Source organism: Emys orbicularis, chromosome 1 (assembly GCF_028017835.1).
Source record: "Emys orbicularis isolate rEmyOrb1 chromosome 1, rEmyOrb1.hap1, whole genome shotgun sequence".
Lineage (NCBI taxonomy): Eukaryota > Metazoa > Chordata > Testudines > Emydidae > Emys > Emys orbicularis.
The window spans coordinates 134,140,127-134,212,215 of NC_088683.1; positions in this window are offsets into that span (position 1 = coordinate 134,140,127).

Below are 72,089 nucleotides of genomic sequence, written 5' to 3' on the forward strand. Positions count from 1 at the left end.
AACTGACTGTGAACAATCAATTGAGATAACCCACTACCTTCGGACCAGCCATCCGAAGAAGTGGGTTGTAGCCCACGAAAGCTTATGCTCTAATAAATTTGTTAGTCTCTAAGGTGCCACAAGTACTCCTGTTATTTTTGAGGATACAGACTAACACGGCTGCTACTCTGAAACCAGAACTTCTTAAGTTTTTTTTTTTTTTTTTAATGAAGATTTTAATTGAAATTGTAAATCCTGTCAAAGAAATGCACACAAATTCAACAAGATTTTCGTGATTTTTCTAATGCATTTTTTTTACTAGTTTTAATAGTTTCCTGCTTTAACTATAATATATATCTATATCCCACTTCTCCTTTCCCCTCATTACACACATACCCCATTAAATAAACAAAGACCAATGGTTGTGAATTGTAAAAGTTTATATCTTAAATCTAGAGATGAGTTAAAAGTGGCAATGATAGGGGTTCCAGATTTGGATAACACCAAAGGTAGCATTGGATAATTCAGATTTTCATCCAGTCCCTTATAAAAGTTTGGATCCAAATCTGCATACAACTGCTGAACTTAAATGGTACATATTTAGTGAGAACTGTTCCTCACAGACACTTGTATATTTCCTTGCTCTCCGATTTCTTCCTGCTGCCATCTCCACTGCCATTTCTTACTCAGTGAATGCCATAATTCATTTTATTGTTCCTTTGCAACCATGCAAAGGATTCTGGGATTGGTGGTACAGGAAGACAGCAATGCTGCTCATTGGTGCTGCTCTGTGTGTAGTTTTATATCTGCAACAACCCTCCCACTGAACATCCCAGGCATGGTGGTGGCTTTCCTTGGCCCCCAACATGGAGGAGTGGCCAGCTTACATCCAAAAAGACCCCCTCATGAAGAGGGAGAAATAGTAGTGGCATCAAGGTGCCTCTATCTTGGGCCTGTGGAAGAATATTTAGAGACAGGACGTGACTGTGGCGACTATTGAATCTGGAAGCTTGAACCAGTTCCTGTGGATTTTGGAAGCTGGATCTTGATCTGGGCATCCAAGTAGCAGGGTATTTGAATGTGGAATTGGGATTCAGGTCCATCTCTTTTTAAATTACAATTAACCAATTTCAATCACAAATTGTGTCTGCCCATTCACTTTACAAAAGGGTGGAGACAGATGGCAAAATTTGGCCAGCTTGTTTTTCTGTCTGCTGTCTAGACAGTTGGCCTGATTCCAATTGATCTGGCCCTAGATTTCTTTCTTGGGCATAGGCCCACTAGGCCAGTTACCATTTTACTGTTTCTTTGGCAGTGTGCTCATGTGGTTGATAGATAAATAAGGGATGGGAATGGGCTTTTTCTTTTTCAGTCCTTGATGTAGGATTGAAGAATGTGACTCACAAAGAATCAGTTTCTTCTAACACTGAACTAAGACACTTTATTGAAGTGAGGACAAACATTATCTCTAAAAATACACACTCTCTCTCTCTCTCTACTTCATTGCTCCTAGAACTTTCCTCAGACCTTCCTGCTTGGATTCCTGCTAAAGATTTGAAGAAACAATACATAAATAACTCCTCCTCCTTTATTTTCTTGTATAAATTTTCATTATCATGAATTAATATTTACCAAAAAAAATTAGACTCCAGGTGAGTCAATGGCCAGATCTGGTTAGCTTCTGACTCTGTGGATGATTTTGTTCAGTCTGATTCATTTGAAATATCATATTCCAAAAGTGTAGACTCCTGTTAGGACTCTTCTCAGCAGGATTATCTCTTCAGTTAGGCTATGGTGTGAGTGCCATTGCTACTTGGATCATACAGCTATTCAACTGGATTTGTAACCAGTTGAGGATTCTGCCTCTTATGTACCGAGTACCTTTATTACTTTCTTCCATGTAGGATTTCAGAGTGCAGCTATGTCCAGTGATAACTGATGATGTGTGGTATCTTTTTCCATTCAGTGATGAATTTACCATGATTGGGTCTCTTGGTTTAGGCTTGGGTGAGCTTTGGGATCCATTCTGACAGTTAAAAAGGAAAGCTTGAGACTTCTTAGGTTTAGTGTGTCTCAGTCTTCACATTGTACTTAAGGAAAAGATTTACCTCTATGGTTGGTGACATTCTGGTCTATCAGTCCATAAACGGATGACCTGGTGAGCCATACTGCCCTCTGCGCCAGGGAGTAGTGGGGGCTGGAAGCAATATGCTTTATCCTCAGCACTTAGAATTTAGAGTTGGAAAGCTGAGGCCTGTCATCAATGACTTTTTTCTTTTGGAATGCCAAAAAGACACAGATGCCCTTTTAACTCTTCCAAGACCTATCAGATAATGCTGGAGTATGAGAGGCTTTTTAACTCATTGTCTTTTTGGTCATTCTGCAAGACTTCCAGACTCCACCTTATGTTTTAGATTTTGACCTATATTAGATCACCATTCCAATGTACAAGCTTGCTCCTAGCATTTTGTAAAGTCCTAGTGTATCCTATCAAAACTGTTGTTCTGCAAGGACAGTTGGACTACAATACAAATGCCATGCATTAGTTGTTACATCTTGTTACATAGAAATCACAGGCTAGATGAGGGCCCCTATGAAGTAACTGGTGCAATCGTGGCTTACAAACTTCTGTATGGTTTTCAAATGTGTTAATGAGTTGTAATTTCTATAGTGAAGATAGCCGGTCACTCCAAATGACAACCACCTGTGTGTCTTCATCCACCAAAGCCTGAGGAGAATCTTGGTGATCAATGGGATTCCTTGATGAGATGTCAGCTGCCACTGGGACTTCCCTGGTGTATATAAGTAGAACCACCTTTTCTCGGTCTCTGCTGTTAACAGCACAAATGCCTTGAAGTTTGTCACAAGCTTGAACTGATGAAAATCCTGTACTATCTTGGGAACGTTATGCTTTCCAAGCATCCTTTTTTCTCTGGAACAAAACACTACAGACTTCCAATCATCATTTCCATACAGCTGGAGTAGCACTCCACTGAGACCATAGCTGGATGGCATCCTCTGAGAAGTCTGTAAAATTGGAAAAGTCATAAAATTACTGGATTGCTGCCAATAGATTATTTAGAAGATCATCAAAAGTGTTCTCCTGAGCTTAATCCCAGGTCTACTTTTTCTGTTTTAATCGGTTTGTAAAAAGTTTGGACTTTACAGGGCAAGTAAGGTATGAATTTGCTCCAAGATTTTATTACACTGAGACAGTGCGTCAGTCTCAGTACATTTTTATGTAATGGCATTTCAACTGTACCTTTGGCTCTTCTGAATCCACCCTCCTCCCTCTTCATTGGTCATATGCCCTGTGTTGTCACCAATCACATGCTCAACAATAGTTGTCATAGCATTTGTTTCTCTATTTAATTTTAGTCCAGCAGCCTCAATTGCCTTCTTCACTTTTTTAAACCTTACATTATGTGCTTCTTCTGACTAAAATATCATATCAATAAACTTCCTGGGGTCCTGGTAGAGCTTGCAGAGTCTCACTCAGTTTCCTTTGGAAGATTTCTAGGGCACTTGCAAAGACCAATGGGAGGTGATGAAAGCAATATCTTCTGAATGTCATTATGGAAGTTGTTGGCTTGGCACAGTCAGGGTGGAGTGGAACTTGCCAGAATATGCTAGCTGCTTCCAGTGAGGAGACTATTGTTGCACCCATTAAACTGAATATTATGGCCCCATTCATAGACTGATAAATTTTAAGGCCAGAAAGGAGAACCATGATCTTCTAATCTACCCTCCTGTGTAACAGAGGCCCCCAAATTTTCACCCTGCATCAATGTCCATAACGTCCAATTGAGCTACAACATATCTTTTAGAAAGACATCCAATCTTGATTTAAAGACTTCAGGTGATAGTCTGGTGGAGCTGTTCAGTACAGCACCCAAAATGGACCTCAGAGGTGGCTCTTAACTCCCTTTGCAATTTCTTGATTCTTGGGCTGGCAGGGGTCAGTTTGGCCACCAGTGTAAGAACAGCCAAAAGGCTGCTGCTGCAACACTTAGGGCTCAATGTAATGCAATAGCACTCCAGTCACACTCTCCATGACACATCCCTACAAAGCATTTGAGCGATAAGGGAGGGTGGAAGAGGTGGCACACCACTAGCTGTATATCAGCTGGGGATTTCTCCATGCAGCTGGAGAATCTTCAGCTGTCCAGCTGCATGATCCCTTGCACTGCCAGAGTGGCACAGAAAGGCCATAGAATGGGCCAGGATCTAGCCCTATGTCTTCCACAGTGGAAGAATATACTTTTCTTTCCTTATTGATTCATTAAGCTTCTTGGAACTTCCATGATGCACCATGAAGCTCAGCCACATGAGGGAGATAGCAGTACATTATGGGAAATATAGTCGAGCCAGAAAGCAGGAGTCATAGGGAAGAGTGGAGGCACGAGGGACTTGGAACTACAACTCCCATGAGATACAATAGCTTGGGCTATTTCTCTGATTTCTGTGCTTTGACAGGCATGCTCCGAATGTCTGTCTCTCTCTCTCTTCCCCCCCCCCCCGCTTCTTCTTCTTCTTCTTCTTACATTTCCAACACATGCTTTTACTGCCTGGAAATGTAAGGGACAGACTCTCCTGTATTTTCACTTGCCATACCTGTTGTGTTTCTGCTCAGGGAGCCTAGTGATATCACATGCAATGTTATGATGCTTCTCTCTTTCCATTTTGAAATGTCTTTTTATTTGCAGTATGCTTTCACTACTCCTGCAGGGTGATGTATTTTCAGTAGACTCCTGTGCTTTGCCAGTTGCCTCACATGTTTCAGAGTAAGCTCAGACTGTAATTCTCCTGAAAGTTCCCTGTTTAAAATCCCTACTACTAGACAGACTCTTATGTTTCCCCCCCCCCTTACTAATACCTAAAATTCACAATTATCAGCCTTATAAAGGCTTTCACACTTTCTCTGGGCCCTTTTGGTTAAAAACACACCCATTCGTGTATTCTACTCCTTGGAATGACATGCCCATTAATCTTTTTAATACCAATGCCATAGTTATTCTTTATTTCCTTCCTCAGGAAAGGCAAAACATAATAAATAATTTCAGCTTCATTCTGCATTGCATAAATTAATGCGCTAACCTGTACTTCCCTTTTTTGCGTGTCAAGCTTAGCTGCAGTTTGGATTCTGGAAAAGCTCTCCTTTCACTCATAGAGGTATCAAAATCTTTTGGCATTTTCTTTTCTTCCTATTTATGCAGGTTCAAAATAAGTCAGCTTCTAACACCACATCATGTGCACTAGTAAGGAAGCACAAAAACAGTTTGTTTCTTCAGAGGACATATCTACGCTACAGATGATGCTGGGGTAGTTATGCCAGCAGAGCCCCTCTAATGAAGATGCAGTGTATATCAACAGGAGGAGTTCTTCTGTCGGCATAGCTATCCACCTCCCCAAATGATTTTAGCTGTGCCAACAAAACTCGTGTGTCGGCATAGTTGTATCTGCTGCAGTGGGGGTTTTGTTGGCATAGCTGTACAGTATTGGCCAAGGGGTATGATTTTCCCCCCTCCACTTCTAGCAGACATATTTGTTGGTAAATCTTTGTTTTATAGACAAGGCCTAAGATTAACAAGGACTTTATGCAGTAAGGAAAATGGTATTGTCTCTAAAACTTATACCTTCTACTGGACTGTAAAGCTTCTAGAAATTCCCTCAACCTCCTCCTGCCTGTCTTCCTAATACAGCTGTAAGGGAACAGTGCACATATCCTCACAGAAAGGCCCGTATTTTTGTAGTATTGTTCATAGTTGACTTTCTAAAAAAGTATTATTTCAAAGAAAATATTTTCTGCAACAAAATGAGTTCCAAGTTTTCTGTCATTGGGACATTTCTAGTTCAGAGGCTAGTAGAAGTTTATTGCCAACAAGGAGAATGATTTAAGGCTAGGCATTGTGAAAAAGTAAGAAGTTACTCTTAAATCAAATTTTGTCTTGTCTTGTGTGAGAGTTTCCACATGTTGTTAGTGCATACAAGAATTCTTCCCAAGAAGCAGAAACCGTATGAAATTCAAAACAACATAATGATAAAACATATGGATTTTTTTAAAAAAAATCTGTCAGTTCAAGTGGAGCAATATCATTCTTTTAACTTGCCTCCAGTGGGTCTGATATATTCAAAAGCTGTTTTAAAATATGGAGAGTTCATTTTAGGACAAAGAGAAGGCTTTCTGTTTTTTAACGTCGTCCTGTGTAAATCACTGGGAGGGGGAAGGGAATTAGGCTCTGGATTGGATACTGATTCCTTTGCATTTTTGGCATTATGCCTCCTTACTGTTTTATTGTCTATTTTGGCTGAACTTGAAGTTCCAACAAAGCTACTTGCCAAAAAAAAAAAAAAAAAAAAAAAAAAAAAAGTTAGGTCCTTTAAGGATACTGAAAAATGAAGCCAGCTTTTGAATCCGCCACGTCCTGTAAGCAAATAAAAATTAATCTGTATGGAGCTCAGACGTTCTTTCCTGTTCTCCTTTGGATTCCAAGTAGAAATGGAGCAATTTTTCATCACCTCCAAAAAAAGGGGCTAGAGTGCTTCAAAGCAACAAAAAAGAAATCTTTTAAAGGTTTCTGTGAGGCTAGCTTTTAGTATGTATGTAAAAAAACTTTTATATCTTGGTTAGTGTAAACTTCAATTTGAAAAATCTCCAGCAGGAAGAAATTGAGCATTCATTTTTTCTGCATTATAAGAAGATAAACCATTTTAAAACAGCATATGACTTTTTTATGCATTTTTCACTTCACAGGTGGTTTTGCAACTAGGCTATCATAGTATAATTTTTATTCTAAGTAGCAAATGCTTCAGGATCCAAAAATATAATTTTATTGCATATATAGAGGGAAATGATTATGAACAGCCCACATTATATTGCCTGAGAGGACCAAAAAACTAGATAGGATAATTCTCATTCCCAAGATCAGCTTGAATTTGTAAAGGCAATTCCTTTCCAAAAAAGTTTGGTTAGCAACGTAGTGACCTGCATATTATGGTAACCTCCTCTGTGGAGAAAGTAAAGATTTGAATTTTTAGTGATGCTAATTCCCTAACCTCTGTGTAGAATGAAAATTGAAAATAGTCTAATATAGAAGATAAATGGCTAGTGCATTGCAGGTTGTAGTGTGGTGTTTTTTTTTTTTTTTTTTTTAAACATTCATTTCTTTTGCCATTGTAAAATCAAACTAATTGTAACCTAAGCAGAGTAAATCTTTACTGTGGACAACTATTCTTTGTGCATAATTCTAGAGGAAACTGGTTTTGGTAGTGAATGAATGTGTAATCATTAACACACGATGAGAATGCTGTGCAGGCCTGAGTCTGTAGCCTGAATGTTTCCAGCACTTCAGAGATGGTTTTATACTTCTATAATGCACTGCCTGGAATATGCTGTTGCATTTATTTATTTTTAAAGTTTAACCTAAAGCAAACTTTATTTAAAAAAAAAAAGAGAGAGAGAGAGAACTATTACTTTGCACAAAGAAAAACAAAGAGCTTTATTTTTGTAAGGATCTTCTTAAAGGACGTGTCAATCTCTTACTGAAGTGGGTCAGGGAGAGGCTGATTGTTGCTTAGGAAAATAGAGGAGAGGACACGAGAACATTTTATTGGAGTTCTTAGTTTTTTTTTCTTAAATTTTGTGTACATTTTACTTGCACTAGTCTAGAAAAGGTTAATTATCTGGGAGCTGTTTGTAGTTTTATGAAAATATTGTTGACATTTTTTCTTTTTTTTCCCTTTTAATGGAGGACTAGGTCTTTGACATGCCTGGTAAAGCTGAAGCTTCATTCTCTCATGCCCTTTGCCTGTAGTTTGAGGGCCTCATATTTTTGTTCATTGCCATCTCTATATGAGACCATTGTAGGGCTGGAATTTTAGGTCCAAGTTGGGAGGAAGTATTGAACATATATTTTGGGGGAGCAGCAACAACAAAGCAACTGTTGAAGTGGAGCCCAGAAGACTACTAGGTATATTTAAACCAGTCTGCTCACTGGGACCTGATTGTGCCCTGTCTTGCATGCCAGTGCAAAGGGAGTAGAGGGGGGCATAAGATGCCCTTTATTTTGTTGCAAGGGGTAGGTGGGGACTTGGCAGAGCCTTGTCTTTGCCCCCCTCAGTGTGCTGAGTGGCATAGTTGCACCAGTGCATTTGGGAGCTTATGCTGCCATAGGCCACTGTTTACTCCTTCCTGGGTGCAGCAGGGAGATGGGGAAGGAGATTGTGGCTCCAGGAGTCATTGTCTCCCTTCTAGGCTGCTTAATGGGCAGCTCAAGAACAGTCTGGGTGAAATCCTGGTCCCATGGGAGTTTTGCCATTGACTTCCATGGAACCAGGATTCCCCCCTCACTGCCCCTTCTTATTGGTGATTTAACCCTGCATGATGATCTTTTGTCTGATAGGAATACCTGGAAGATAGCTGTCTAATTAAATTAGACATTTGTATAACCCCCCCTAATTTGGCAAAACTTACAAAATAAGTAAAATCACCGTGAAAAGGTTATTTGAGTAGGTGGTGGTTGTTTCATGCTGACACTGTGCTTAAAGAGAGAGAGTCCCTTCCCAAGGAACTTCATCTCTGAGCCTTGTCCTGTAAACAGTGACTACTAGACATTATCTTACGTGAGTAGTATTTTTGAAGTCAAATCTTTACACCCAGAAATGTGTATAGGATCAGGCCCTATGTCAGATGCTGATAAAACCCTAAAACACCAGATCAAACGGATGGTGCTAGTAATTTAAAACATTTTATTTTTTAATGGGTGTTGGTATATGGACAAATATTTGTGGTTTTACAGAAAAAATGAATTTTTACAAAGGCATTGAATGAAGAGAAGGTGGGCACCTAACAGTGGGACAGGGAAGAAGTTCCAGATGCAGTGTTGGTGTAATAGCAATAAACATTTTTCTGCCTGTTTTTATCTTTTTTTTTTCTTTTTTCTTTTTGATTTGGCTAATTTGTTATTAATTTTCTATAACACCCTCTCAATTTGATACTTACTGATTCTAGCCGAATACCAACATTGTAAGAATTGTTACACATTGTAGCTCTGATGCAATATGCTGTGCATGCAAAGCAATCTCTTTTAGAACATTATCCTCCCGTTGATAGTTTTGTTTGTTTGTTTGTTTTTAAATCTGCGTTTGAAATTTAAAGGGCAAAGCTCCAATGGCAGATTTATGACTTACCAATATTTCATTTTAAGAGCTTTTTAAAAATTACAAAATTAAAAAAAGAAAAAGGAAAAAAAGGCCATTCTGGTTTAGAAGCACATATTTGTTGGGAAGTTGGAGGGAGGGGGAAGAAAGGAACAAATGACAAAGGAGCAGTGGAGCCCTAAATCCCTGCAACAGATCCTGTGCAAATAGATATTTTAGAAGTGTCCATTGAGTAGCTCTGTTGAGATGAATGTTTGAAGGCAAACCGAGGAAAGGGAAAGTTTGCTCTGGATGTTGGGCATTCAGAAAAGACTAACAAATTAAGGCCTTAGATCAGGGGCGGGCAAACTTTTTGGACTGAGGGCCACATCGGGTTTCCAAAATTGTATGGAGGGCCGGTTAGGGGAGACTGTGTCTCCCCAGACAGCCAGGCATGGCCCGGTCCCCGCCTCCTATCCAACCCCCCCCTTCTCGCCCCCTGACGGTCCCCCAGGACTCCTGCCCTATCCACTACCCCCTGCTCCCTGTCCCCTGACCACCCCCGGACTCCCCACCTCTGACTGCCCCCTGCTGCCCCATCCAACCTCTCCTCTCATTCCTGACTGACCCCGCGGGACCTCTGCCCCCATCCAACCCCCCTGTTCCCTGCCCTCTGACCACCCCGACCCCTATCCACTCCCTGACCCCCCCCCCGAACTCCCCTGCCCTCTATCCAACCCCCCCTGCTCCCTGCCCCCTTACTGCGCTGCCTGGAGCACTGGCGGCGTTACAGCCGCGCTGCCCAGAGCACCGGGTCAGGCTGCAGCTCTGCAACTGTGCTGCCCGGCCGCCCAGAGCGTTGCGCCGGCAGCGCGGTGCGCTGAGGCTGCAGGGGTGGGGGGACAGCGGGGGCGGGGCTGGGGGCTAGCCTCCTTGGCCAGGAGCTCAGGGGCCGGGCAGGAGGGTCCCGCAGGCCGGATGTGGCCCGCGGGCTGTAGTTTGTCCACCTCTGCCTTAGATAATGTCCTAGACCTTTCAGCAAGATCATATTTCATTGTTGGTGAGAGCTTAGATTTGTTTGTCATCAGTACAAAAACTGCTTTAATTTAAAGAGGTGTAATTACTAAATTGAAACCAATCCACAAGCAGCCTAATACCCTGGTCATTCCTATGCTCATTAAGACCTATTTCTACAAAGACAAAATCTGCACTTTAAACAAAATCTTTGACACGGTTAATGCATGAAATACATGAGGTAGGAATACAAAGCTGTGCTTAAGTCTAGCAAAATGAGTTCACCAGCATTTCATATAGCAACTGTATATTTGTCTGAAAATACAGCTGTTAACGTTTTAATCTTTTGTCTGTAAAAGGAATATAGTAGCTTTAACAGACTGTAGGCCCCTGGAGAGCTCCTGTGTTGAATTCACTAGGAGTTTCTACAGTTGCTTGTGAGGTAATTTGTTTTTTCCTTTAGGTATGGCTAATGATGCTTACTGTACTTTGTTAACTCAGGGTAGTTGATATTGTCTCTGGCCTGCACCCACCTACTGCTGATGTTTGAGAACAAAACAAAATTGATACTTTTCTGGCAGTGCTCTGTCTTCAATATTTTTCTGTCTACTTCATGCTTCTTAAAACAGTGTTACAAATTTGACTGGATTTTAAATTTTTTGATAGATTACAAGCTTCTTTATAAGGCGGGGAAGTTGCATTGTCATTGCAGTTTACAAGTAGCAATAGGAGCTTATCCTGGGGATATCATAAAAGGGTAGGATAAAGATAGACTTAACTGAGAGAGAAGAGAACAATTTGGCATGACAAAGCATTTGCCTAAGGGGAACAAAAAACTGCACTAATTGCTCTGGAGGAATTTTAATTTAAACACGTTGCTAGTAATTATACAGTATGGATGACTGTCACTGATACAGTGCATTTATGTACTTTGATGCTGAGTGCCCTTAGCTCTCATTGAAGCCCAGGTGCTTAGCACCTTGCAGACTTGGGCTCAGTGTTCCCTTTATTCTGTTAATAATCTCAGATTTTAATTTTTTTAAAAGTATTTATTGATTCAACTGGAACTAATATATCACAAATAAGGTTACAGTCCTACAAGTGGCTCTACATATTCCCACTTACATGTACTGCATTGCCTTGTGGTAGAACAACCTCCTAGCTATGTTAGCTAGAGCGTTCTTGTGCCTCCTACCCCTGCCCTCAGCATCACCGACATTCTGAGGACAAGGCTGTATAGGGGCAGAATTCCTCCCAATTGTGTGCCTGGACAGATGTGAACCTCCCTGGTCTCTTCAGAGCTAGTGCCTTTCTCTTCTTAGATAGTTGGTGTTAGCTTTGTTAGTATAGTTAGTGTTTTTCCCAGTTCCAGGTTATGGCAGAATCGAAGAAGCAGAAGCTGGGATTCAAGAGGTGTGCTTCCTACTGGGCTGTCTTCCTGGAATCCGATGACCACATGCGGTGCCTCAAGTGCTTGGGAGAAAGACACTCGCCTTCTGGATGTTCAGTTTGTTGTTGAACCTTCACTTCCAGAGCCCGCAAGGACAGGGAGACTTGTTTGCAATTCCTCCTTCTCAGGGAAGCTCTCAAGCTAGACCCTCTGTATCTGATCAGTCCTCAGATCCATGGTCTAAGAGGTCATCCCAGTACCTGGGGCTTCCACAGGCTCCCAGTAACTGAAGGGTGTCAAGAGGCTGCACACCCTGTCATGGCTGGATCAGATTCCTGCAGCTCCCTCAATCAAGCCCCCAAGGCAATGCATGTCTGAACTGAGGGCCATGTGGTCAGATCTGACTGCCTTGGTTCCAGGAGAGAGGTTGAGAGATCATTTAGCCACTCACCAGTGCTGTACCTCATACCTCGCAGATACCTGGTGCCAATGGAACTCCTGTGACTGCAGGACCAAGAGGGGTTCAAACTTCCACTTCCAGATCCAGGAAGATGGAATTGCTTAGTGTGTCAGAATTGGGGCCATTAGCACCTTTGGTTCCGTCTCTCCCAGTGCTGAAGAAAAAGAGGCACAAGTGGTCACTGTTAGCAGTGCTTGTTCCCATGCATCAGAGCTTTTGCATCTCTCCAGTTCTGACAAGACCGCTACAGTTCTGAAGCAAAGACCTGTTCCACTCCTGGCTTCAGTAGCTCAGGAGATAGATTTGCTAGAACATCAGATCCAATGTTGTCTGCTTCTTTGAATCTGTTGTTGGTCTGTGGGTCATATAGTTCCAGCTATATCCTGGGTTCCGGAAAGCTCTGTCACCTTAGGCAGCTCAAGTTCACTTTCTGGCTCCAGTGCATTAGTTGGTTCTGAAGGTGAAACATGGTTTCCAAAAGGAGGCATGTTTCCATGGGTCCAAGATCACCTTCCTGGTTTCCTGTTAGGAAGAAGAGGTCAGAAGGTACTGCTGGTTCTTCCCTGGACCACCGTATGCTTTCTCTACCTAGGACTCCTACAGCTTCTCCACAAAAACCAGGCTCTCCATACTTTCCTCTGGATTTGCTGTTATCCCCAGTGCATCATGACTCCAATTCAGACCTCGATCTTTGCCAAGAGGAAGACGCAGAGACCTGTGGCTCTATTTATACCTCAATGGTCCTCCTCCTTCAGGCATGTTCCCAAACCCTTGTTGCTAGGGAAATTGGCAGGCCTGGAGCCTTGTTGGGGGTCACCTTGGGAATTTTTCAATTACTGTCCACATGGATGGAGAGGTAATGTTTCTTCTGCAAAGAATCTGGCAGTCCAGAGATCCTCTGATTCGACTCCTCTGGATCAGTCAGCATTATAGGCTGATGATGCCAGAAATGCTGTCTCAGGAGGAAGGTGAGTAGGCAGCTCCCTTCTTTGAGCAGTAGGAAATGGATTATGACCCTGATTTATCACCAGATGAACATGTGGGGGTGACTTCAGCATGCTCCCCTTCCAGGGATGGCACACAGTTCCGTGGATTGTATGATGTCCACTATAAATCTTTCTGTAGTTCTTGCCCATTTTGGATGGTTAGCTACAGCTGGCTAAATCTGTGCGGACGATGACTGTGTCTTGTTACCCTGTTTCCAAAAAAGTTGACAAGTTGTATCACATACTTTCTGAGGGGTTTCCTACTTCCATACCCACCCTATCCCTAATTCACTGGTGGTGGCTACTGCCAGTAACAAGGCAAGATCTGGACAACCACACTGCACCTCAGCTGATGAGAAAAGGAATGATTAATGGAGGGGAAAGGTGTTCTCTTCATCCACCCTGGGTATTAGGGTGGTGAATTATCAGGCGGTCATGGCCTGCTATCAGTTCCATTTGTTGGAGAACATGCCATTGTTTTTACAAGAATTATCTGACAGCCAAAGGTGGTTGGAAAATGCTATTAATAGAGCGCCACAATGTAGCCAGGTACTCCCTTGGGGCCTCTTTTGATTCTTTGGATTCTGCTGCTAGAGCATTGGCATCGGCTGTGACCATTAGGAAGCATACATGGCTTTGTTCATCCTCTCCAGGTCTACACACTAGGAGTATGTCTCCACTACAATCGAAGACCTGCGGCTGGCCAGGGTCAGCTGACATGGACTTGGGCTACGAGGCTATAAAATTGCAGTGTAGGCATTCGGGCTTGTGCTGGAGCCTTGGCTCTGAGACCTCAGGAGGGGAGAGGGTCCCAGAGCCCAAGCCTGAACATCTGCATTGCAGTTTTATAGCTACACAGTCCAAGCCCCGCAAGCCTGACTCAGCTGACCTGGGCCAGCCATGGCTGTGTTGCAGGTCTTTGATCGCAGTGTAGACTTACCCCAAGAGTAAGCTAAAGGAACTCCCCTTTGAAGGGAAGGATCTTTTCAGTGAAAAGATGGATGAACTGCTGGAAAAAATAAAGGACACAAGTTCAATGGCCTGTTGGAGGTGGCCTTCTATGCCTTCTTTCCTATGCCAGCAACAGTTCCACCCCACAGCCTTCATCATCTTATTTTTGCCAAAATAAGCAGCCTTCCAGAGTCAATGTAGAAAGAGACCTTTCAAACCCAGGTCTAGATCTAAACAACCTGCTTCCTTGACAGCATCTATGACACAGAACAATAAAACAGAACAATCAGGACTAATCTACACCCATTTTTTTGTAGACAGGCTAGCTCATTTTATCAGTGCATGGAGGCAAATTACGTTGGACCAATGGATGCTATAGATCGTAGAAAGAAGCTGTGCAATACAATTTGAAAAATTTCCTCTCCCAATTCCCTCTCAAGAGACTACTCTTCTTGCAGATGCTTTCCTGCTGCACTGGGGAAAGGGTTTGATGTATGCCTTCTCCCCCTTTCCACTGATCCAGATGGTAGTGAGAAAGATGCATCAGGACAGGGCAAGGATGATTCACATTGGCCACATCAGCAGTGGTTTACTGATCACCTGCAACTGTCCAGCAGAATCTTTGTGTGTCTTTGTCTCCAGACCTCTTGTCTCAGCAGCAGGGTAAGTCTTTCACCTGACAGCATGGCAATCAGACTCTCTGACTCTCTTGAGTCATGTTCTTTGTCTGTGCACGATATACCAATTAACTATAGAAAACAGTCCACCAGAAGCTGTTAGCACTTAAAGTGGACCAGATTTCAGGCATGGATGAAGGGAAAACCTGACTTCCCTGTATCTTCTTCCATTCCTGGCATTCTGGAATAATGAATGTACTTGACATCTCAGGGGTTGTTTAACTCATCATTAAAAGTTCATTTGGCAGTCGTTTCCATGTATCATACTTTAGTGGATGGCAGATAGCTGCTTGTTCATTATTTGGATGAAAGGTTTATCAGATGTGTATCCCCCTGTTAGAGATCCTGTGCTTTCTTGGGATCACAATTTAGTGCTGGCCATGCTGATAAAACCATCCTTTCAACTCTTGGCTGAGTGTTCTCTCTATCATTTATCTCTCAAAATGGTTTTCATTATTGCCATCATGTCAGCCAGGAGAGTGAGTGAATTGAATGCCTTATGTCTGATCCTCCTTTCACTTCTTTTCATAAGAACCAAGGTAGTGCTCAGACCTGATCCCAGGTTCTTACCTACGGTGGTATCTGACTTTCACATCAACCAGACAATTTAATTTGTTGGTATTGCTGGGGGGAAAAAGCTGACATTGCTTGACGAAGTTTCTACTGCAAGGCAGCACAGTATGCATAAGTGTAAATGTGCAGAACCGTCTTGAAGAACTCCAGTTACAAGTAAGTAACCTTTATTTTTCTTTCAAGAAATATAGGAACTAGCAAATGGATGCTCACAGATTACAGTAAGTGATGTCATAGAATGCTAATGAATAATCAGACTAGAAATAAGGCAAATATTAAGTGGGGTAATTAGCCATTTAAGTAATTTATTTAGGGATATGGTGCATGATTGGATGTCTTTGTAAAAAATATGCTCTAGTACAGTCAGAAGCTATGGTCTTGATGTAAGAATCACCTGGTCTGAATAAATCTATGACTAGATCAGACTAGACGATCACAGTATTCTCTGCTAGCTTTAAAGTCTATTAATCTGTGAATGAATAAATCATTTTGAAAACTCTCTTCTCTTTTCTTTGTGTCAGCCCCGTGAATGTATTTGTTATTCATATAATGTCTGATGGCCTCTCTCTAATAAATTCTTTTTTCCTGATTGTTGGGTTAACATACTGCAAGCAATGAAATCCCTGGCAAAGCCCTCGGGTACATTTAATGGGAGCCAGGGATAGTGCATTCTTTGCGGAGGGCTTATGATTTTGGAACCTGTTTCCAGCTGAGATCAAGTTTTGCCACCTTCAAGGCACATTGCAAGAGTTGCCTTTTCATGCAGATGTTTTTCTAATGGATGGGCAAGGTTCCTCCAAATCTGGAATACAAAGTGTGGAGGAGAAGGCTAGGCTAGAGAGCTTTGCTCAATATGGAGGGCATGGAATATATATTTAAAGGCACCCAAATGCTACGGGGTGGACACTGTTAGAAATGAGTGTAATAAAAAAGTAGCTGACTTCACAGTATTTACAGGATTCTAGATTAAAGAGCTACAATAGGATTGTAGTAATACCATACTTCTATTATGCTGCTCCTAGCTCTGCCTCTGGGAGTAGAGGTAGTACTGCTACAAGTTGAGCCAAGGCTTGGATTTAGTTTATATATTGTATTTGGGAGGTGTCCTGGTTATATGGCAAGCTGTGCTTTTTAGACCCCTTTTCGGTCTTCTTGAGTGTACTCTTCAAATGACAGGACTGGCATCCTGTACCTTCCTTTCTGGATGGATCCTTTTGGATCCACTCTTAGACTGGATCATTGGGCTGCAGCTTGCCTATTTCCCAACCATATTAACCCAACAGGCCCAACTGAGTTTGGCACTGTAAACCCTTTGCCTCTAAGGGACCTGTGACAGCAGCTGAGTAAAGTGACTGAAAAACCTCTTCTTTAAAACAAAGCATTATTTATTCCTTCACCCAAATGTATATAACATGCAAAGCAAACAGGGGCGGCTCTATGTTTTTTGCCGCCCCAAGCATGGCAGTCAGGTGGCCTTCGGCGGCATGCCTGTGGGCGGTCCACGGTCACATGGATTCTGCGGCATTTCTGCGGGTGATCTGCCGGTCCCGCAGCTTCGGCGTACCCGCCGCCGAATTGCCGCCGAAACCGCGGGACCGGTGGACCTCCCGCAGGCATGCCGCCGAAGGATGCCTGACTGCTGCCCTCACAGCGACCGGCAGGCCACCCCCCGCAGCTTGCCGCCCCAGGCACGCGCTTGCTGCGCTGGTGCCTGGAGCCGCCCCTGAAAGCAAAAGAGAGGGTAAAACAATAAAATTCTCTCTCTCTCTCTCTCTCTCTCTGTTCCCCCCCTAACTACAGCTTAATCTTTGCTTGCAATCATTTGTACGTACCCTCAGCAAAGCTAATATCCATCTCTGGGTTGGAGAAGCAGACTGTCCTGCTCAAAGTATACTCTTTCTGTCTCTGTGTTTCTTCTTGTATGCCTGTCAGCTCTCACCAACACTCCCTGGGCCGTCCTCCTTCCTTCCCAAAGCCAGCATCTTTTAACATTTAGGATCTCCTTTGATCCCAGGCTTTCAGCTTTGTGAAGAGTAAACCATACCAGCCTCATGGGAGTCTAACTAATAGTTCTCCTCCATTGTTCCCTTAAGGAGTCTTAACTTTGCCATTGTTTTGGTTCCTGTTGGTCTGCCCCTTAACACAGCCTCTTCTGGTTTAACTCTACGCATTCAAGCAGGATAATATCACACTGGTAACCTGAGGTTATGATACCTATAGAAATATTACACGTACCTCCCTCATTCTCCCCAGAAGGGCTTTTATTTATCTCTACACCTAGAGGAAAGCAGAGTTGGTTTGGGGGATGTTCTTAGACTCTCAGCAGGTGGAGATTGATGCCAGGAGCCAGCACATGTGGGTGGATACATATGTGTTATAACATGATACCAGCTGTGAGAGCAAGCATCAGCATACTACCTAATGACCATGGGGAAAAAAAATTCTACTCACATGGACTTACTTTGTTTTTTAGTCTGTTACTGTAAATAGGTGGTTTTTTTTTTATGTCTTGCTGATCTTGATATTTTTCACAGTGCATTTCAATGGATTTAACTCTTTAATGTGCAGTATGATGTACTTATTTTCATTGTATTTATTAGCTGCCAACAGCATAAAAAAAATTCCAAGAAACAATTTTCCAAATATGCTACAGGGTGGGAGCTGTATGGCTAAGAACCATTAGTTCCCCATCAGCTCCAGAGGTTTTTATTTGAATCTCGTGAATTTTTTTTCTTTTTCCTCCAATTATTAAATTTTTGACTCTTGAGTTACCAGTAATATAAGTACTCAAAATAAACCTTAGAGATATAGGATATCTACCAGAGAAGTAAAATAAAATAAAGGAGTACAAATATATTAAATTCACTATCTTAATTGTTATATGACTTCTTTCTACCATTTCTTTCTCCTGTCATTTTCTCCTCCTATTATCTCACTTGTTTTGTTCATTATTACCCTCTTTCTCTACTTATTTCTATCTATTATTTATTGAGTTCTTCTTTCATTTTCTTTCTTTTGTAAAACTGTAAATTCTTATCACTGGCCACTCTTCCTGTCCCTTTCTTTCTGTTCCTCACCTACTTCTTGAAACCAGACTTAAAGAAGGGAGAGTTGCAGGATGTCCATGAAAAAGGAGGAGATTGGATAGGGTAAGTATATCCTTTACCTCTGACCATTTTTCCCTTTTTGCTCATTATAGTCTGCATTTTTTCCTTCATTTTATTTTTGGTTCTCATTTGCCAGTATTTTTCGTTTGTTGTTTGTTTTTATGTAAAGATTTTTTTTTTTTTTAGTTTGTACCAATCCTGTTCAGAGAGAACCAACCAATATAAAGGGTTTTGAAATTACATCAAAACTTGGTGAAATACATTGGCTGCTGCTGTTATACCACTATTCTCTTTCCCATCCATTTCCACTTGCAAATTGTGAAGCTTTTACCAATGGAGCCAAAAGTCTAGAAAAGTGGACATGGGAATATGCAAAATGAGATGATTTTAAGAGAGGGTGTTCACATAAAGGTGGGAAATACATATAAAGGTGGGTGGCACAAGCAGGAGGTCCTCACTCACTGAGCATACACCCCTTTGGAGACTATCTGAAATAGTTAAACTAGAATTCTGCCAAGGCTTACTTTTAATAATCCTGATTGATAGCATTGGTTTATTTTTAAGCATTTTTTCCTATTTTTAGGGATTTAAATTTTCACAGTTGCAGGAATTTATGGTGGGGAGGTCAGACAATTTATTTAATAATGGTAGACCGAGTAAGAAAGCTAAACATTTATAATTATTGATCCACAAATTGTCAACACATTTCAAAATACTCAAAGTAATTATCCTTAAATCAAGCTTTAGTAAGTTTTCAAGCAGCATTTTCCTTACTTTCCCTATATGTCAATTTCGATTATCATTGATGGAAATATTCTTCTTCGAGCAATGGTCCCTATATGTATTTTAAATGTGGGTGCGCATGCACCAGAGCTGTAAGATTTCTGTAGCAGTGTCTGCTGACCTGCACATGCGTCTTAGGTTGCCTCATGCAGGTTATAAGGTATATATGACTATATAACGTTATAAGAGGACATGCGGGGCAACACACCCACGGTTCCCTCTTACCATCCTGTGGTCGGAGTCGGAATCTTCTCTCCACGTGCTCATAGCCTCTACAAGAACGATCGTCCCTTTTATACAAGTTAGTTCAGTTGTTTCTCTTAGTTGTGTACATAGCTTGTAGTTAGTTAGTGTAGATAGTTGTCCCGTTTGGGGCCCACCTTTACTTCATTGGCAGATTATGTTCTGTGTCTCTGGGTTTAAGAACTGGGCCTTGTGCCTTCGCTTGTTCTTGGTGAGCGACAAGCACAGCCACTGAATTTCATTGCCTGGGGGAAGCATTTCTCGCAGCAATGTCTGCAGGTCCTTTGCACTGCAGACCCACAAGGCTCATCACCTGTGTCTCCTCAGATTCCTCAGGGAGGAAGCGCTCTGGCTCCATGCTGCATCTGATCCTGAACTGGCGATGCACCACTCTTCACTGGCACCTCCCACCCGGATCTGACAGCACCACCGAAGCATGACAAGGCCAAGAAGGAGAGCCGCAAGTGACTTCTGAGGAGAGGCTGAGGGAACTGGGATTGTTTAGTCTGCGGAAGGGAAGAATGAGGGGGGATTTGGTAGCTGCTTTCAACTACCTGAAAGGGGGTTCCAAAGAGGATAGATCTAGATTGTTCTCATCTATCAGTTACCAGATGACAGAACAAGGAGTTATTGTCTCAAGTTGCAGTGGGGGAGGTTTAGGTTGGATATTAGGAAAAACTTTTTCACTAGGAGGGTAGTGAAGCACTGGAATGGGTTACCTAGGGAGGTGGTGGCATCTCCTTCCTTAGAGGTTTTTAAGGTCAGGCTTGACAAAGCCCTGGCTGGAATGATTTAGTTGGGAATTGGTCCTGCTTTGAGCAGGGGGTTGGACTAGATGACCTCCTGAGGTCCCTTCCAACCCTGATATTTTATGTTTCTGTGAAGTGCTCCCATGGACATCACAGCAGGTCCCTGTCGCAGACTGCTGCGATGCACAGCGTTTGCATCCTGAACTGTGCCTGGTCAGGTGAAACATCGTGTGCAAAACCTGCCGTACCACCCGGTACAACTACACACCTCGGGGGGGGGGGGGGGGATGGCCAAGAGGAAGAAGGAGGCACCAGTACTGTCTGCTCCCGCGCCAGCTGTGCGGTGTGACAGCCCTCTGAGGCCTGCTCCTACACCTCAACAGGAGTCCCCATGCTCCACTCCACGCACCTCCCCCTGCTTCAGTGGTCAGTGGGTTGTGCCCTTGAAACCCAGATGGGTTGAACCCTTGCTCCCCCCGGTGCACTGCAACCTGCCATATCTGTCCTCCCCGCTCCTCTCTGCTCCGCAGCCACCTACACCGGTGGATGCACCACTTGTCCTGGGCCGGGATCCACACACCTGGCAGTCATGGGACTGCCTGCACCAACAGCCCTGCTGCTGTGGAGGCCCCTTCAGACTCAGAGGACTTTCTGGCAGAATAGCTGTTGTTCTCCCTGCTGTCCCGGGCAGGTCCACCACACCAGAAGGGCTTCCCCCTGGTCCTGCTGCAGTGATATCCCTATTCTTGCGGCCCACAGTACCCACTGGACCAGACCTCCTGGCTGCAATGGCCCTCATGGGGTCTGTATCACCGCCCATTCCCACCTTCACAGGCCTTGCACCTTTCTTTCTGGGCCCCTCTGTTGGAACCATCCAGCTCGGATCTGGAAGCAGACCCAGAGTGTGACCCAGTGCTGCCGGTCCCAATGGCAGCATCGTCCTCTCTGGACAAAAATCTGAATACCCCAAACCTCTCGCCTCCTGATGATCGCCACCTGTACCAGGAGCTGCTGCAGAGCATGGCCCTTGATTTGGGTATCCTCTTGGAGGACGTCCATGGCCAATCCCTTCAGCTTCTGGACACCTTTCAGCCTCGAGGACTGGCATGCATGCATCTGGCACACACCTGCATCCAGCGCCCCGATGCCTAAGAGGGTGGAACATCGCTACTTTGTGCCATCCAAACAGGCTGATTTCCTTTTTCCCATCCTGCCCCGGCTTCACTGGTAGTACATGTGGCAATGTAATGGGCAAGACAGCACTCCTCCAGTTCCACTCCTCTGGATAGGGGGGTCCATACTTAGACCACCTCAGATGCAAATTTTATTCCTCTGCAGCCCTGCAGTTCCACATTTCAAAATACCAGGCTATGCTGGCAAAGTATGATTTCAGTAATTACACCAAGCTGGCAGAGTTCTTGGAGGATATCCTGCAGGACAAACAGCACATGTTCCAGGCCTTAGTGGAGGAAGGCCGCTTGATGGCCAAGGTCAGCCTCCAGGCCACGGCAGGTGCGGCAGACACATCCTCCCATTCTCTGGCCATAGGCTATGTTATACACTGAGAGAGGCCTGGCTGCAATCCTCAGGCTTTCCCAGGGAGGTCCAGTCCACCAACCAGGACCTCCACTTCGATGAGGACAAACTGTTCTCCACTAAGTCGGATGAAGTCCTCCACTCCCTGAAGGTCTGTAGGGCGACCCTCCGGGGATTTATAATGCGGCCCCCTGCTGCCGGCATCCTAAACCACTATTCCGCCCATGCCCCTGCCCCCTGTACTGGCCCACTTACATCTGGTACCATGAGTTTGCCCAATGGTGCCCCAGATCCCAGTGTCCGTGCCCATCGGCCACTGTCGTCTCCTCCGTCATGCCAGGGCACCAACCGAAGGCCCAATTTTGTTGTGCCTATCAAGAGCTGTGACGACCCCTCCCCCCCCCTCACCACCCCCCCCCCCGTTGCTTCCACCCTCGCACCTTTGGAGACCGTCTCGCCCTATTCTCCCACCACTCGGGCAAGATCACCATGGATCTTGGCTCCTGGAGATCGTACGACACAGCTTCTCTATAGAATTCCTCACCTTTCCCTCCCACTGGAGCCACCCTGGATGCTTCCAGGGAGCCTCTCCCACCACACCCTCCTCCAACACAAGGTGGATGCCCTCCTAATGAAGGGTGCAATCAAACCCGTACCTGCCCCCTTCATCGGCAAGGGCTTCTGTATTTTCTCATAGTGAAGAAAGGCGGGGGGCCTCCACCCTATCCTCAATCTCCGCTTACTCAACACCTTCATCAGGAAGAACAAGTTCTGTATGATGACACTTGCATCAATCATTCCCTTCCTTCCCCACTGGGCATGGTTCAAAGCCCATGACATGGGTGCAGGAGACTGGACTAGATGACCCCCTGCCAGTCCTAACATTCTGTGAAAGATGTTTACTTCCATATCGATATCCACCTGGCCCACTGCAAGTTCTTCCACTTCCGTGTGGTGACAACCACTACCAGTTCAGAGTCCACCCTTTCGGCATCAGTACATCCCCAAGGATCTTCACCAAGGTCTTCACGATCATCGTGGCCTACCTTCACTGCCTGGGGCACTCTGTCTTCCCTTACCTGGATGACTGGCTTCTGCTGGCACCAACCCTCACCAAAACTACATCAGCCCTTGCTGCTCTCCACTTGCTCCTTGCCTCCCTCGGTGTCTGTGTCAACGAGGAGAAATCCATGCTTCTCCCAATGCAGACAGTCCATTTCATCGGGGCATGCCTGGATTCTGTAGCAGCTCGGGCCTTCTTCTCAGTGGACCACTTTGCCACCCTCATGGTCCTTGTGGCAACCCTGTGCTGCAACCCAACCATGATGGTACATCACTGTCTCTGCCTCTGCCTCTTCAGCCATATGGCAGCCTGCACCCATGTGACGCTGTATGCTTGCCTCCACATCCTCTGTCTACAACTTTGACTCCTCTGCAGGCCCCATATCAACCACCTGGACTCAGCCCTGACTGTCCCATGTTCAACCTTAATTAATGTTGCTGATACTTTCTTCTTAATTAATGCACTGGTGTTGGTTGTTTTTGTTTGTTTGTTTGTTTGTTTGTTTGTTTTAAGAGTAAAATGAGAGTTGTCTCTGTGTACCTGCATAATCAGCTCCAAGCCTTGCATTTCTGTTTATCATAGGACAGGATTGAGTCCTGTATCTTCATAAATCAAAGTATGTTGTAGGAACTGCCAGACTGCCTGATGTACCTTCCTGCTCACTTTGCCATTTCTCTTCCCTATGCACCTTAAGAGTAGTCATTACTTTTATTCACATAAGAGGTGTCTGGAATATTTTAAGATCATATGGGATCATTACAAGATCCCAATTCATGCATCCAGATAAAACTGTCTGGCACACAGGCTGTCCATTTTTCTTCCAGTTTCCATCACTGATCGATCTGATCCCATTCCTACTGCAGAGCTGAAATTTTTCTGTACCTGTTTAGTTGATATGCTCTCAGCACTGTGCTTGTAATAGATGGACTTTATCTCACTATTGAGGGAGGGTGGTCGGAAAAATGTATTGATAATGAGGAGTTCAGAATTCCTGGCTTTGCCACTGACTTATTGTGAAAGGTTAGTCAAGTCACTTTACCTCTCTGAATCTCAATTTTCCCCTTATGTAAAATGAAGATAATACTTCCTGGACAGGGGTGCGGAGGCTTAAGTAATATTTGTAAGATGCTTTGAGATCTTCAGGCAAAAGGTGAACTGTAAGTGGAAAGGTTACTTTTTGTTCCGAGAATGGTGATCCTTATTTTGACTTGAAATAAATTCACGATATGTAATAGAACAAGTCTTCACATTGAAAATAGCTTTATTTTCTACTTCAACATTTTGGGTCAAATTCAGATATGCTATGAGAAGATACAATACCATTGAGTTGATGTCTGCATGTAGCCCTCTATCTCTGAGTAAGTCTGTTTGCATAGCTGTCATTCATTAATTTTGGAATGCAGTTTCTTCCTCCTTTTATGGGTATAGAAGAATGGTATTAGAACAGTTCTTAATGAGTCTTAATATATAGATGGCAGTTGAAGAGCATATCCAAGACTCTATTTTGTTGCTTTCAAAAGCCAGCATCATTATGTGGAATCCATTTTAAGGAGTTTAGCTGTCCTTCATAAACCACATACATACAGTATACATAGCAAAAGAGTATTTTACAGTCTCAAATGAAGACTGGAGTTAAACCTCCTGTTATCTCTCTGACCTGGTCTCTTTCTACTGTTCTCAATTGTCCAGTTTGCTTAATACAAGTGGTAGGACTGACCATTCCCTTTGTTTCCTTCTCCAAGTCTCATGTTTTCTCCTTCTTCCATCCATTCCCATATGCTTAGCGTTTCCTTCCTGACTTTATCTGTCTTGCCTTCTCCAAGTTTCTCCTTTCAAACACACTTCTTTCATGATGCCTTGTTCTCTCTTTAAAAAGTGTTGACAAAATAGAGAGATATACACAAAAACATGGATCCAACAAGAGTCATGCTTAACGTCATTGTTGAAGTCCTTTTGCTTTCTGTGTGCTTCCTATTATTCTGTGCCTCACCTCTGCACTCTTTTAAGATTGTAAACTCTTTGGGGCCAACAATTCTGTGTTCATACTTGCTTGTAAAGTGCCTAGCATACTTTCAGTGCTACATAAATAATAGCACAAGCCTTCCAAGCAAGTGTAACCCAGGCTTTGACCAATTCCCAAAGAGGACAGTCATAAATTTGCTAGTTTAGGACTTTGAGAAATTTGGGATAGAACAAGGACCTACAAAGCAAATAAAACAAGTCAGATCCTGTTCCTAGCCAAGTAAATGAGCTGGAGGCTGGAGAGCAATATGGAGAAAGAGGGAGGTGCAGAGTGGCAGTGCTGTGGCATTCAGAGATTATTCACAGACCCTTGTAGCTTGGTCATCTCATAGAAAACTGACCTAATGTTTTTCACTAGCCTGAGCCATAAGCAGTAACTTACTACCTAGTTGTCCAGAATTAGTAATGAGGTGAGCATGGCCCCTAAGTTATGTATTTCCTTGGCTACTGGTGGAGGAATAGAGGAAAGGCAAGATGGTAGTGTTTGCCAATCCTTTGAAATACTTCAGTCTTCCACATCACTTCAGTGTAGATGGAGTTCAGGTTTAACTAGTAGTTCTTTGAGTGCTGGTTCCAGTGTGTATTCCACACATAGGTATGCACGCTCTCCACTCGCCTGAGACTGGAGAATTTTAACAAACAGTGTCTGCTGATGAGCACCTGTGCAGTTTCCCTCCTCATGCCCTGAACCAAGGACATAATGGATTGTGAAGACTGATTCCTCTCCAGTTCAGTCTTACTGACACATGGCATGAGTTGGAATCCTCTGTGTCTGAAGCTACCTTCATGTTTCTTCTTCAGAACCTGTAAATATAATTGTACATAGTTTTTAGTCTTGTTGAAGGTCTAGTGTTCTAATATAGTTAGTATAGCTTAGTTTCTTCTCGGCTCGGGAAGCCTTACTCTGTGGAGAAGGATTATGCCCCAGAATCCTGGGTTTTAAGAACTGTATCTCCTGCTCCTTCTCTGTGAGTGACAAACACCGTCATTGGCTCTGTTAGAATATAAAAACGGCCATACTGGGTCAGACCAAAGGTCTATATAGCCCAGTATACTACCTTCCGACAGTGGCCAATGCCAGGTGCTCTACAGGGAATGAACAGAACAGGTAATCATCAAGTGATCCATTCCCCGTTGTCCATTCCCAGCTTCTGGCAAACAGAAGCTAGGGACACCATCCCTGCCCATCCTGGCTAATAGCCGTTGATGGATCTATCCTTCATGAATTTATCTAGTTCTTTTTTGAACCCTGTTATAGTCTTGGCCTTCACAACATCCTCTGGCAAAGAGTTCCACAGATTGACTGTGTGTTGCATGAAGAAATACTTCCTTTTGTTTGTTTTAAACCCGGTGCCTATTCATTTCATTTGATGACCCCTAGTTCTTGTATTATGAGAAGGAGTAAATAACACTTCCTTATTTACTTTCTCCACACCAGTCATGATTTTATAGACCTCTGTCATATTCCCCCTTAGTCGTCTCTTTTCCAAGCTGAAAAGTCCCAGTCTTATTAATCTCTCCTCATATGGAAGCTGTTCCATACACCTACTCATTTTTGTTGCCCTTTTCTGAACCTTTTCCAATTCCAATATATCTTTTTTGAGATGGGGCGACCACATCTGCACGCAGTATTCAAGATGTAGGCGTACCATGGATTTATATAGCAGCAATATGATATTTTCTATCTTATTGTCTATCCCTTTCTTAATGATTCCCAACATTCTGTTTGCTTTTTTGACTGCCACTGCGCATTGAATGGATGTTTTCAGAGAACTATCCACAATGACTCCAAGATCTTTCTTGAGTGGTAACAACTAATTTAGACCCCATCATTTTAGATGTATAGTTGGGATTATGTTTTCCAATGTGCATTACTTTGCATTTATCAATATTGATTTTCATCTGCTATTTTGTTTCCCAGTCATCCAGTTTTGTGCGATCCCATTGTAGCTCTTCGCAGTCTGCTTTGCACTTAATTGTTGCCTCAGAGAGGTTCACTTAGTGCTGCATCTGCAGCCCCTTCCCTCCCTGAATCCACAAGGGACAAGAGCTCTGACTGAGGAAATACATTATAGAGAAGGCCATGAGACCTCAGTCAGATTTGGGCCAGGAAGAACCCTCTGTACATTGGCCTCAAATGACAAGCAACTCCCCTCCAAGCACAAGCTCAGGAGCCGAGGCCAGAGCTGCTGAGTCCAAGGAATCATTAACTAAGGCTTCTTATGACAAAACAAGGACAGAACCCCTTCCAGATCTGCCTCTAATAGAAGGGATTCCACCATGTCTGAGAGATGTTTTGACACCAGAGGCGAAACCACCTTGAGGAGATGGGGATGCTCCCCCTATCCAGTTTACAAGTTGGAGTATTCACCCATCAGTATCGACATCTCCAGAATCTACTTACTCTACGGTTGACTCAGAGGCTCCAGATGAGCCTACTTTCTCTCCAGACAAGCCATCACTACCACTTAGGGAGGTTAGTTTGGACATAGGCTTTAGAAGGCCTGGGCTCCATCCTCCAACCAGATATGACTATCAAGGGGTCTCAGGGTACCTAGTGCCCTGGGGTCCGCCTGAACCAATCGACCCTTCATACTTAACCTATTGGGGCCCATGGAATCATTATGCTAGACACTCTGGATCCACGAGCCCTCTCCTAGATGACAGCAATCAACTTGTTGGAGTACAAGAGAGAAGAAATGGAGCTGGCACAGGTCCTGTATCATCTTCATCCTCACCAGATGAGGCAATCGCCCCACTTTCACCATCCCCACCTGATGACCACAGGCAATATCAAGAGCTCCTGCAGAGGGTGGTTGATTTCCGGATTCCATTCGAGAAGGTCCAAGATATTCAACATAGGCTCCTTGACATCTTGCAATCTTTCAGTCCCAGCCGAATGGCCCTCCCAGTAAATGGCCATTATGGAACCAGCCAGGGTAGTTTGACGTACTCCTGCCTTCTGCACCCCTAACCTGAAAAAGACTGAGAGGTGCGATTTTGTACTAGCCAGAGGAATAGAGTTCCTCTCTGCACACTCAGCAGTGGTGGTATAAAGCAGCCACCAACAGATCCAGGCTACAGCATCCCAAGGCAACACCTGTAGACAAGGGCTCTGAATGCCTTGACCTTGTACAGAAGAAGGCCACCAGCCATCAGGTCAGAATTGCTAACTAGCAGGCCCTGATAGCAAAATATGATTTCACCAACTACACCAAATTCTTGGATTTTAAGGACATACTAACTCAAGACAACAGAGCCCAATTTAAGCCCTCATTGAAGAAGGCGAACTGGTGACTAAAAGTTCTCTTCAGTCTGGAGTGGATGCTGCTATCATCGCATCTGGAGGGATAGCTATGGCAATAGTTATGAAGTGAGAGTCTTGGCTCCAGTTCTCAGGTCTCCCCAGGGAGATTCTGAATACCCTTCAAGTCTAATTTATTCAACAAAAAGACTAATGAATCTTTACACTGGCTAAAAGACTGTAAGACAGTCCTCCACTCCTTGGGCATTTATACCCCTGCCCCAAAGAGAAAACACCACAAACAGGTGTACAAGCCGAGACTGCCTCCTCAGCCATTCTAGCACCAGTGTCGTTTTGAACCGCCATGTAAATTCCAGAGGACACAAAGGCCCAGGTTTGATTATTGGCGATCCCTCGATTTGAGGATGATCTCTACCACATATTTACATATGGGTCCTGAGATGACTCAGGAGTCTGATCCTGGAGCCGCAAATCCACTTGAAATGTACAGACATTTTGTGGCAGGCCAGCTGCCTGCTGGGAGAAAGTTATTTCTTTTTCCTTCCTTCTCTCTCTCTCTCTCTTTTCAGCTTCAAGGCCAAGGCGCTTCTCCTCAAAGTGGGCCACTGCCTGATGGAGGATGTCAGGGTTCCCTCCCCACTCTGAACTCTGGGGTACACATGTGGGGACCCGCATGAAAGACCCCTTAAGCTTATATTTTACCAGCGTAGGTTAAAAACTTCCCCAAGGCACAAATTCCTTTCCTTGCCCTTGGGCGGTATTGCTGCCACCGCCAAGTGATTTAAACAAAAATTCAGGGACAGGTCACTTGGACTTTCTATTCCCTCAAAATATCCCCCCAAGCTTCTTCACCCGCTTTCCTGGGGAGGCTTGACAATAATATACCAACCAATTGCCTTTAATGTAAGTACAGACCGGACCCTTTATCTTTAGGACACTAAAATCAATCAGGTTCTTAAAAGAAGAACTTTATTATAAAGAAAAAAGTAAAAGAATCACACCTGCAAAATCAGGATGGAAGGTACCTTTACAGGGTAATAAGAAGATTTAAAACACAGAGGACTCCCCTCTGGATTCAGCTTCACAGTTACAAAAACAGGAATAAAACTACCTCTTAGCATAGGGAAAATTCACAAGCTAAAACAAAAGATAACCTAACTCATTTCCTTGCCTTACTTACAATTTTTGCAATCTTAGATGGATCATTTCAGGTATGTTTTCAGGAGATGTTGTACCTCCCTGGTCTCTCTCTCCGTCCGGAGAGGGAACAAACCAAGAGAGCACAAACAAAACCTCGCCCCCCCAGATTTGAAAGCATCTTCTTTCCTTATTGATCCTTCTGGTCAGGTGACAACCAGGTTATTTGAGTTTCTTAACCCCTTATAGGTAAAGCGATTCAGTACAGCTGCCAAGGAGAGATTTTATGCTACTCTTTCCTTTATATTTATGACTGAGGATATGGCGCCATTGGGGTTGGTTGGTGGCTTGCTCTTCCCAGTTTGTGATGTCCACATCAGTTTTCTTAAGATGCGCTTTCAGCGTGTCTTTGTAGCGTTGGCCCAGGTTTACAGCTCCCTCTACATCAACTGCACCTACTCAACTCCATCCACTATCCAAGGATTACCTTTGATAGGGTGATTGAGAACTGACCACCCTTATTGATGCTATTCCCTCAAATCTTTGGTTACCACATCATTCTCTCCACCCACAATTGGAAGGCATTAAAACAGACATGCAGTTATTAGAGGTCATCCACTTTGGCTACTCGGTAGATTTTCCTGACCCCTCTTCAGGGACCACTCTCATGAGGAGATTTTCCATCAGGAGACTTTCTCCTCCAGTGAGAGGCCACATAGGAAGTGCCACCCTAGCACCAACGGAAAGGTTTCTACTTCCCATATTTCATAGTTTCCAAGAAAAATTGGTGATGGATACCCATTCTCAACCTTTGGCAATTAAATGCTTTTAGTCACAAATAAAATTCTGAATGGTCACATTGGCATCAATAATCCCCTCCCTGTAGGAGGACACGTGGTTTATGGCTCTTGATATGAAGGTTGATTAATTTCATGTGTACGTTCATCCATCCCACAGAAAGTTCTTCAGATTTACAGAAGGACAAGAACACTACCAATTCAGAGAACTTCTGTTTTGGCAAGCAACAGCACCCAGGGTCTTCACAAAGGTCTTCTCTGTGGTGGCAGTTCAAATGAGATGGCATGGTTACACCATCTTCTCATACCTGGACGATTGGCTCCTGATGGACCAATCCAGCCAGGAGGTCCAGTTGGATGTTCTTGCTCCATCTTCTGATATCCTTGGGACTCTGTGTCAACAAAGAAAAGTCCACTTTGACTTCCACAAGGACCATAGACTTTATAAAAGTGACCCTAGATTTGACTTTAGCAAGGGCCTATCTTTGTATCGCAAGATTCCAGGCCACGAACAGCTTGATAAGATGAGTTACTCTCAGATCTTGGACTACTGCCAAGGTCTGTCTTTCCCTACTAAGCTGAATAGCCTCATGTACTTATGTAATTCTGTTTGCCAGGCTCCCCCTCTGACACCTACAGGTTTGCTCTGGTCTGTTTACTCACCAGACTGAGACAACAGACTGCTGCACTGGGCAACACAAATATGGGGAGGAGGTGAGCAGCCCTCAGTAGTGAAAGAACAGGTTAAGGACTATTTAGAAAAGCTGGACATGCACAAGTCCATGGGTCCAGATCTAATGCATCCGAGGGTGCTGAGGGAGTTGGCTGATGTGATTGCAGAGCTTTTGGCCATTATCTTTGAAAACTCGTGGCGATCGGGGAAGGTCCCGGACGATTGGAAAAAGGCAAATATAGTGCCCATATTTAAAAAGGGGAAGAAAGAGGACCCAGGGAACTACAGACCGGTCAGCCTTACTTCAGTCCCCAGCAAAATCACGGAGCAGGTACTCAAGGAATCCATTTTGAAGCACTTGGAGGAGAGGAAGGTGATCAGGAACAGTCAACATGGATTCACCAAGGGCAAGTCATGCCTGACTAACCTGATTGCCTTCTATGATGAGATAATATAGTGAATATAGGGAAAGTGGTGGATGTGATATATCTTGATTTTAGCAAAGTTTTTGATATGGTCTCCCACAGTATTCTTGCCAGCAAATTAAAAAAGTCTGGATTGGATGAATGGACTATAAAGTGGATAGAAAGCTGGCTAGATTGTTGGGCTCAACGGGTAGTGATCAATGGCTCGATGTCTAATTGGCAGCCAGTATGAAGCGGAGTGCCCCAGGGGTTGGTTCTGGGGCTGGTTTTGTTCAACATCTTTATTAATGATCTGGATGATGGGATTAATTGCACCCTCAGCAAGTTCACAGATGAAACTAATCTGAGGGGAGAGGTAGATACGCTGGAGGGTCCAGAGTGATCTAGACAAATTGGAGGATTGGGCCAAAAGAAATCTGATGAGGTTCAACAAGGAAAAGTGCAGAGTCCTGCACTTAAGAAGGAAGAATCCCATGCACCGTTACAGGCTGGGGACTGACTGGCTAAGCAGCAGTTCTGCAGAAAAGGACCTGGGGATTACAGTGGATGAGAAGCTGGATATGAGTCAGCAGTGTGCCCTTGTTGCCAAGAAGGCCAACAGCATATTGGGCTGTATTAGTAGGAGCATTGCCAGCAGATCGAGGGAAGTGATTATTCTCCTCTATTCAACACTGGGGAGGCCACACCTGGAGTATTGTGTCCAGTTTTGGTGCCCCCACTACAAAAGGGATGTGGACAAATTGCAGAGTCCAGCGGAGGGCAACGAAAATGATTAGGGGGCTGGGGCACATGACTTGCGAGGAGAGGCTGAGGGAACTGGGATTATTTAGTCTGCAGAAGAGAAGAGTGAGAGGGGATTTGATAACAGCCTTCAACTACTTGAAGTGGGGTTCCATAGAGGCTGTTCTCAGTTGTAGCAGATGACAGAACAAGAAGCAATGGTCTCAAGTTGCCGTGGGGGAGGTCTAGGTTGGATATTAGGAAACACTATTTCGCTAGGAGGGTGGTGAAGCACTGGAATGGGTTATCTAGGGAGGTGGTGGAATCTCCATCCTTAGAGGTTTTTAAGGCCTGGCTTGACAAAGCCTTGGCTGGTATGATCTAGTTGGTGTTGGTCCTGCTTTGAGCAGGGTATTGGACTAGATGACCTCCTGAGGTCTCTTCCAACCCTAATATTCTATGATTCTATGAACATGAATAGTAAGCTAACAAATCCCACCCAGGTCACGACTTGTCTTGTCTGTTGGCTGAACCTGGAACAAGTGTATGTGGGTGTTGCCGGCACAGAGTGCCCGAGGACAGCAACAGTGGGGTTCGTTGCCCAGTGTGCTTCGCGCCAATGAACATACCAGGGTGGAGAAGCAATCAAAGTTTATTTGAGATCTCAAAGTGGTGCAAGGAGACAGGCACGTCTCAAATCAAGCACACCAACATAAGCGGCCTTTATCTTTTATACATTTTGCAGCTAACCCTTTCCCTTCTTCCCCCGCCCTTTCTCACCCCCCCTCCTCCATTCCCACCTCTCCCCCTTTCTCCCTCTGGTAACATTACACGACCTTGGCTGTGCAGCTTGTTCTCACTGTTTCTTTCTGCAAGTAATCTTGTCCTTTAGCTAGAAGCATGTAGGTTTCCCTTATCACTACTGCTTCCCAGCTGCTGGCCTGTGAGGTTAGTAAAGTTTAACATGCAGGGGCTTTGATTCACTTTGGCCTAGAGCGGGGGGGCTTCATCGACTCTCGGGTTTTCCAACCCCCCGAGTTACCTAGGGTGATGCCTAGTGACACCAACAACTCCCTCCTTTGAGAATACTCAACAAGCTTTTGGCTGAGTTTTCTCATATTCTGAGGACAAAATGTGATTTAAGGCCATGGTCTTAGGATCATTGATTAAAGGGAAAAAGGAGGTGTCTTGACTTCTAGAGGTGGTACATACTTTAACCATTAAACATTTCAAGCATGAGAAGAGAGCTAGGGTGAGGAAATAAAGTACGAGACCAGTAAGCAGGAGGCGGACAAGACCACCTCCCAAGCCCCCTAGGCTAGGGAGCCAGCTCCAGAGGGTATCAAATAGAGTGGGTTCCTGTTCCTGGGCCTTCCACTGATTGAAGGCCTGTTCAGAGGACAGGATGTGCTTGTGGAATGGTGGTAGCATTACTAAATGGCCTCCAGGTGTCATTTCCTAGCAGGCTAAAGGGGGCTTCTATGGTGCAGTTTTGCTACAAGGGGGTACCCGAGGTATTTCTTCCCCTACTGAACCATCCCCAGCAGATATCTGACCAATTTTGGGGGACTACCCTCCAGGGTAACCCTGCCGCGTGGTGCGGGATTTGAGAGCATACCCAGCAGTTAGAGAGGTTAAACTCTTGGGCAAAGCAAACCTTCAGGGCCTCATATGTATTTGTTTCTAAGATTTTAGGGATTCTTCTCCATCCCGCATGTGCCTGGGGGGAAACGGGAGTCAATGAGAGGAGTGCCCCTATGGCAAAGAGTAACACAGTGGCAGACCCTGGACCTGATTTCATTTTGGGCAGGTGACCCTGGGGTCTAACAATTACAATTCCCCAAATACCCACAAAATAACAATTACCAATAGCAGGCAGATTAAAAACAAAAGGGACCAGGCCACCAGGTTAGGCCGGCCCTGTGAAAATAAACACAACCAACGCTCAGAGTTTTCTTGGGGAGTGCGCTGCGACTGTCCAAAGAGATCACAGGGCATTCCCATTAGACCTTATTGTCTTTTGAATAACAGTTTAAGTCCCAGGTCGTCGCTGGTAGTCTTTTCCGCAGGCTGGATGGTCCACCGTTCAGGAGCGGGCACTGCCTTCAGACGGGAGTGATGAATCCAGTTCTTGTGTCCCTCAACCTTTGCTGCTGTGTGGGAGACTAGCAGGACGGTGTGGGGTCCCTTCCACTTCTCTTGGAGAGCTCGTCCTTCCAGGTCCGAACGAGAATGGAGTCACCAGGCTGCAGGGAGTGGACAGGGGCATCCAGTGGGAGAGGCTGCAAATCTCTGGTATACCTGTGGAGAGAACAGAGAACAGCAGACAGAGAGCACATGTACTGAGATAAGAAGCCACAGCCTACCTCCCACTCCCCTAACAGAACCGGTGTACCGTTCATAGGCCATGCTCTTCCAAACATAATCTCGAAGGGACTAAGCCCTAATCTGCCCTTAGGGAGAGCGCGAACTCGGAGCAAAACAAGGGGCAAAGCATCAGGCCACCGTAGGGAAGCCTCTCTGCCAGCGTGGGTGGTCTGATGTAGTTTCTGTAGCACTAGCCGTATTAGATTCTTTGGTAGGAGGATTTTTCCTTCCATGGAGTGGAGCCATCCCTCCTTTGTCCGTTTGTAACAGTACTACTGCCGTCGGTATACCACTCATAAGCAGCATTCGGGAGGGGTTGATCTTTTCAGTCCGGACGGCTGGAGTATTGGGCATCTATGACCTCCAGTCGTGTTCCTGCTCCTCTGTCTCCGGTAGCAGGGTGGCTGGGTTAAGGGAGGGACAGGTCTGTAGGGTAACTTCAGGATTTTCTAACAGTTTAGCCTGATACCGAGCTACCCGAGCCTGTGTAAGCCAGAGACCACCCTTACTATCCAGCAGGGCTTGGACCATGTGGGGAGTATACACTTGCACAATTCCCCCCAGTGTCAGTTTCTCGGCTTCCCCAAGCACTAGGGCAGTTGCTGCGACCGCCCGTAAACATGCCGGCCACCCCTTGGCAACTTGATCCAGTTGTTTAGAGAAATATGCCACAGGATGTTTCCAGGTGCCTAATAACTGAGTAAGCACTCCCAGGGCCACCCCTTTCCTTTTATGCACATACAGTTGGAACGGCTTAGTGAGGTCCGGCAGACCCAGGGCTGCTAGGGTCTTTGGTTAGCATGTCTTTTATCTGTGAGAAAAGAAACCTAACACATTTCATTAATGCCTGGCAGTATTTTGCAGATCTCATAGTTGCTTGGGCACATTTAGGCCCCCCTTTCCTTGGTTGTCAGCCAAGACTTAGCTGTGAACAATGTCCTTGGATGGGGCCAGCATCTTATCTTTGGACTGAGCTTGCTAGCTATATTTTCCAGTTCACTCGTTCTGTTCTTTTTCCTTCTCCCTTTCTTGGCTTCTTTTAACCTACAAAGGAAACTTCCACTCTTCACTCATACACCTTTTCCCAACAATGAACACATACACATTGCCATTATACACCCTTCCAGTAAAATAACTTCTATACAGAGCTTTGGAGCAACAAACCAGGACGAGCACACCCACTTTTGAGGATTCCACTCGGTACAACCTCTGGTGTCCAATAGCTTTCCTTTTTAAAACCTTAAATGCTTTGTCGGCTTCTGAGGACCAGTGAAAGGGGTCGTGATCCGCTCCCTTAACGCATTCGTACAAGGGTTTAGCCCACAGTCCAAACTCTGGGATCCATATTCTGCAGAAGCCTGCCATGCCCAGAAACGCCCTGAGCCATTTACGATTGCTTGGGATAGGAATTTGACAGATAGCTTCCTTCTTTTCGTTTGAAAGCTGACGCTCCCCCTGCCTTATGTGAAACCCTAAGTATAGTACTTCTGGGAGGGTGATCTGAGCCTTACTCTATGCTACCTGATATCCTCGGAGTCCAACAAAGTTCAGGAGGCTCACAGTGGCTTTAAGGCAAGGGATTAGACCCACAGCAGCAATTAACAAGTCATCTACATATTGCAGGAGGAGGACCTTGTCCTCATAGTCCCACTCCTCCAAGTCTCTGGCCAGGGCCTGGCCAAAAAGGGTGGGGGAATTTTTAAATCCCTGGGCCAGCACTGTTCAGCAAAGCTGCTTTTTAACCCTCCTTTTGTCCTTCCACTGGTTCCACTCTGGGGCTTGCATGGCTGAGGGCTCAATTGCAAGGGTCATTATCCAGGCATTCTCCAAATTGGCTTGATATTGTTCATAAGCTCCCAATCCCAGTTTTTTTAACCTTTTTAGTTTTTGGCTTTTTTTTTTTTTTCTTTCTCCTCCTCAACAGCAGGGTCCTCATGAGGATATTACAGTTATCCCAGTCAGGCTTATGGCTAGCCAGGCACCTCTCAAAGACCGAGATAAACTTGCTTGGATTCGTTGAGAATTCCCCTGCCTGTGCCTTAAAGGCTGCTAGGTCCACTGGGTTAAAAGGCACATGCGTATAGACCTGCATAGTAGTGGCCTGATTCCTATCTGAGCCATGTCGGGACACCACGGTCTCGGTGATCAACGGATAAACTTCCACCGAGGGGGCAATCTCTGGGACCTGAGACACCTTGTCTTTATATGGTGGGGGTGTGATAGCCGAAGGGGACACCGGACCTGCCATTACAGCTGTGGGGGGGAGGGGTTCTGGGGACTAACAGTAGCTACTACCGAACCTGTCGGAGTCAAATTACACTTTTGCAAAATATCTGACCTATCTCTTAGCAACATAAACAGCTGTACATACATATGTTCATTCCATTTACCCGTTCGCTGACAAAACAGAAGTAATTGAAGGATCGTGTTATAATTAAGTGATCCTTCCGGTGGCCACCTTTCCTGGTCCTCTAGCTGATATTGAGGCTAGTCTACTGTACAGAACCTTTTTAATCTACTTTTAGTCAATGGATCCGATTCAATCACTTTCCAGTTCACCAGAATGCATTCTAAGGGCGTACACCTTGCCCTGCCTGGAGTACTCTGTCCCTGCCCCATACCCTAGGGAGACACTGGGCATCCCCAGGTCAAAACAGGTAAAAGTCCACACCACTGGACTGTTCCTACCTTATCCAAGGGACCGGTTCTTCACCGTCGCCCTATCCACGGGACCGGTTCTCTACTGTACGAGCGCGTTGCACCGTTGTGCCCTCCGGGGTCGACCAAACCACATCTTCGCCGAGGCCCCTGAGGAAGTCACCAGTGCGCGCTGGGCGTCTGTCGTCGCCGCAATCCGTCGGCCGCCAGGAGGGATCCGGGCAAGGCTAAATTTCAGCCTCAAGCCCCACGTTGGGCGCCAAAACTGTTGCCGGCACAGAGTGCCCGAGGACAGCAACAGTGGGGTTCGTTGCCCGGTGTGCTTCGCGCCAATGAACACACCAGGGTGGAGAAGCAATCAAAGTTTATTTGAGATCTCAAAGTGGTGCAAGGAGACAGGCACGTCTCAAATCAAGCACACCAACATAAGCGGCCTTTATCTTTTATACATTTTGCAGCTAACCCTTTCCCTTCTTCCCCCGCCCTTTCTCACCCCCCCTCCTCCATTCCCACCTCTCCCCCTTTCTCCCTCTGGTAACATTACACGACCTTGGCTGTGCAGCTTGTTTTCACTGTTTCTTTCTGCAAGTAATCTTGTCCTTTAGCTAGAAGCATGTAGGTTTCCCTTATCACTACTGCTTCCCAGCTGCTGGCCTGTGAGATTAGTAAAGTTTAACATGCAGGGGCTTTGATTCACTTTGGCCTGGGGGGGGGCTTCATCGACTCTCGGGTCTTCCAACCCCCCGAGTTACCTAGGGTGATGTCTAGTGACACCAACAACTGGGTTCCTTTCCTTAGGCCAACATGGCCATTGTCACAGGCTCATCTCTTATTGGATGGGGTGTTCACGTGGACAGTCAAACCATGCAAGGCGCTTGGATTCCTCAGGAGCTCAGGATGCCTATCAGTCTACTAGAGTTGAAGGCAATCTGCCTAGCCTGCTGTACATTCCTTCCACTTATTCAGTCCTGCCATGTCCAGACAATGTCAGATAACATGATAAATGTATTCTGCATAAATAAGGTGGAGCAAAATCCCTTCCTTTTGGTATTGAGGCAGTCAGTTTATGGAGCTGGTGCATCGGAAACCACATAACACTCTCTGCTACATGTCCACCAGAGTGTTTTGTGCACCTGGTAGGTAATCTCAGCAGACACCTCTCCACAGACCATGAGCAGGAGATTCAGGATGGAATTGTGTATGAAATCTTCACCCAGTAGGGAACACCATCCTGGAACCTGTTTGCTTCCCAGATGAACAAGAAGTTCACCTTTATATTGCTCCAGATTTGTTCTGGGCCAGGGCTGATGCCCTTCTGTTACCCTGGACCACACCACCTCAGATGTGCCTTCCCTTCCATCCCTCTACTACCCACAAGGTCTATGAAAGATTTGCTATGACAGAGGTGAGTTCATTGTAATTGGCCCAGACAGTTCTGATTTCTGGACCTTTTGTGGATGTCAGCCTGTTCTCTTATCCGCATCCAACCCTTCGCAGATGTAGTAACTCACAAGAATGGCAAGATCAGACATCCCAGTCCCAACCCTCTTCACCTCATGCTGTGATATTTGGATGGTCATCAGACTTAGAACATTCATGCTCAGAGGCCATTCAGTCTATTCTCAGTCAAATTAGGAAAGGCTCTGCTAGCACATGCTTTCTGGCTAAATGGACACAACATAATAATTTATCCCAAGAATCAGCAGATATCCCTGCTATTTTAGACTATCTCCCGTCCCTGAAGACTTCATGGGGTTGCCATTAATTCACTGTGCAACCACCTAGAAGCTATCAGTGTTTTCTGTGCTCCGGTAGAAAGGTACTCCGTTTTTACTCGCCTAACAACAATTAGATTCCTGAAAGGTCTTGTGACACCTACACCATGATGGCACCTCAACTTGTACTATCTGTAATTACCAGATCACCTTTGAACCATTGTCCCCATTTCAATGTCCCACCTCTCCATGAAGGCCACCTTCCTACTCGCTATCACATCATCCAGAAGGGTGAGTGAACTAAGAGCCCTCATGGCTGACTAACTATACACCATATTTCACCTTCTGCTCCATTTTAAATTGATCCACAAGGTTATTTCCAAATTTCATATGAATCAATGTATTCACTTATCAGTATTCTTTCCAAAACTTCATACTGACAATGAGTAGAGGAGACTTCACTCTCTCGACGTTAGATGGGCTTTGGAATTTTAACTGCAAAGAATGAAATGGATAAAATCACCAAGATTACTTATTGCTATAGTGGAGTGATTGTGAGGACAAGTATGTGCTCAGAGACTAAATGGACCTCCGGCTGCATCATTCTTTATCAACTGGTGTGTATTCCTCCACTGGATGGGGGTGAGAGGCTACCTGGAGCTCCACCTGCAAATTCACAAAACATTACACTTTAGTCCAGGCCTCTTCTGCAGATGCAGCTATTAGGACAGCAGTATAACAGACATCTATATCAACTGTATCCTCGCACCTACCTCCTGCTTGTATTCTGATTACCAATTACCCACTTGTGGAATACGCACAGGGATGAGCAGTCGAAGAAATGAAGGTTACTTACCTGTAAACCAGAGGTTCTTCAAGATGTGCAATTCCTATGTGTATTCCACTACCTACCATCCTTCCCCTCTCTTTTAGATCTTTCTGATTTGCAGTAAGAAGAGTAACTGGAGAAGTGTCAGTCCACCCCACCCCTTACACCTTTAGTTCAGAGCACAAGGAGGACAACTACATGGGCACAGTCCAATGGACACTGCTAGCTAGAAATCTCTGGTCTCAGGCACATGGAGTGCATGCATGCCTACATGTGACTAAAGATAGTGACTACACATCTTGAAGAACCTCCATTTGCAGGTAAATAACCTCAATTTCTTCATCCAGCTTTTGAGGGGAGGTGGTTTTGTTTTTTTTCGTTTTCCCCAAACACTGCAATATCTAGGCTACAGCAGGATTTTTTTGGTTGATACAGCTGGTTGATGAGCTGTATACTATTTTTGTTCTGCTGACATCTGGCTCATATGTTGTCTTGTTATTGCCCCAAATGGATGTACAAAGTTCTTGAATAAGAATGGTGACAGGACTAACCCTTTCAGGACTCGATACGAGAGAGAGAGAGAGAGAGAGAGAGAGAGTTTTTGAGGACAGTGACCAGTTGTCCATCACAATTTCTTGACATTTATTGGAAAGAAACTGGTGAAGGCAGTTTAGCATAGTTAAGTTGATTCCTGTCAGGATATATATGGGTCACGAATACTTACAATCAACAGTATCAAATGCAACTGAAAGATGGAGAAGTATGAATGGTGATTTTTTTTCATTTCTGTCTGCCGCTGTGAGGAGGTTGTATATCACTGCCATGGCCCAGCTTTATGCTAGATTGGCGCTTTGGTCAGTTGACAAGTCCAGATATTGTGGGAGACAGTTTGCTACTACCCTCTTTGTAATCAGTCCTAATTTTTCCTTTGACTTCCTCTGCTGTGTTCTGGTTCTGGTCCAGGTTTTTTTTGGGGGGGGTCTCCTTGCTGGTTGCTGTGGGCTCTTACCACTTGAGGAATTGTTACACAATTTTCCATCCAGTCATTGGTGAGGAGGGGAGACTTTAGAGGGATTTGAGCCTTCCCCCCCCCCCCCCCCCCCGTCATGGTCTCACTATTTCCTGTTACACATTATTAGGAGCAGGCTGGTTCAGATAAAATGAAAATGCTGGTAAACTCCTATATCAAATCCTGCGTGGGTAACTTAAAATAAAATTTAAAAAGCCTGCTTTACTGGCCTCTTCCTGGTTTTAGCTGGGCAGGAAATAGTGAGAGAATAGGCTCTTTCCTACCCGACTGAAACCAGGAAGCATTGGAAATATTCATGCACGAGAGAGCCTATTCTTCCTATCTCTAGCTCCGACTCATTGCTCTGTTTTTGCTGCTGCCTGGCATCGAAGTGAAGTTTGGACTTAGTGTGGATCATGCTTGGTGGCTGTGAAAATCACATTCTGAACACCAGCAAGCCTATTTTTTAAAGGAGGTACAAAAGGGTACAGATGGCTTTAAAAGAATTTAAGATTGCGGGGGGGACCTCTTATCCCATGGCAATTTAATACTGAATCAGACTCCATCATTGAAGCTATCTATAGTTCCCCCACCACAGGCTTATTACTGGAATCCATTGGGGGCCTACGCAGCACATCCCCATCCAAACTAAATAAATCTGCTTTCTGTTAACAGCAGTTTGCTAACAGATGTGGCCTAGAGACTGAACCTGTATTCACTGTATAGCCCATGAGTCAAAATTTGGACGGTTTAGCTAAAATCAATAAATGATAACAAAAGTTAACTAATTACACAAAATATACATCCAAAATTGTGAGGAAGTAAAATTACTATTGGCTTTTTCTTTGCCCTTCAACGTTGTGTATCCTAGTTTTGTACAGTATTTGAATGGCAAGAATGATGCCATGCAGCTCTCATTCTAATTATGCAAATTCAGTGTTCTCCCTTCTGAAATTTGTTGTGCATCTGGGCTTAGGACAAGGAAACCTGCCAATTGTGGAAGAGGCTGTGCTCAAGTTTGAAAGCAGGAAAAGAGGTCAAACAGACCTAAATAAGTAATGTCATATGCATTCTGTTCTGTAGAATTTTATGACTTAGAAAAATGTTGATGCACAGGTTAGAACTCTCTCGAATCTGCTCTAACTTGCCTTTCCAGCACTTATGTAACAAGTCATTCTAGGTCTCCTTGACCTTGGCAGCAATTACAGTGGTCATGGTTCCCCAGAGGGGAATGGATTTTGAACAATCTCTCCAATGTACATAGGAACAAACAGACTTTACTTACTCATCAAGAATTGTGTGTTTTCCTTTTCCATTTTTTTTCCTTCCTAGACACTTTCTGTGACCTTTGTAAGTAAAAGCTCCATTTAAGCTCTAAGTTGTGCTAAAAATATCTTAGAAATATGATATATGTCCTTATATTAAATTTAAATGAAGTCGTCTTAAATACTGCCAGTTGTGCTCTGGTATGGGATTCTTTTTTTTTTTTTTTAAACACGCCAATGTGACACACAATGGTGCATCTATTCTTGTCTATTTTCTGCCATGTATTATATGCTTTGCTCTGCTCTGTAATGTGCTGGAGATAGTTAATTAGCTTTTCTAAATAGGTAGATTTTTATAGGTAGGTAGTAGAAGGAATATATCTGAAAATCATAAGAAAAGTACTCCTAGAACAATAGTGACACCTGTTAAATGACAGGTATTTCTTGGCAAGCTTTGTGGTTTTAATCACATTTAGCAAACGTTCCTTTATTACAGGGCCACAGAATTATATAGCAATAAAAGTATGTAGTCTTTGGATTGACATGATAAGACTTATGTTTTTATTTTCTGTGGGGAGTTTGTAACTTAACTATATTTCTAGTTAATGCCAGACACTTTATTATTTGTTTGGATTGTTTTTTTAAAGTCTATGTTTATATAACCTAGTTATCACCCACCAACCTAGTCAATAATTAAATAAATAACATAAAGAACCCAGACTACTTTTATTGCTTTCTACTGAGTTTGAACCATTGCTTTTCAACACTATGCTTTTTGATGACACTGCTTGTCTGCTCATTATTGCAACTTATTTTTACACCCCCCACCAAAAAAAAAGGATTTTATAATGAGAGGGAACTTTGACCTACAGTGCAAGGGCCTTTCCCATACTCTTTGAGAAGTAGTATTTCTTTTTCTTTAGAATATTGCTGTGAAGGCTTTTAATTAGAACAGCTGGAAGCAAATAACATTTACTTCTCAGGCTGCTGTGATCAGAGCACTTCTATCACCAATGGAAAATAGCTACAAAGTACATTTTCCATATTTGCAACTTGAACCAGTGATGATTTCTCTCTCAGAAGAGATTTCAGACTATTATACTTAATTGTAGAGAGTGAAATGCAAAATCAGTGCAGAGGACCCCTGTGCAAGGCCCTTTGGACCATGCATGACTCATGGGCAACATTAAGGCTGGGATATTCAAAGGGGCCTCATTGAGTAAAGTACCCAACTCCTATTGGCTATCAGTGAAAATCCCAGCCCAAGGGCTTAAGTGCTGTGAAGGTCTCTGAACTGGGGTGAATTTCATCCCAGTAGTATTAGTTTCTCAACAGTTTCACTACACTATATTTATTATTTGTACAACTGTGGGCAAGACAAATTAAAATAGTTTTTTGCAAGATAAAGCTTTTGTCATTTGTAATTTAGATGATGATCTTTGTCTGTACAGAATATTTAGTATTTTAAAGTGAACTTTTAATTCTCACAGAAGGTAATAGCAAACTGAGAGGTAGTTAGTCCCCATGCCTGTCAGTCCTTGGCCTCTCTGCTGAGACTACTCATCAAGTTGCCAAATGTAGTGATTGTATGTGCTTTACATAGGCATCTAATAAGAGTAAGACTGAGACTATCCACTCACTTCGCACAGATCACTGAACAGCCAGCACTTTGTATGAATTTCATGTTACTACCAAGCCAGACTGGATTCAAACTGTTGTCCTGGAAGTGGGAGGCTCTTTATTCCATTGCCAGTCTCCTAACGTATCCATGGTATGTTAATATTTATTTTGTCAATAAGTGAAAAATTAAAATTGGTATCAGGCTTTCCATATTGTAAAGCAATTTCTGTTGTTACTGAGTTAAAAATGTATAACTTCCAGTTTTTGGTTTACAAATTCCTCCATAGGCCTGACTAGAAAATAACTTTTTTTTTTTTTAAATGGAAAGTAAGCTAGCATTTCCTAGTTAACTTTGCATTGAAGAATACAACACAGCTGACAAGGAGAGATTCACAAAGATCTCTGGGACAGTACAAATTTATGCCAGACTCATTTACTGTATGATATGGCACCTAAAACAAATCATTTAAAGGCTGCTGCATTTATTGTTTTATGCTGTAAAGCAAAAGTCTTCATTACCCTGTAAATATTTCAGTAATTTGTACAAAGTTAATATATTGTATGTATTTTTATAACTTGCAGTAGTATAACTGTTCACCTATGTTTCATTCAGTATAGAATGTTGAACTCTTCAGTTATACAAGACCAATATTTAAGTATGAGAATTAAATATTTAATTTGAGTAAATATGTAGTTCTACCAAATAGAACAATATTTATTCAATAGATATTCTACAGCTCCAGACTGATGTGATGTTCTCTCTCACGTTGAACAAAAAGGCAGCAATGACAGTCACAGAACATGTCATTTGGGTTTAATTTTTCCCACAACACTTTTTGTATGCATAAAACCCCAGAATTTTCTCTACCACAAGCAATTGAGTGTTTTCAGCAGCTCTGACAACACAAGGGCAGCTCATATATAACTCAAATGCTTCCTTTTAAAGACTTAATTCCCTAATGGTGCCCGTCTGTCAGGCCTTCCCTAAAGACTGACAGCTGGTGGAGTTAGGCATTTTTTCTCTCCTACAAAGAACTTCAGTAACCCCTTTCTCAGCTTGGTGGTATATATCTCAGCCAGATATATATACCTAGTCACACTGCCCCAAAGAACTTACAATCTGAAACGTGGAGCTATGTCTGCACGCTTCATGTAGGTACTTTAGATTAGAACAGCCTTCCACTGTGTGTAAATATTTGTAGAATATTCCCAAAAGTTTCCAGATGTAATTAGACTGAGGCATAAACTGTTGACAAAATTTTCAGCCCCAGAGGAGTGAAGCAAGCCACCTCCAGCAGATTTGTCTGTCACAAGCATACTGCCCACTCTCTGTTATCTTTTGTTTCATTCTGTCTACTACAAACAACTCTTCATTCACTTTTTAGGATTTATTGTGACAGATAAATTTTCTGGTATTAGCCTTGTGATCTCAAGGGTCAAGGCTGAATTATGATGCAGATCAGAGCAATTCGATTTCAGTGTTTTCTGTTTCACTGAAAGGGTACTGCTGTTCTGTTTAACTGATGCCAGTATATTTTGTTTTAAAATATTTTTAACTTTATATATTTCACTGCTGTAACTTTCCTTAAAGCTACACCTGTATCTTATTTGGCCAATAGTCCATTGTTCATCAGGCAGCCAGTCTTCTTACTTGATAATGCATAGTGGAATTTATTTTTGTTAAGGTTATGAGTTCACAAACCTCAAATGTAAATTATGAAAAAACAGATTTACAGAAATTTTGCATGTATATTTTCTACTATCTTGTTTGCATGGGGCTATTTTCATTCACATAGACAGATGGATGTATTGGCTAGGCAGTGTTCATCAAGACAAAATACAAAAATATGTGGCAATGTATGTGCCAAGATCATGCCTAGGGTTTGGCGTATTGCCTGTGTCTGTATTTCAAACATAGGCAGATAGAATTATTTTCTATTGCCTTTGCAGTTGAAATGGGTAAGTCTTAGATGTGGACTTCACTCTTTATAGCCTTTTTTCCCCACAAACAGATTGACTGATAAATAGTGGACAAAAACAAGTTGGTTCATAACAAAGTATGGGAGATATATCTGTTTACAGGAAGTGCCTATGTACTTGATGGGCTTTTTTTGTTTGTTTGTTTACCATTTCTAATACCCTAAAAGTATCTGCTTATATATCATCTGCTGTTGGGTGTCTCACAGAACTGGGGATCTCACAAAACTGTGTGACTGGGCAACAAAATGGCAGATGAAATTTAATGTTGATAAATACAAAGAAATGCACATTAGAAAACATAATCCTAACTATACATATACAATGATGGGGTCTAAATTAGCTGTTACCACTCAAGAAAGAGATCTTGGGGTCATTGTGGATAGTTCTCTGAAATCATCCACTCAATGTGCACTGGCAGTCAAAAAAGCAAACAGAATGTTGGGAATCACCAAGAAAGGGATAGATAATAAGACAGAAAATATCATATTGCCTCTATATAAATCCATGGTACGCTCACACCTTGAATACTGCGTGCAGATGTGGTCGCCCCATCTCAAAAAATATATATTGGAATTGGAAAAGGTTCAGAAAAGGGCAACAAAAATGACTAGGGGTATAGAACGACTTCCTTATGAGGAGAGATTAATAAGACTGGGACTTTTCAGTTTGGAAAAGAGGCGACTAAGGGGGATATGATAGAGGTCTATAAAATCTATAAAATCATGAGTGGTATAGAGAAAGTAAATAAGGAAGTGTTATTTACTCCTTCTCATAATACAAGAACAAGGGGCCACCAAATGAAATTAATAGGTAGCAGGTTTAAAACAAACACAAGAAAGTATTTTTTCACGGAACACACTGTCAGTCTCTGAAACTCCTTGCCAGAGGGTGTTGTGAAGGCCAATATTATAACGGGGTTCAAAAGGGAGCTAGATTGATTCATGGAAGATAGGTCCATCAGTGGCTATTAGCCAAGATGGGCAGGAATGGTTTCCCTAGCCTCTGTTTGGGTGACAGGGCATGGATCACTTGATGATAACCTGTCTGTTCATTCCCTTTGGGGCACGTGTCATAGGCCACTGTCAGAGGACAGGATACTGAGTTTGTTGGACCTTTGGTCTGACCCAGTATGGCCATTCTGTCTCTACTTACATTTGGATGTTCCCACATTTATTGTAGGATTAGGAAAATCTATTTTATCCTCAAAAGGATATCGCTAGCAGTTCAGAAGGCCAGTGAATACAATCTACTGCATTTTTGGCACTGGAGTCTTCAAAGGAGATTTAAGAAGGAGAGGGAGAGAAAGAAACATGCAGCTGTCTGATGTAGTGATAGAGAGTGGACATACAGAAACTCATGAAAGTAGAGGGTAGAATGTATCTTTGGCTGGGCTCAAATAGAACAGAGAGGCAAAAAGAATATAGATATGCCTGATTTCAGAAGAAAACTTGTTTGTGCTTAATACACCAAAGATATTGCTGACTGTCATGTCAGTGTCTAGCTAGTGGAGTGGAGTAAGTTATGAACCTGTGTTTTCAGGATTTTTTCTGTGGCATTTTTTACTTAATTTTCTTTTCATTTACTAGTAACTTTCCAACTTGTGGTGCCCTCTCCCCTCATTTTATGTCAGCCTCTCCTTGAATGCCAAGAAGGAGTGATGGATACCAATTTCCTGTAAGTTGGACAGGGGAGGCATTTTGTAATAATTTTTCTCCTGTAACTTAATATAAAAGTTCAGTCTTTCATGTGGTTCAATTCATTTACTGTATAGAGAGGACCCACAGCATTTTCATTTTTCCAAACTAGAATTTTTATTGATACATTTTGTTTGTAACAGAAACTTGGAACCAGAAATTTCTCCAGTCACTAATTTTTCCATGAATTTCCTTTTATAAAACTATTTATGTGCATTTCAATGACAAACCAATCAAATCTTATTTAACTCTTAGACTATGTACAGAAGCAGTTTTTTCAGACTATTATTGTTTGCAGTTCAGCTAGTTTCATATTCAGTTGCCAATCTGCGATCTTTGTTTAAAATTTTAAGACAAACAACAACCGAATAACACTTGAGTGATATTTTTCTGTCTTTTGGCCAATAAAGAAAATGACATATCTTCCTTCTACATTAACACTTCAGGTAAAAGCTATATATAGAACACATTAACTTACGCATTAAGAAATGTAGGTAGGTTTCCAAAATGGATTGGGAGTTGTCTATGAAAGTCAGATTTCAAAGCTTAAAGTGCAGCCTACTCAGATTGGATGCAGTTCTTTGCTGAGTTCTGCAATCTGAGACAGCTGTTTTTTCTGGTGTTCCCTGTTGGAGGAAAATGCTGGCTGTAAACCTTATTCTTGGCTAGTGTTCATAAAATCAGGCTCTAAGTAAAAATATAAGTACAACAATCTTTTAATCTGCTATTCATTTAACGAAAACACTTCTATTCATATTTTATCTTTTATAAATCCTTTCCTCCCCTTTATTTTCCCTAAAAAGAGCTCCCAACTTCTGGGCCTACACTAAGGTGGAAGTTTCCCCATCTGAAGAAATGACAGCAGTAGAAAATGCAGATTTACTCTACTTGTAAGCAAGTCTTAGAAGATGAAGTAAATGTTGAACATGTTTCATAGAAATGTAGAGCTGGAAGGGATCTCAAGTAGTCATCTAGTCCCACTCCATATGCTGAAGCTGGACGGAGTGAACCTAGACTGTCCCTGACAGGTATTTGTCTAACCTATTCTTATAAACCTCCAATGATGGGGATTCCCTTGGAAGCCTATTCTGGTCCTTAACTATCTTTATAGTTCGTTTTTCCTAATATGTAACCTAAATCTTGCTGCAGGCTAAGCCAGTTACTTCTTGCCCTATCTTCAGTGGGTATGGAGTATAGTCGATCGCTGTCCTCTTTGTAATAGCTTGTAGCATATTTGAAGCCTGTTTCCAAGCCCTCCATCAGTCTTTTCTCGAGACTAAACATGCCTAGTTTATTTAACCTTTCCTTGTAGGTCAGGTTCTCTAAATCTTTTATCACTTTTGTTGCTCTCCTCTGGACTCTCTCCAGTTTGTCCACATCTTTTCTAAAGTGTGGCACCCAGAACTGGACACAGTGCTCCAATTGAGGCCTCACCAGTGCCAAGTAGAGTGGGGCAATCACACCCCCCTAAGTCTTTCATATGTCATTCCTGTTAATACGTCCCAGAATGTTAACCTTTTTCACAACTGCATCACATGGTTGACACATATTCAATTTGTGATCCAGGATTTTTTTCAGCAGTACTAATGCCCAGACAATTATTCCCCATTTTGTAGTTGTGCAGTTGAATTTTCCTTCCTAAGAATACTACTTTGCACTTGTCTTTATTGAATTTCATCTTATTGATTTCAGATCAATTCTACAATTTGTCAGTGTTCTTTTGAATTCTAGTCATGTCCTCCAAAGTTCTAACACCTCTCACAGCTTGGTGTTACCTGCAAATTTTATGAGCATACTCTCCAATCCATTATCCAAATCATTAATGAACATATTGACTAGTACTGGACCTAGGACAGACCCCTGTGGGACAGATACATCTCCTCTGGTTCATGTGTCAAAAGCACCTGTAATTCATATTGGTTGTATATTCTCCTTAGTAGTACATGGGCAACCTTGAAGCACAGTGGTCTCCAGTTGTATTCAAAATTGCGTGCCTAAACTAATTCTAGAGTAGTTATAGACAGTGGTGATGCATTTGAAAGATCAGTTGCTGGCAGACATGGTAAGTTTAAAGAATAAGGTTAAATTCTATTCCAAGGAGAAGGCAACAACTTGCAAAACCAGGATGCGTGTCATTTGGATACAGAAGTGACATAATGATCAATGTAATTTTTGGTATACAGTGCTTGTTACATGAGCTGAGTAAATCAAGTAGCCTCAAAGCAGTTAGTTGTCTGACTCTTTATGTTTTACTTCTTTTGTGCTATATGGGATTCTATCTTAATAACCAGGGATATCAACAAGGGTTTAAAATATGCTACACATCTGTTTGCAATTGGCTAATTTTGATGCTGGATTTCCTGAAGAGTTAAGGTAACATAAAGAATTGAGAGGGGGTTAAAAGATTGTTGAGGTTTCCAGCTAGACTGCTTTTACAGTGTTTTCTTTTGGATTCATTTGGTCAGTTGCATTAAGGTCAGCTGCTTCTAACATATTCCAAAAAGCAGATTATTTTTTTAGTTATATAGGAACCTTACCTTCTGTGATGGCTCTCAGGGTAAATAACTCACTTGTTGAACATTAAATAACAACATACACATATACAAAGGCTCCTAGGCCAGCCAGTTAGATGGAGAACAAAACTGGATTAGGGTTTGTCACGGTAGAACAAATAATGTCACAACAAGATATAATTAATCACACATTTCAACACTGAAAACTTGAATAGTTTGAGTAGTTGATGGGTTGCTTGGCTGCTTGTTTACTTAGTGAGCACATAAGGGTATTGGCACCTAAGGACCACTAAACTGATAAAATACAGATTATCTGCTTTCTCTCCTGCTCTTAGTTTAACGTTTACCCTGTAACCCAGACATTACCTGTCTGCTGCCATAGTTACTAGAAACAGCCTTCTCTAGAACTGGTTTCAGAGACAAGTACAAAGATTGCTGAGAATCTTGATGTACTTGATTGTTGAACATGGATGTAAAGTTTTGTATCTGCTTGGGCCATTAAATCATAAATTATTTTGGCAGGGACTTTATTTTCCTGGGACGGTTACAGCACCTGTTGTACAGTACTGTGTGTGCTTGGAGGCAGATAAGAATTTCCACTTTGTTTTCATTTCCTGTTTGTTGTTGTTATCTTAGTTTAGGACTTTATCCTGCAAACTCTTACTGACAAGTGCAGTGATTACTATCCTTAATAGCCCCTACTGAAGTCAGTAGTAAATACAGCATGCCAAATAAGTGTTTGCAAGGTTGTATGCTCTCTGGAACAGGGGATCAGTCTCGATATGTGATGTAAAGTGGCATGCACATTAAAGCCCTGCTGAAGTAGTAAATCTTACAACTATATAGTGGATGTCCTTAAATATTCCAGTGGTTTGGAAGAGTCTACCAGTTCTACTAGAATCCTCATTTTAAAAATTAGGACTATATCTGAAACCACTAGATTCTCTCAGATTGGTGAAGTTCACCCTGAAGTGTGTTATTTTTGCTAAAATGAATGTTATTGTAGGCCAATATTTACAAAAATTAGGTTAATAAATCCATACTTAGGCACTATCCTGATTTTCAAAGGTGCTGAGTACCCAGCTCTCCCATTCAGGTTAATAGATGATGTTGGGTATTCAGCACTTCTGAAAATCAGGTGAGTGTCTAAATATGGATATGGAGTCTAACTTTAAGTTCCGATGTTTTTTTTTAAATCTTTGTCATAATATGTTGACATTCAGCTTTCTACTAAGTATATTACTTAGAAAAATTGTACTTACTATGTCACCTTTGCTTTTGTCATTCCTTCTTTCCCTTCCTTTAGTTCACTTTTCCTGTTCTTTTATCTCTTGTGTAGCTTACCCTATTTTTGTTTTCATTGTAGTATATTGTGTTCTCTTCCTCAGTCATGTTTCTAATCTCCCCCTCCCTTCCTCTCCCCAGCAATCTTTCCTTCATTTCCAAGACCCCTTAATCTCTTGATTCTCCCACTACTTCCCTTATCCAAACAGTGTTTTCCTTCTCTTACCCCCCCTCCACCCTCTTTATGACCCATCCACCCTGGTCATGCACAGTCAGTCTGCTACCTACCTGAAACCACAAGCCAGGTACATCCACCCCCCGACAACCAGTGGTGGTAGCTCTTTGGGGCCCAGAAACTAAAAGGGAAGACAAGGGCTTTGTTAGCTTGTGGAGGAGAGAGGGTCCCTGAGGCATTTTGTTTCTTGTGTTTATTGAGGATTTCATGCTTTGAAATCTTCCTACTTTATCTTTGATGGCAGCCTGAATAGGACATGTCAGGTACTCAGAAGAGCACCTTATGATAAGGGTGTGATACTCAGTACTGTTGGTAAGAGTCTGAATTTTATTTCCTGGTCCCTGTCTCAGGATCTGGGACAGGATTATAAAAGAATATATCCAGTCAAATGGTCTGGATCAATATCCACTGCCTCCAAAGGATACTATTACATAGCCCATTGGGTAAAAGCTTGTTTGCTCAGTGACAGGAATGTGGTTACCATGAGTCTTCATTTATAGATGTAATGAAATATCTGCACTACATTTATGAAGACTAGAAATGTTTAGCTATATATTTAAGCTTTTATGAATAAAAATAGCAACCTGCATGATAAATTGATTTTTTTTCTGTGGTGACTTAGTGGAAAATAATGTCAAAACAAAGGAGGGGAATCTGATTAAGCTTGTTCCTTCATTTGAACTTGCACACCACTGCACAATAATTATTTTTTTCAATAGCAAATGTCATCTATAATAGTGAAAGAGCTGTAATAAGCAGTTATAGAATAGTTTGAATGCTCAAAACTCAAGGTAAGTAGTAAAGATTTAGTCAGATTTATTTAAAAGTAATGTACTATGTGACGGACATTTATATTTTTTGAAGTAGAGAGGCCACTTTGATGGTACCAGCAGGTGAATTGCATTGTAATTTCTACAGCCTCCTCTCTTGAGACACTGCCCCAACATAAACTCAAATGTATTAAGAGCTGAATAAGTGGCCTGATCTTAGAAAAGCGTTGAGCACTCAGCAGCTCCTTTTGATCCTCAATGGCAGCAGCTGGGTGTTCAGCACTTTTGAAAACCAGGCCAATGATTTTGGGTGCTTAGATAGGCACTTAAAAACCTGAGTTTAGGCATCCAGTTTTGAAAATCTTGACCTTAGTCCTCAAAAAATCTCAACGTTCTAGATAAATACCTCTCAGTCACTCATAATTGGCTTTAATTATTAATCTATTTATCACTGGTTAATAAAATATTAATAAATTGTTAAAGTTTACTTCCTCCTTCAGGAAACCACCTTGCTTCTCATTAGTTTTGAAGAGAACAAGATAGTTAAAATTAGCGGTGCAGAACTGAGTTAACATCACCTGGACTACCATGCTGTTCACATTGTCCTCCTCTTCAGTGTGTCTAAGATCAATAAACTAACCTTTGATAAGGTAAAGCTGTGGTTGGCTACACTTAGACAGACCTCAGCCTCAGTCCGCTAAATCTTCCCTTCTCATTGAGGGAATGGTGTTCCATAAAGCCTTTTAAAGACATCTTATGGATATTCCTGGTTTTATCTTCTCTTTCAGCATACTCTGGTGGGACACTAGTTGAATGGCTTTCACCCAAGTCTTTGAGGGTGTGGCAGATTGCTTCTGTAATGGTGTTTACGAGCCCCATACTGAGCATAGGCAAAAGGAAGAGGAGGGTCTTCCCTGCTTACAGGGAATCGGGTTGATCACACCCACATCAGCTGCAATAACTTTCAGTGGTGGGTGCATCTCTCCAATTAACCCCCCCCCCCAACTTAAAGGATGGAGAACAGAGAGGGAAAGGGAGGCAGAAAGGAGTGGAATGGGGGCAAGAGCCTCACACCAAGCTATTTCTGTGAAAGTGACAAAAGAAGACTGGAGTTTAAGGGCTGATAAACTCTTAGCATAAATTGAGTCTGTGGCCTCTGATCCCCCTGAATTTGCCTACAATTAGTTAGGAGAAAGCTGGGACCTCTAGGGCAGTTGATAGGGCTCCTTTAACATTGGCCTGTTGGCATAGTTGAGAGCCATTAAGTAAAATAGCTGCAGATAGCTCATTTCTTGTCCAGTATTTTAGCAAGAGGACTCTCTGAGCTATGTTTGGGTTAGCTTTCGGAAGAAGGTTGAAAGAAATTTTGTGAGGCTTCACGTAAATATGCTGAGGTCATGGGAAGCAAAGTGAAAAGCCAGTGGGCGATATCAGTGAAGGCTTACTGCATGGAGAGATGGCCAGCTACTTCCTATACTTCAGATTGTCCTTCTAAGTTCCTCTCCAAGAGAAGAACACTGGCATGTTAAGGAATATCCACCATGTTCTGAACTCAGTTACAATGTTGCCAGTCCCACTGGATCAGTTTCAGGGTGAACAAATGAGGCACCATCCTGTTATGATCCTCATATGGTAAAATTGTAGTATTGCCCGGTCATGGTTACAGGGCTAGCTGCATCCCCATCACCTTTCTGATCTTTCTGAATGTACCCCCTCAAGTGTTTGGTCTCATGGCTTTACCTATCTTGAGGTGGAAGTTCACAATTCTCCTAGGCTTAGGCTGGGTCCTAGACTAAGTTACCTGTGTGGCAATTGTTCTTATCTAGCAGTTCTGACTGAGTCTGGACATCTTCGATTCTTCCCTTTGAAAGCATGTGACAAGTGGCATATAGTGACAAAAATAGTCATCTTAAAACAAAAGTATTGTTTATTTTGCAGTAGGAACAAAGCATTGAGAGGGGGGGAAAGGATTTTAAAACAATAAAAAACAATAAAAAAAAACAGTTTACACTCCTGTCTATCTTTCCTAAAGCCCTCCCATCCTTTGATGGTGACCAAGGCAGGTCTAGCTTCTCCAGATGCCCCACCAGGGTCCTATGTCTCATTCTAGTTCCCCAAGTAACTGATGCGCCTCTCACTTGAGAGAAGATCCTTTTTAATCCTGCCAGAGTTATTTTGTTCTGTGCTCACGGCCTTTTCCTATCAGGTCAAAACTAGTTTTGTGGGTTGGCTGGAGAGGAGGCAAAAGCTAACAGTTCTTAAGCGTCAAGGGACTATGCCAGTATTTTCTGAGAAATTGCTTATCAGAAGAGAATTTCATTGATTTTTTCCCCCAATCCTCTATGTAGTTCTTTTCCTGTATATTGAGCAATGTGGACTAGCATTAACAACATAGTTAATATTATTTTGTTATGAGAGTTTCAGCCAGCCAATGCCCAAGAAAAAACAAGCATTCCTTCACAAAACTAAAAAAAAAAAAAGACTGACCAGTTATAATTGCCTTTCAAACAGGCCATTCTCTTTAAAGACATAAAGTCACCCCATTTTTAAGTTAGTGTGTATGTAGTGTGTCTCGTGAGCTCTTGATTTGCAGTATCCATCACTGTCTTGCCACCTGGGAGCTGCTTCACCGGCAATGCTCAAATAACTATTTTGACATTAGAAATTAACTTCAGAAGTGTCTGCAGCGATTCTATCCTCACAGGCATGAAGATCACTGCAGTCCACCTGCCCTGGCTTCCACTTTCTTACTCGCCAACTTAATTTGTTTTACAGGTTAGTTTTTATTTGTCATAAGATTGTATAATACCCATATAGACTCATAGACTTTAAGGTCAGAAGGGACCATTATGATCATCTAGTCTGACCTCCCACATGATGCAGGCCACAAAATCTGACCCACCCACTCCTCGAATAATTCTCTCCCATGACTCAGCTGTTGAAGTCCCCAAATCATGATTTAAAGACTTTAAGTCGCAGAGAATCCTCCAGCAAGCGACCCCTGCCCCATGCTGCGGAGGAAGGCGAAAAACCTCCAGGGCCTCTGCCAATCTACCCTGGAGGAAAATTCCTTCCTGACCCCAAATATGGTGATCAGCAGAACCCCGAGCATGCGGGCAAGATTCTCCAGCCAGACCCACATTGACCATTGATACTAATTACCAGCGATGGCACGTTATTGACTTATTGACTAAAATCACATTATCCCATCAAACCATCCCCTCCATAAACTTATCAAGCTTAAACTTAAAGCCAGAGAGGTCTTTCGCCCCCACCGTTTCCCTCGGAAGGCTATTCCATATATACTTAGGTGCTGTTCTTGCTCCTTTTATTCTCCATGGGAGTTTTGTCATTGATTTTAATGGGAGTAGCATCAAGCCTTTAAAAACTAAACCTTCTCTACTCATTTTTTATTGTCAATGCAATATTACTGAGAAGAGTGAAAAAGAGACAGCTCACCACTTTTAAATTCATACAAGAAAAAGTACAAATCATAATTCCTAATATGCAGGTTTTTTCAAAGTTATTAGGGCTGTCAAATGATAAAAAAAATTAATCGTGTGATTAATCGCACTGTTAAACAATAATAGAATACCATTTATTTAAATATTTTTGGATGTTTTCTACATTTTCATATATATTGATTTCAATTACAACACAGAATACAAAGTGTACAGTGCTCACTTTATATTTATTTTTGATTACAAGTATTTGCATTGTAAAAAAACAAAAGAAATAGTATTTTTCAGTTCACCTAATACAAGTACTGTAGTGTAGTGCAATCTCTTTATCATGAAAGTTGAATTTACAAATGTAGAATTATGTAAAAAAAAAAAAACTGCATTCAAAAATAAAACAATGTAAAATTTTAGAGCCTGCAAGTCCACTCAGTCCTACTTCTAGTTCAGCCAATCGCTCAGACAAACAAGTTTGTTTACATTTGCAGGAGATAATGTTGCCCGCTTCTTGTTTATAAGGCATTCTCATGGCACTGTTGTAGCCGGTGTCGCAAGATATTCACGTGCTAGATGTGCTAAAGATTCATATGTCCCTTCATGCTTCATCCGCCATTCCAGGGGACATGCGTCTATGCTGATAACGAGTTCTGCTCGATAATAATCGAAACCAGTGTGGACCGATGCATGTTTGTTTTAATTATCTAAATCAGATGCCACCAGCAGAAGGTTGATTTTCTTTTTTGGTGGTTCGGGTTCTGTAGTTTCCGCATCGGAGTGTTGCTCTTTTAAGACTTCTGAAAGCATGCTCCACACCTCGTCCCTCTCAGATTTTGGAAGGCAGTTCAGATTCTTAAACTTTAGGTTGAGTGCTGTAGCTATCTTTAGAAATCTCACATTGAGATCTTCTTTGCATTTTGTGAAATCTGCAGTGAAAGTGTTCTTAAAATGAACAACATGTGCTGGGTCATCATCTGAGATTGCTACAACATGAAATATATGGCAGAATGTGGGTAAAACAGAGCAGGGGACATACTATTCTCCCCGAAGGAGTTCAGTCACAAATGTAATTAACACATTATTTTTTTAATGAGTGTCATTAGCATGGAAGCATGTCCTGTGGAATGGTGGCTGAAGCATGAAGGGGCATATGGATGTTTAGCATATCTGGCACGTAAATAAATACCTTGCAGTGCTGGCTACAAAAGTGCCATGCAAATGCCTGTTCTCACTTTCCGGTGACATTTTAAATAAGAAGAGGGCAGCATTATCTCCTGTAAATGTAAGCAAACTTGTTTGTCTTAGCGGTTAGCTGAAGAAGAAGTAGGACTGAGTGGACTTGTAGGCTCTGAAGTTTTACATTGTTTTGTTTTTGAGGGCACTTACGTGACAAAAAAAAATCTACATTTGTAAGTTGCACTTTCACGACAGAGAGATGGCACTACAGTACTTGTATGAGGTGAATTGAAAAAATACTATTTTATCATTTTTACAGTGCAAGTATTGGTAATAAAAATAAAATACACTTTGATTTCAATTACAACACAGAATACAATATATATGAAAATGTAGAAAAAACATCCAAAATATTTAATACATTTCAATTGATATTCTATTGTTTAACAGTGGAATTAAAATTGTGATTAATCTTGATTAACTTATTTGATCGTGATAAATTTTTTGAGTTAATTGTGTGAGTTTACTGCGATTAATCGACAGCCCTAGGAATTATATTAATGGCAATCCAGTAAACTCCCAATAAACCGTTTTCCAGTTATGGTACTCCTTTAGTTTCAGTGGTATGTTTAAGTAACTGCAAAAGCCATTCATTCCCACTAATATTATTTCTTAATGGATTAGCTCAGGCTCATGTGTTCACTAGAAACAGATGCCTTATTTTGTTCTACAGTTGGCACGTCAACCATTAATGTTTGACCTTGTTATTAATCAAACAGCAAAGAGAACTATTGCTATTGAAATACATTACCTTGCATTCAATATTAATAACTTAGACAAAACATCTGATTATGTACACTATTTAAATAACTGGTGTGTCATTACTAAAAGACCATAAAGTTCTTTTTTTCTTAATATTAGGACAGAAACAACCCCTTAATCTCAGACCTATTTTAGACTTTTTCCTTCCCCAGCAAATACTGAAAGATGATATACTTTGAAGCAGTGCTAGGTGAGCTAGAGTGGCTCCATATTTATTTAAAATATCAAAATAGGAAATTCTGCTGAGATTAAATTTCTCAATTCAAAGGGTGTCTTTGAGAGGAAAACATAGAAGGCAGCTGTAATAAGGGTATGGCATCCAGGACTTCTGGTAAGAGAGACAACTTTATTTCCTGGCCCCTGTCACCTGACACGGGTCACGATTATAAAAGGTTAATACCCCTGTCTCATAACGGGAATCAGTATTCATTGACTCCAGTGGGTACTGCTGCAGCCATATTGAACATTTAATTATAGAACTGTATAAAACCAATCACTATTGAAAACACTCACTTACCCATTTTCAATTCTGGAGATTACAAGAAGTTAAATCTAGTATAAATTGTGGCACCCTTTTAAAGAAATATAAAAATGTCAGTTTTCTCATGCTTTACTTTTTTACAGTGACTTCAAATGTTAATATTCCTAGGATAATGTAAAGTGCCTGTCTATGGACCTCTTTTTTTTTCTCTCTCCCCTCTCCATGTATTATTTGCAGCAGTGACTTTTTTGCAGATGCTCCTAATCCGTTTTAATCCCAGCCAGCAATGGAGTTGTATATAGAGAATTTCCTACCCTTATAAACAATAAATCTTTTCCATGGTTTGTATCAGCAGTTAGGGTACTCATTTTGTAACCTATTTCATAATTCCAAGAGAAAAATGATATGTTAAAATGGAGTTAAGGCTAATAGTACACATCTGTAATTTAGATTAAAATACTTTACAGGGATGCTGTAATTATCCCAAAAGCAATCATTAAAAACCCTGGAAATTCAGAGTTATTTCAGAATTACATTTAAGAGAAATCCAAACAGGATAAGGGAAGAAATGCAGAGTTAAGGCAGCTGACACTGTACAATTACTATATGATTATGATTGAGATATTTTAGCTTTTGTGATCACAGATTAGCTCTGTAACACTTGGTTTTGGGATAATTACAAAATACCTGTAATGTATTTTATTGTAAATTACTGATATGTACTCTCAACCTTAGCTCCATCTTAACATAGTTTTTCTCTTGGAATTTTCTTGTTTTGTTTTTTGCTTAATGACTAAAAATTGTATGTGAACACTAACAAGAAACTAAAAAATGTTGTAATGACATTTCTAATAATTTGAGGATACGTAGCAGACAGCAGTTCCATCAAACATTGATGCCCAAGGCTAGCATCTGGTCATATAATTTTTAAAGAGCAATGAGAGTTGTGCCACACAATGTATCATTGAGATCTCTTGAAACATGGGTCCAGTCTTCCTCAGACTGATGAGCCATTACAACCAATAGAATTGCTGAATTAACATTGGGTGTAAAGTAAGGGTAGTGATGTCACAGTAGTCACACTTAAGAATTAGTTGAGCTGTTGACCTTATCCTGCCTGTAGCCTGTATAATCATTATTGAGGTGCCAGTGGTGAGTTGAGTTCTGTTCTGCACGTAAAGTAGCAATTCAGACTCTTTGCTATGTTTGGAAAATACAGAGTATTCTCCCCAATTAACAGCACTTTATCTTGCATTACAGAATACATTTTCTGGGAATTTGCAGGTAAATCTGTTAATAAATTCACTAACTACAATAGTAATAGGCACCTATCTGTATTGCTAAGTGCCAAAATGCCTGTAAAAAGCTGACCTTTGGTCTCTGCCTCTTTTGTAAAATAGAGATAATAGTGCTTCCCTACTTTATTAGGGGTATTGCAAAGTAAATTCATTAAAGATTGTGGGGTGATCAGATATAATGGTAAAGGGGGACATATACGTTCCTATAGAAAGCAATGCTAGACTCTATCACTGAGGCTATGGCTATACTGTGAGCTAGGGGTTTGATTCCTAGCCTGTGTAGACATACTTGCACTAAAATAATAGTGTAGCCACAGTAGCCTAGGCAGTGGCAAGCAGCAACATGGGTTTGTTGTACCCTGAACCCCATGGATATGTATTGTGCCGCCACTTGCCGCTGCCTGAGCTATCCTGGCTACACTACTATTTTTAGTTCAATGAGAGCTAATGTGAGTATGTCTCTGTGAGCTGGAATCACACTGCCAACTCCAAGTGTATACATGCACTGATAGGCTGCCTGGACCATATTCCCTCCTAACTCCTGGTCTAGCCAGCCCTGGTTACTGTTGCAGGCAGTATGGTGGATGGTGAGGCTGAATGGTGAGGAGTGCAGTGCACTCCTCCAGCAGATTGATGATCAGTTGAGACTGGGTGGGAGCTGGGGAAGCAGCTTCTTACTGATCCCTTGTTTCATAACATACTGCTGCCCCTCTTGTGGAGCAAAACTAATCTAACCAGACACTGCATCTTTGGGCTATGTGAGATGCCCTCAAAGAAGGAGCAGCAAGATCCTGTCGGGTGCTTCAGGAAGAAGTTCACAAACACACACTCATTTGGGTTGTACTCTTTAGAAGGACCAATATCACTGACCATCTCGGTCACCATTTTGTTACGTAAATGCAGGGGACTGGACAAGTGTGAATCTCGTGGCCTCTTACAAAATGGCTTCTGTTAGAGGAGGTGCTGTCCTCCTGTGCAGCCTTGACTAAGTCTGAGCTTAGTGTTTCTCAAAAATATTAAATGTGAATTAAAGGGAGAATGGCAAAGATGCAGCTAATTATAAAAGGAAATGTATGGCCTTTCTCTGCTTAGTCTTTTTGTCTAAGCTAATAGAAACATCTCATATAATTTTAAAAGCATGTGACATGCTTTCAGTAATCCCTTGATGCTAACCATGACCAATGCTGCATTTTTCCTGTCTGTCAGATTGCTTTTTCTCTGACAGGAAAATACAGCTGACACAAATTTAATGGGCTGTTTTCATGGGGAGGATATAGGGAGTATCTAGTATACTTCACGTTTTAGTTGTATTATGGAATGGGCCGTATTTTCATGTTGGGGGATGGAAGGAATACATGTTTACAGGACTAAAACAAGTTAATAATGAAGTATAAATACTATTTTATTTTCTTACTGCCATAAGCAATAAAATAACTATTCTTTCAACTGAAGTCCAGGAAGATTTATACATGGTTTCCTTTTTGTACCATATGGGAAAAGACTACCCTGACAAAAGAAGTATCAAAGAGTTTCCGTGAGTTTTGTACTTGCAGAACAGGGAAGAGTGGGAACTAAAGAAAAACGTACAGGGAAAATTATGTCAAACCTAGGGCCAAATTCAGACTTGGTATAAATGAGCACAACTCCACTAACATTAATGGATTTGTGTGTGTTTGCACCAGAGCTGAACTGGTCTTCATGGCATGCTCTGTGCTATGGTATATTTTGTACATAGACTGTCTTTTTTTCTTTTTCTTTTTTTTTCCCCCCATCACCGAAAGTGGACTTTCCTAGTATAAAAAAAATCAGGATTTATATTCTAAATATGAAATGGCATAGTAAATCTATAGTTACAGTTAAAGATGTAACCACTTTTAGTTAGGATTAAATAATGACACTTATAAAGAGTGTTACCTGAAAGGAACAAAATTGTTTTGGCAGTTTTACAAGGTGATGTCTGTTAGAATATCACCCCTGCAGGGAATTGTTATTCATTTTATACATTTTTTTAAAGTTAACCCTAAAGAATTTTAAGGAACTTGCCTTTGCAGATATACAAAATATATAATAGGTTCTAATTGTTAGAAAATTCAAACTAAAATTTTAAATCTCCCTTTCACTTATGATCATATGTAGCACTACAGTGAGAAATGCAGTAAATTAGATAGAAGGAGAAGGATAATAATGATGTATCGTAACTCATAAGTAAGACTGAAAGTTTTTACTGTTCTGATTTTTTTTTTTTTTTTTGAAGAGTACATTTCCTGGAACGCAGGCAAATTTTGATTCCTAACCAATTTTTAGCCTTATTCCAAAAGGCCATTTTTTCCTCATCAAGGCTCAAATGATTCACCCTATTAGTGATGCTTGGGGTCAGAAATGTAATTTTGTTTACTTTTGTAAAGCTGCATTAGCAATTTGGCTGCTAGATAACTGTCTAGACTTACTTTGACAAACTAAGACCCCAGTTCTGCTGTGACGCAGTGTTGTCTGCTCTCAGTATTTTCTTGTGTATCTCATGATATTTGGTATTTTTCTTAAAGTCCCTGCTCCTGAGTCGTGAATTATAGCTTTCATGTTTAAAAAAAAAAAAAGTTTCTAGCCTTCATGGTTCCAGAAAAAGCTTGAAAAGTCTCAGAAACCAGAAGGTAAATAAAAGGACCCAAAATGAATAACGTTAACTTTCTAAGCTGATCTCCTGTTTTTTTTTCTTCAGGCCTGACTCTCTTTTTTTTTTTTTTTTAATGTTTAAGGCTGGCAATACTGGAGCTTCTGCCTAGGCAAACCCATATGCCTATTGAGTTAAATAGGGCTGTCTGCAAGTGCAGAGGTGTCAGGGCCGGCGCTACCATTTTGCTGCCCCAAGCAAAAAAAAAAAAAAAGCCGCCCGAACTGCCGAAGCAAAAAAAAAAAAAAAAAAAAGCTTCCCAGACTGTGCCGCCCCAAGAATGGACGGAATGCCGCCCCTTAGCATGTGCCGCCCCAGGCACGTGCTTCCTCCGCTGGTGCCTGGAGCCCGCCCTGAGGGGTGTGCCTAAACTTCTTGGAGGACCAGGGCCTAAATATAAGTAGTTCACAAATGCAAATTATTTATCTGATCGCAACACCTGTATATTTTGAATGCCACACTGGCTTTCACTATCTTAGATAACATAGAAAATATTCTGAAAGAGACTGTCCACTTGTGGGGTACCATTCAATGCTTTGTAAATGTGATTTATAAGAGGAATGTGGAGGGCATTATTTTAGTTTTCTTTGCCATGTGTTTCATATTTTTTTTATTAGAATTTTGCTCCACTTTTGAATACATTTGTCACAAATACGTTCCTTTAAATGAGAGAGACAGAACAGTAGCCTTTTGTGCATCTAAGGAAATATTAACAGTCATAAATACCTATGACTTAAAAACTAGGTTTGTCCCTTCTATTAGATCTACATTTAACTGGACATGCTTTTTTGGGATTGAGGTGTCACAAAGTCCCTCTAAAAATAAATAATGAAAAAATGGGGGGGGACCCCAACCTCCCATAGTGGGGTTTTTTTTTTTTTTTTTTTTTTTTTTTAAACTCTTAACACATGTCAATGTCTCTTTTATTGCATAGATTTTGAGGCACTGTAGTCTTTTAAAATGAGTTTGTTTCAGTACAAAACTGGATGATGCATGTTTGTGAAATATTAAATATACGCTTGTTCTTTCAGCAATTGTAACTATATCCTAGTGCTCATGATAGTTCATTCCCCCACCTCTCCAGAACTAAAATGCAAATACATCTGGTGTTTGTTGGCTTTGGGCAAAAATATCTGGACTTGGTGGCTTTGACCCTGTTTCATTGTGATTAAGCTTGTTAGGATTTTATGTTTTTAGTATCTGTCTTACAACATTTTCATTACTATGTATTTTATTAAGATTCAAGTGGCTTTATTTTTATGGTGGCATCTGGTCTGAGTAAATCCTACTCAGGTTTAAAAAACTACTTGTCTCAATACCAGACACAAGGGAATTGTGAAGTAGAGGGATGCTTCATGCATGGATGAAGCAACGTAGCACCCCTTTTGTCTAAAATCTGGAAAAGGGTGTTTGTTTGTACATACACGATATAACCATGTGGGCATATAGATCTCTTCTCTTCTACCTCAGCTTGACTTTTCCAGATTTGAAAACTTTTTCAGTGTTTTTATCTTGAAAACAAGAACAAGTGATTTAAATATCCTCTGAATAAGCATTAGGTTAGATCAATATATATTTTAATACAAATACCAGGCAAAGGATGAAATCCTTGCCTTATTGAAGCCAAATGGGAATTTTGCCATTGACTTCACTGGAGCCAGGATTTCACCCTGAGAGCTTTGTTAAGGTGACTTCACCAAACTCATTCTGAATCTTGGGTTTTATTTTCCAAAAAGGTATTATGGTCCTAATTTTTTATTATCAAAATGAGTTCCTCGTTTCTTTGAAGTTTTGCCGTGTGTATACTGTGGGAACGTACCTCACAAATGCTACTTATCTGATCCACATAAAAAAAAAAATTAGGATGCTCCATTTTATTTGGTTGCTGAATCTGGAGTTCTTTCTCTGTTTGCTGTATTTCTAAAAAAATCAATTTAAAAACATGTAAATAATAATAATGGTGGGTGCACAGACTAACCAGGGCTTCCTAATGGAGATTGTAAATCCATTCAAAACACTGCTCTGCCAATCTTCTTCTTTTCTCATCACTTCTGTTATGTCACCTCTCTTTTTGACATCAGACATGAGCTGCTTGGGTAGGCTTTTCAAAAGGGTCTAAAGGAGTTAAGGCATTTTAAAATGTATTTAGGTCTCTAACTTCCATTGATTTCAATCAGACTTAAAATGCCTAAATACTTTTAAACATCTGGCCCAGAGTGCACAATCCCCACTGATGTTCAAGTACTTTTGGAAGTTCCACCCATACCCCTTACCCTTAAGGCGCTTCACAACTTGGCCCCACCCTTGCTATCTGATGTCTTAATTTATCACATTATCAACCTTTGCCATTCCCCCCCCCCTGAAAAAAATTGTACAGCCACTTATTGTCCCCTTTCAAATCTTTGTTAAAGCTCACATCTGCCATGATGCCTACAGAACATGGTAATTGATAAGAATTTAGCAGGTGGCAAATTGCGTTGTGTTCACAACTAGTTTACATGGAAACATGCTCATAATATCCCTAATCTTGCAAACCATTATGCACAAGCTTTATTTTGAGCACATGAGTAGTCTCGTTGACTTCAGTGGCTATTCGCGTGTTTAAACGCCAGGGGGTAGCCGTGTTAGTCTGTATCCACAAAAACAACGTGTAGTCTGGTGGCACCTTAAAGACTAAGGGTACGTCTATACTTACCTCCGGGTTCGGCAGTAAGCAATCGATCTTCTGGGATCGATTTATCGCGTCTTGTCTAGACGCGATAAATTGATCCCGGAAGTGCTCGCCGTCGACGCCGGTACTCCTGCTCCGTGAGAGGAGTACGCGGAGTCGACGGGGGAGCCTGCCTGCCGCGTGTGGACCCGCGGTAAGTACTTTGTAGTTCGAACTAAGGTACTTCAACTTCAGCTACGTTATTTACGTAGCTGAAGTTGCGTATCTTAGTTTGAACTGGGGGGTTAGGGTGGACCAGCCCTAACAGACTTATTTGGGCATAAGCTTTCGTGGGTAAAAAACCGTATGTTTAAACATATGAGTGTTGGCAGAACGATGTTGAATATTCTTACCTCGCTTCCCCTGTCCCCAAACCTTACCAGTTTCCTCATTTGTTTCATCCAACTTTTGCATTTTATCATTAATTTAGATTATTAGCTTTGTCAGGTAGCCAGGCAGGGACTGTCTCTTTACTACAGCAGTTAGCACAGTGGGCTTCTTGGGGCCTTTAGACAACAATGTGATATAGACAGTAAATAATAATAAAGTGAAAACTGGCTTCCACTATTGAGCTATGTTTTGTTATTGGCTCAGCTCTGTTGCTCCATGCTGCACTTGAAGTGCACATGTATACTTGGGTTCCCCAAAGTGCAGTCTGGGTTTCAGTTATAATTCAGTGGCATTCACAAAGAAACCGAAGTTGGAGGCTCCAGCAGTTTTCCATTTCTACTTTTGATTGAACTCTCTGGTTAGTCTATGTACTCCGGATTTGTAGGTACAGATGGACAGAAATAGTGAAATTTCTTAAGTGCAGATGGCTCACGCCCTATGACTGACTTAAGCCTCATCTGGATTCTTAGGGGCAAATTCTGCTCCTTTTACTGGGGATGCAGAAATGCATTCTTGCTGCAGAACTGGCCTGGTTCTGCTGTGTATTATGGAGTTGGAGGAAGTGGGGAGCGATAGAATTTGGGGAAACCACATAAAGAGTTTTGGAGTAAAACCTCATGGATGCTCCCTTTGTGTCGAAGAATTGTCAGGACTAGAAGACGTGCCGATTTATGCATCTTTTTGGTTCTTGCATCATGGGAGGGGAGTACGTGGGTTGCAGAGATTACTACAGTAGTTGGGTTGGAGAAGCTGGGAGGATTCTTCTTCCCCCATTTTCCTACGGCAGAGTTCCCCAGTTTTCAGCCAGGTTAGTAGGCCAAGAGAAAGGGTTTGTCTCCAGTGTTTTAAATAAATTGCTTTTTGTGCATTATTACCCCAGTATGATGTTCACAGTGATAAACACTGAGGTTTGCTACCGCGAGAACCTGCAGCTAGAGATCAGAATTTCCTTTGTAACTTTTGTGGTTTATATTTTGATGCTGCAAGACAAATCTGAGTAACTGAACACACTTTTTCACACTCCTTGCAGAGCTGTTGTAGCCTTTCTTACAGCAGCACTACATATATGGATCTTTCAGTCAGTTACACTACAGTGTATCATGCCATATTAAGGTTTGGAACGATCCTCTCTAATATAACCGTTCAAAAGTTTGTGTGAAATTCATATAAACCTTCTTAAAGTTTAAAAAAAATCTACAGTGAAGGCAACTTTATTGTGGTATTTCTTATCTCTATTTTGTTGTAATTTCTTTGTAATCAGAGTGGCATTTCCTATTGTTAATGTGCTATAGTGACACAGTAATAAACTTCCTTAAAGTAAAATGCTGTCGGAGGTAACTTTTCAGTGAAATTTTTCTTTATTTCTTTTGTATGAAAGTCTCTCTGTTATTTTTAAATAGAAATGCTATTAATAACTTTGATTACATTAGGTCATCACCCATCATTTGTATGGCTCATGGCTTACATATTGTACAAGTATTATATTTTTAACAATTTAAATAATCACAACAGACATGCAATATTTTGTCATGACTACATTCTTAAGATAGGCAGTTAATTAAAATCTAGTTAGTAACAACTTATTTCCTATTTGACTTACTAAAAAACAGCAACAATGAACTTTACTGTTGTGGAATGACTTTATCTTCCATTTTCATAAAATTAATAAGAGCAGTGAAATATTATCATAAAATGAACTAAACCTCAAGGGAAACTGATTGTATATAAGCCTCATGATAAAATGTGTACTTTGAAAAGCTCAAACAAAAGTCTCAATAAGTTGAATTAGTGCTTTAAAAAAACCCTTGATTCAAATGATCTGAAAAAGCAATTCATTTTAATATGGTAAAAATTATAATTACTAAATGCTATTTTTATATACAAAATTTTTAGAGGCATACTTTTTCAGAGCCAAGAAAAGTCATGTTGACCTCTGGATACAGTCTGTTGATGATCAAAATATTTGACCTGGAAGTGTAACAGTACCTGATTGGTTGGCCATAGAACACGGAAAATGAAGTTCATACTGTACGATATGTGAGCAGTACAACAGGGAAGACTGTCTGTTTTGTAGAATAGAACAACTGCCAGCAGATGGCAGCAGAATGGAAAAGTAGGCACATAAAATAAGACAGTGGACAAAAGAATTCAGATTTCTAACAGCCTAGTTTCACTAGCTGTTTTTGACTATGCAAGGTAAGTTAGGGTTTAACTGAAAAGGGAAAATGTTCTGGGCATGCTAACTTTTCATATTCAGTCCATACCATATATCCTTGAACTCCAAAGAACTGAACTGTATCCCTGTGATTACAAGATTTCTGATAAGACTTTTAACAAAAGGTTAATTTCTGAATATGTTTTCACTACTCTTTCCCCATAAAACTTCTGACCTTTCACTGCTCATATAATGTGCAGAAGTGTTAATTTTGATTCCCTAAAGAAAGTTCATTATACTGAAGAAACTATCCCGAACTTTTTAAAAATGGGGTTATGAACTTAACTCCAGCTTGAAAAAATTTTTTTTAATGTCCTTAGACTGCTTCTGTAAGTATATACTTCAAGCAGAATGGCAATTAACCCTCCAGATTTGTTAGCTGCAAATAACTGTATATGCTGTGAACGTGGAACCCCGAAAGAGGAACAAAGAAGAGTGAATTAGATTAATTTCACTCCTCATCTAAAATCTACTTGAGTAACGTGCACTTTTGGAATAGTGCACAATACTGGTCCCTTTTATGTTGTGCTGTACTAGGAGTTTTTAAAAAGTTGAAGAATTGCAATCAGTATTTGCCTTTTTTGTTTAAATGTGCATGTATTTGTACAAACTCAGCTATTCAGATTGCATTTGTAATTTATGGTATAGTGTGTGAGTCATCCTTTCATGCATTCCAAACTAAAGATTTAATTTTTTTAAAAACAGGATTGAGGCATAGAAGAAAATTTCCACATGACTCTCCAGTCCTTCACCCTCAGCAAAAATATGAAAGGTAAGGAAGATATTTTGTTACTCCTAATTGTTCCTTGTGAACACAATCCTTTTTCTAGGAACAAGGGACATGTACCTAAAATTAAAGAATCTCTTACAAAGGTAAACAAATGGATTTGGAATTTTTTTTTTCAATCTTCAAAGTCTGCATTGTGGTGATTTTCCATGGTGATTTGTGTAAAGAACACATAAGTAAAGGAAATGTATGTATTAGTTAACTATAACATGGTCATCTTTCAAAATGTAGTTCAGAATAGGGTCCTATTGAATTGAATAGTCTGAGAGTTTTATTGTAAATGAGATTTTAGAAATTTAGTAAAATGTATTTGTGGGGGAGGGATATAGATACCAAGCCCTCTGTTCTACTTAGTGCATACAGAAGATGAACACAAAATCTTAACTCTTGTATTGTGTCACTATGATTTGATTGTGATGGTGCAGCTTTTATAGCTTCTTCTATACACTGTCTTTTCTAAAGATTTTCAAGTTCCACACAAATAATTTTTGGCAGTTTTAGTGACACAGAACATATTTTTTTCCATAACTTTATTCTATTCTAAACGCATACTGTAGAGTTGCTTTATTTTAATTGACCCTAAAGTCAGTTTAAACAAGTTGTTATCCTACATTGCTTCATAAAGATTTCTGTTGTTTAAAGTACTTAAAAGAGGGAACATTGCTTGGTAATCAAAAACAGAATTTGCAGTTGGACTGCCGTCTTAGATGTGGATAGTGAAACAATGAGGGCCTGCTCGTTCAATAGTACAGTATGCAGTGCACAGTGAATATCCGGCTGCAGTCTGCTTGCCACGCTATAGATGAGCTGCAAAAATATACTTACCGTTAACCATGTGGTATTTGCACATATTCAGATTTCTTCCCGTTGAGTGTTTTTCTAGTGATAATTTGAAATACTGCATATTAATATATTAGTCATGTGAACCTGGCACTTTTTAAATCTAGAAGCAGAGAAGCAAGTAGCGGAAGTTAAGAAATTCCATTGACCCAGTTAAATATAATTACAGAGGTTAGAATTGGGGCCAGGATGTTTGAGTTCTACATGTAATGTTTCACTGCTCGGCCTCTTTTGAATGGCATTACCTCATCTTGAATTCATTCAGGAAAGGAGTTGCAAATCCCACAAGAACAGATCTGAGTTATCCAAGGTCATTGTATGAACAGGACATGAACAAGTGCTTTTTACATTTTCAATTACAAAAATATGCCTTTTCTCATATGATGTAATATTTTATTCCTTAATTTCACATATTAATTTGATTTGGGTGCAAAAATGTCAGGCTTGATTACTTTTTTGGGTTGTCTTTCCTATATATATTTGATATGTCAGGTGCAAGTAAGTCTGTTCTGGGGCTTGGGGAGGGGGGAAAGAGCAAATATGCTGAGGTGCTTTGTAAAATAATGGCTTTATGTGAGCAAATGACATCAATTGGAACAAATTACATACTGCTTCCAGTGATGTAATCCAGAAAGTTTGAATTGCTTTTAAGGCTCTCAGTCTGAATGAATTCTTTTTCTTTGTGGTCTTCACCAGTAATCAGGTTTTATATTGCAAGCACTAGGCTTGGTCTTTGTTTATTTCTACATTTGAGAATTGCTACAGGTAGCGAGCAGGTAGGAGAATTAAACACATTTTATAAAAATGTTAGCAAGTCGGAAATATTTTGGATTTGTGAAATATTTTTCATTTGTTTATTTTGGGGTAGGGGTTGAATGTTTTTTGAAATGCTTATTAGTAGAGACTACAAGTCAGGTATGGCTTTGGACAATTTAAGATAGCTTTTTATAAATCTTATTAATTGTGATGCACAAATATAAATATTAATGTAACATCAGAAGACCATGAAATAGCATGTTTTGTATACAAATACAGGCGAATGTACAAATAGAGATTTTTTTAAAATTACATGCAACAGGTGGTAATTAAACATGAAATGAAAAGCAAGTACAAAAAAAGAACAAAGTTGGAACTTCTGAGTCAGATACATATTTTTCACAGAATAATCTAAGACGTTGATTACTACCTTTAACATTGTGATACAAGAGGTCATATTAGTGTAGGATTAATAGTACAGTGACTTTTAATATTATTCAACAATTTTCTGATGTTATAGTGTACTCTTTACTTTGTATTTTGTAATTTAATATTTCAAAAGATGCATCTACAGCCTAGACAATGTATCGGTCCTAAATTGCTGCCACAGTATGTGATCTAAGTTGTAGTTGTACAATAGTAACCTCTTTACACAGAAGACTGTAGAATGCCACTTTTAAAATCTTGATGTAGTGGCCATATATAGATTGGTATTATCAAACTTTTAAATTAGATTTGTGAAGGCTGTTTTTAGAGGACCAGATTATTTTACCTTTATTCACTTTTTGTGTGGCACTTCACTCCATGAGGAGTCCCATTGACTTTGGAGGAACATTTTGTGGAATTAGTTCAACATGAGTGAGGGTATCAGAACCCAGCCCAAAGAAAATATTTATAGCTTCAGAAGACAATAGGCATTTTTGAAAAGTTCAGAAATGAAAAGCTATCACAATTCTATTGCTATTTAATCTTAATTAGTATGGTAGGATTTCTGATATTGTGTGCCATGTAACTTTTGAGGGCTCAATTAGTTTTTTATGTTTTTTTTTTCTGTAATAGTCATTGGTAGCTTTTTTTTTTAAAAAAAAATAGAAAATGGGAAATTGCAAACTTTTTTTTCTGCACACCTGTTTGCTGAAAGCACAAAGACTTGTGAAATGTGTTTTATAGCTGTCCCATGACTCATATACTTTTACTGAATATTGTCAGTAGCCTCATACTCTCTTAAATGCCCTTAAATTAAATTTTCATTATTTTCAGTAAGAATAGCATGGGTTTGTTTCAATTTTTTGTGGCTTAATTTTTTTCTGTTTAATAACGCATGTTTGAAAAGCTTTTGTTTAAAGTAAAGACATGAATTGCATTACTAGTTTTATAGTCACTGTTGTTAAGAAGTACTCTTTCTGGAATTATTCAAACAGATAATTCTGGGGATGTTTTTCATCACTATTTGTCTCAAAGATGTTTCTCTCAAGCAATTTTTTCCAAGCTCTTAAAAAAAGCCTTTCAGTTATTTTCATTGTCCAAATATTTGGACATCTGTAGAAATGCACAAGTAGAAGGCTGATTGGTTAAACATCTTATATAATTTAATTTAGCTGGTCAGTAAAATACTTTTAGTAGCACAGGAGTTAAGGCAATCTGATAGCAGGCGAACTATAGGAAAACTGTTACATACCTCTTCCTAGGAACAAGAGCCTCCATTTACCCTGTAGAGGAATAAGCATAGGGAGAAACAAAAGAACATCATCTTTAAAAGAAAAAAATGTCTTAAGGGTTGGATACTGCAGCTGAATCTGTGCCGCAGACCACACTGTCCACATGGATCCAGTTGCAGGCTTCAACCCTAATTTCTCAGTGTAATCATGGGAGTCAATTGCTTATGTGGTGAGATTGTCTGGAATGTGACAGTAAAAAGGTAACGGTTTAAATGTCTGGCTGAACTGAAACTCTGTATATATGTGTATATACATCTACATATGTAAATAAAATTACATAGGTGATAAATTGCACCTTTGGCTGCATTATCTGCCCATTAGTGCATCTTAAAACTTATTCTAACATTTCAACTTCAAGAAACCCTGCCACAGAAATGTTTCCTCCTCCTTCACCCGAATCTGGAATTTCCTCCACCAAATAACACCTGGCCAAGTCCCATGGTGGTTGAGATTCATTCGTAGACCAGTGACCGCCTTTGTGTGTGTGCGCGCGCGTGTGTGTGTGTGTATCTATCTATCTATCTATCTATCTATCTATCTATCTATCTATCTATCTATCTATCTATATCAGTTTTAAAGTCTGAGATATTGCTGCCTTTTATTGCTAGAAATGGGAGCTTTATACCATTGGGAAGAGAAGCTTCTCAGCTTCCCTATGGAACTCCGTGACAGCTTCTAGCCTAGCAGGGTTCCAAGGCATTAAATTTTAAATGTGTGACATTTTCCAACATGGAATAGAAATTTTTATGGCTCTGTTGGTAATGTTTTTCATTTCTTAATTTTAACATTTTCTTCCCTCTGAGCCGTGCACGATCAGATTCACTGGGCAAAATTCATTGCTGACATGCAAGTAAAGAATGGGGCCTATGGTAGCTAACATACCTTGCTTTACAAACTGAATGATACAAAAAATAAACCCAGTAAATTAACTTTAAAAAAAATTCTTCAAACACAATGGATACATTATAAAAGTTGTGTGTCTGCATCAGTTTCTATTACACTATTAGCTCTGTAAAATTATCCTTGCGCAATTGGTGGTATCAATGAAAGAAATGTGCCTGTCAGTCAATTATATGCTGTTCCACTGGTATGCTATTCCAAGGTTGCAGCACTATTCCTGTTTTATGTGTATTCTCCATCAAACTG